Source organism: Catharus ustulatus, chromosome 28 (genome assembly GCF_009819885.2).
Source record: "Catharus ustulatus isolate bCatUst1 chromosome 28, bCatUst1.pri.v2, whole genome shotgun sequence".
Taxonomy (NCBI): Eukaryota; Metazoa; Chordata; class Aves; order Passeriformes; family Turdidae; genus Catharus; species Catharus ustulatus.
The window spans coordinates 578483-648995 of record NC_046248.1 but is presented as its reverse complement, the minus strand read 5'-3'; the positions used below and the strand labels follow the sequence as shown (position 1 = coordinate 648995).

Sequence of the window (70513 nt, the reverse complement as noted above, 5' to 3'; positions counted from 1 at the left end):
TGTCAGCGATCCAGAGATTAAATTCATCCTTTGCTCTTGTCACTGTAAATCCTTTCCCAGGCTCCAGGCCAAGGCAGCTGCTGCTGAGGGGCTGATGGATGCTCAGGGAGTTCATTCCTGCTGCCCTCACCCCAGCCAGCCCAGACCTGTGGGGAAAACCCCCAAATGTCTTAAAATCCCATGGGATTGCCCCATTTGCAACTCCTAGAAACAAGATTTCTCCTTGTGCAGAAAAACAAGGTGGTCATGGATTATTTGAGATGTGTTGGTGACCTTGCCATGCTCCAGCAAGATCTGATCAGGTTTGTTGGATATCCTCTCTACCCAGACAGATGGATCCTTTCATCCCATTTCTCTCAGAAGCCTTGGATGGACACTAAATTATTTGAGACTCATTGGTGGGAATGCCCTGCACCAGAAAACTTGTCAGGATGGCTGGGTCACCTCTCTCTACCCAGGGAGATCCATCCATCCATCCATCCATCCATCCATCCATCCATCCATCCATCCATCCATCATGCATCCATCATCCATCCATCCATCCATCCATCCATCCATCCATCCATCATCCATCCATTATCCATCCATCATCCATCCATCCATCCATCCATCCATCCATCCATCCATCATCCATCCATCCATCCATCCATCCATCATCCATCCATCATCCATCCATCCATCCATCATCCATCCATCATCCATCTATCCATCATGCATCCATCCATCCATCCATCCATCATCCATCCATCATCCATCCATCCATCCATCATCCATCTATCCATCATCCATCATGCATCCATCCATCCATCCATCCATCCATCTATCCATCCATCCATCCATCCATCCATCCATCATCAATCCATCCATCCATCATCCATCCATCATCCATCCATCCATCATCCATCCATCCATCATCCATCCATTATCCATCCATCATCCATCCATCCATCCATCCATCATCCATCCATCCATCCATCATCCATCCATCCATCATCCATCCATCCATCATCCATCCATCATCCATCCATCCATCATCCATCCATCCATCCATCTATCCATCATCCATCATGCATCCATCCATCCATCCATCCATCATCCATCCATCCATCCATCCATCCATCCATCCATCATCAATCCATCCATCCATCATCCATCCATCATCCATCCATCCATCCATCCATCCATCCATCCATCATCCATCCATCATCCATCCCTCATCCATCATCCATCCATCCAACCATCATCCATCCATCATCCATCCATCCATCATCCATCCATCATCCATCCCTCATCCATCATCCATCCATCCAACCATCATCCATCCATCCATCCAACCATCATCCATCATCCATCCATCATCTATCATCCATCCATCATCCATCCATCCAACCATCATCCATCTGTCCATCATCCATCATCCATCCATCCATCCATCCATCCATCATCCATCTATCCATCATCCATCATGCATCCATCCATCCATCCATCCATCCATCATCCATCCATCATCCATCCATCCATCCATCCATCCATCTATCCATCATCCATCCATCATCCATCCGTCCATCCATCCATCCATCCATCATCAATCCATCCATCCATCATCCATCCATCATCCATCCATCCATCCATCCATCCATCCATCCAACCATCATCCATCATCCATCCATCATCCATCCATCCATCATCCATCCATCATCCATCCATCCATCATCCATCCATCATCCATCTATCCATCATCCATCCATCCATCCATCCATCCATCCATCCATCCATCCATCCATCCATCATCCATCCATCATCCATCCCTCATCTATCATCCATCCATCCAACCATCATCCATCATCCATCCATCATCTATCATCCATCCATCATCCATCCATCCAACCATCATCCATCATCCATCCATCATCCATCCATCCATCCATCCTTCCATCCATCATCCATCCATCATCCATCCATCATCCATCATCCATCATCCATCCATCCAACCATCATCCATCATCCATCCATCATCCATCCATCCATCCATCATCCATCCATCATCCATCCGTCTATCATCCATCCATCATCCATCCAATTTTTATTTCTGTGCTCATTTCTTCCTCTCTTTTGTAATGCCAGTCCCAGAATTTCTATGGAAGGCAGACATCTTTTACAAACAGCTTATCAGGAATCCCATTCTTCACCTGGAAAATTGTCTTGAGGGATTATTGCCTTTTCCAGGAAGAATTTTTTCAGGCTTTCTTTTTGTGTGACAGCTCCAAGTGTCCAAGGAGCTGCCAGAGCCATGGCACTCCGGGGCACACATTCACAGCTCCCAGTATCCGGCTGGGAAGAGGAGAACGAGCTGGGGCTGCCTTGGCCTGTTCAGCCCTGCTGGAGGTCATGGTTCCTCATGTTCATCCTCATTCCTGGAAAGCACATGGATATTGTCCTCCCCATGCTGGCTCCCAAGCCAGGCTTTGCCTTCCCAGCCCAGCCCACACTTCTGTGTGTGGAGCCTGAGCAACCAACAGGATCCCAGCTTTGTCCCTCTGGTGATGGGGACAAAAAGCCGGCATTCCCTCCTCGGCACCACATTCCTGAAAAACCCCACACCCCCCGTGTGCTTCCCGCTGGCTCTGGCGAGACCTCTTGTCTGCTTCCTCCGTGTCCTTCCCGGGGACAGGGAAAGTGCTGGGAAAGTTCTTTCCCAGGGCACCCAGCTGGCTGCGGCCTCAGCCTTGGAACAATGCTTGGAAGGGAGGATGGGGAAAAAATAGCCAGGGATGACGGTGTATGGGCTCATGCAAGCAGCAGCAGTGCATAGTTTGTGGTGGAAGTGTCCTGGAGTTGTTTCCTACAGAAATCTGGATTGGGTTAGGCAGCCCTGCTCTCAGGCTGGGATTTTCCCAGCTCAGTGTGCTGGACTCCCATTCATTGGTCACCAGCTTTCCTACTCCAGGCTGTCCTTTTCCCAGGGAGATCTCTTGGTCTCCTCCCTGGCTGTTTTTCCAAGGGATGTTCCCCAAAAGGCATCTGCTGGAGCCTGAGATTCCACTCCCAGGAAGACACCATGGGACCCCTCATCTGGAGTCCCCAAGATCCATCCCATGCCAGTGCTGGGGTTTCAGGATTGAGTCGGAGACCAGTAAGGGGTTTTGGTGGCTGCACATGGGGGAGATGGAGCTCCTGGACAGGTTTTATCCAGCATGAATGAGCATGACAAGGAAAGCAAACAGGAACTGAGTTGTCTCCAACGATTCCTGGTGTTTTGTGAAGAAAACACTGAAGACAAAACCTAGCTCATATTGGTCAGCACTTCTGATCTCTCTCAGGATGTGACTTATCCTGGCTTGGTGCTTTTAGAACAAATCCACCTTTGAGGAAAAAAAAATCATCCACAAGGAAAGCACATGGAACACCAGAATTCCTTCCCATTACACCTTCACGTTTCCAAGCCCCCTCCCCTTCTCCACAGCTCCATCAGCCCCTGCTCCTGACATCAGGCTGGGAATTTTGGGACCCCACTGGCTGGCTGTACTCAGCCCTGCTTTTCCCAGGACACACCACCACTGCTCTCCCAAAGCCAACCCTTCCAGAGCATCTGGAAGCTGAGTGCACAGAAGTTGGTCAGGGAAAACCACATGGCATTTTTATCCCCCAGCAGAACCTCCTGTGTTTAGTTCTGGAGTCACAGCAACCCCAAATGCGGAGCACTAGGGCTGAGAAGGAATGTCTGAGAAAATTGTCAGCAGAGCTGGGAAGTTGAGTGGATGCTCTCCGGAGGGAGGGATGTGCTCTCAGAGGGAGGGATGTGCTCTCCAGAAGGAGGGATGTGCTCTCAGAAGGAGGGATGTGCTCTCTGGAGAGAGATGTGCTCTCAGAAGGAGGGATGTGCTCTCTGGAAGGAGGGATGTGCTCTCAGAAGGAGGGATGTGCTCTCCAGAAGGAGGGATGTGCTCTCAGAGGGAGGGATGTGCTCTCAGAAGGAGGAATGTGCTCTCAGAAGGAGGGATGTGCTCTCCAGACGGAGGGATTTACTCTCCAGAAGGAGGGATGTGCTCTCTGGAGAGAGATGTGCTCTCAGAGGGAGGGATGTGCTCTCCAGAAGGAGGGATATGCTCTCAGAAGGAGGGATGTGCTCTCTGGAAGGAGGAAGGGATGTGGAACTCCTGACACACAGCTCTGGAGGACAATCACCTTCTCTGTACAACCTCATTTTGGTCATGAACAAGGCAAGATTCAGGGTAAAATCCTTCAAATTCTTCTTGTACCCATATCCCTGAGCTAATCCAGCCCTTATCTCCAGGGGATCGTCTCTATCTCCACACAGAGGGGGGATGCCCCGCAGATCTGCCATCCATGCAAACCCTGGGCGAGTACAATCCAGCTCCCAAGTGATTCTTCTCAGCTTTTATTGTGTGGTTAAACAAGTTTGAATCACAACCCAAATTGCTTATTAAAGCAATTTCACCAAAATGTGCCACTTCTGGGAGCAGCCTGTGCTCCAGTTTCCCCCTCTCCCACAATCCCAAACCTCACAGAGGGAGAATCCAACACTGCAGCTGCTGAGATTTCTAAATCCACACAGCAGACCTGGATTTGTTCTGTTTCTGTTTATCATTTCCATAAGCCATCCCAGCAGGAATTGCACATTCCTCATTGTTAATTTTATCAGAGAAGGATTGCACAGATCCCTGGGCTGATACCAGGAATGCTCCTATGGAAAGAGCATTGTGTTTTCCTGCCAGTGCAGTGCGTAAACAGAGCGGCTCTTCCTGAGAGGAACTGTAAACGGATTTTTGTTGAGTTGTTGGGTTTGTTTGGAGTTTTTCCCTCCTTGCTGGTGGCTGAGCAAGCAGCTGGCACAGCCCTGCCGCCGATGATTCACCGTGAGCAGGCAGAGGCGGATCCGGCCCTTCCTGGCCTGTCTGGTTGTGACGCGAATTTCGGGTTCAGCCTGGGAGGTTTTGGGGATGGGCACCAGCTTTGGGTTGGGTTGGTGCAGCACGAGGAGGTTGGGAAGGGGAAGATGCAAAATCCCATTTTTCTGCTGTTACAGCGTGGTAATCCTGGGCTTAGGGAGGGATCATGGAATCAGAATGGTTTGGGTTGGAAGGGACCTTAAAGCTCAGCTCACTCCAGTAGGGCACATTCCACTCTCTCAGGCTGCTCCAAGCCCTGTTCAGCCTGGTCTTGGGCACTTCCAGGGATCCAGGGACAGCCACAGCTGCTCTGGGCACCCTGTGCCAGGGCCTGCCCACTCTCCCAGGGAACAATTCCTTCCCAATATCCCATCCATCCCTGCCCTCTGGCAGTGGGAGCCATTCCCTTTGTCCTGTCCCTCCATCCCTTGTCCCCAGTCGCTCTCCAGCTCTCCTTTATGCTCTGGCAGGGGCTCTGAGCTCTCCCTGGAGCCTTCTCCTCTCCAGGTGAGCACCCCCAGCTCTCCCAGCCTGGCTCCAGAGCAGAGTCCTCTACCCCTGGAGCATCTCTGTGCCCTGCCCAGGACTGGCTCCAGCAGCTCCACTTCTGATGCTGGATTTCTGAGCTGGACACAGCACTCAGGATGGATTTGCCATTGGCACTGAGGTACCTTTCCAGCTCAAAATAAGGTTCAGTTGCAGAAACTCTCCCAAAACTTGTGTGAAAATCCTAGGTTTGTTGTCAGCACCTCACCCCTGGCATCCAGAGTGGCTCCCTGCAAGGAGCTGCTGTGTCCTGCTGCAAGGAATGATTTCTTTGAGCAACAGAACATATTTGGGGGGTGAGGAGCAAAAACGAGCCCCAGGTTCCATATAAGCCACAGCATTCCTGAGCTTAACCAACTTCACCAATTAACACCTTCCTCACTACCACTCCCTATTTGTTCACTGGTCAGTTTTTGCCTCCCAACTCTTCATGGCCAAATTTCCCTTCTCTGTGGAGTTGGAGAAATCCCTTCCAACACACAAGGAGAGCAATGGAGCTCCCAGAGCCTCATTCCAATAATTTTCCTCACTCTCTCCTGAACTGCTGCCAATTTTGCAGCTCCTCCACTCGGGCTGTAAATATTGATGCTGTTGGAGCCCAAAAGTTGTCACAGCTCCAGGATGCTCCTGCTACTCCTGGTTCATATTCCCTGCTTTTTCACCCCTAAATCAGACTTACTATCCCTATCTTACTGAGGAGATAAGGATACATGGACATTAAACCCCTGGAAGTGCCCAAGACCAGGTTGGAGGGGGTTGGAGCAGCCTGGGATAGTGGAAGGTGTCCATGCCCATGGCAGGGGGTGGAATGGGATGAGCTTTATGGTCCCTTGCTACCCAAACTCTCAAGGATTCCATGACAGATCTTCTCAAAACCTGGCAAATCCCAGGGCAGCACCAAACAGAACCTCACACATCCCATCCTACCCTGGGTGCTGGGGGTCCCAGGGGGCCTCAGGAAGCTGCAGGCATCCCACAGAAACCACATCAGACCGGACACTGTGGGATCCAAACCCTTTGGCACATCCCTGACCAAAGTTTGGCACGGCCTTTAAAGAGGTCAGCAGTGACAGAGATTTCCAAATCCAGCTGGGAAGGGTTTGGATTCACACTGAAGTGCATAAATCCATTGCTTCACACCAGCAAAGGGGTTTTCCCCTGCCTCACCCAAGGATGGTGACAAAATCACTCCATTTGATCCCTTTTCCTGTGTTGATCCCACCCAGCCAGAAGTTCCTTGGATCCTCAAATCCTCCTGCAGCTCCTTGAGTGCCACTCACTCATTTTTATTCATTTATTTGGCATTTCATTCCCCTTTCTCCTCTTTCCCTCGCTGGCAGGAAGCCCCTGCCTTCTATTTTTATCATCAGGAATTGGCTCTGCCATGAAAGTGGGACCTCACAGGAGCAACCCCAGGATTCCAAAAAGGGGAGAAGGAAAAATAAACATCAATCTTATCCTATGCCAGCAGCTGAGCTGGAGCTGGATTTCATGGAGGAGGGAAAAGTCAAACCAGGGCTGTGCCAGCTTCGTGCTGAGAGTGAGATTTCCCCCACTTGCTATTTTTTGGGGGGATTTTGTGATGAAAACCCAGCATGGTGATGCAGATCCTGGTGATTTATGGGGAGTTCTCCTCCAGTGAGGATTTTCAGCTTGGCCAGACTGGGTGGTGCTGAGAAGGAGGGTGTGGGAAGAGGAGCTGGCAGGGAATTGGGAACAGATGCTGCAAAACACCTTCAGTCCAGGCCCAGAAGGGTCACCTTGTCCCAGGGTTTGGGGCACAGCATGAGGACAGGTGCCTCCACATGCATTCACTGTCCCCAAGGTGCAGCCACTGTCACCAACCCCATTTCCAATGTCCCTGAGCCCTGACCCCAAAAGGGCAGGACAAACCCAGCTGGATGAGGCTCTCAGAGCTTTTGCACATCATTAAGGTCCAAAATGGCCCAGGTGAGCCTTTAATCCTCTGTGTTGATGCTCCCCATGTTCCCAGGAAAGCATTTGGGATGTGTTTGGAAGCAAATGCCCTGAGCTGTTTGGGCAGGGTTCCCACAGGGTCTTGATCCCCACAGGAATGGGCCCAGCACCCAGGTTTTGGGAGTGGTGTCACCAGGGAAACCCCAAATAACATCCCCCAGTGTCCCCCATCCCACTTTCCTGGGAAATATCTGGGATGGAAATGGGGAAAGGTGGCAGCAATGTGGGAATGGTTTATTCTGCTATGCAGGGCTGATCCTGGCTGAAGATTCAGGGGATTGGAAAAATGAAACAATTGCAGTGGTAGTGGGGCTGGAAGGAGCAGCCATCCCATCCCATCCCATCCCATCCCATCCCATCCCATCCCATCCCATCCCATCCCATCCCATCCCAGCCCCAAACAGGAGCCCCAATGTTTGTGTGTTTAAGGCAGGGATCTGGGATTGCACTTGGGGAAACTGAGGCAAAGATGGTGAAAGAAGCCAAACTCCCCAAGAGCTCCCCAAGTCACAGATCCCAAACCTCCACTGTGGGATCCCTGCCAGCCCCTCCTGCCCTTCACATGGGAAGTAAAGCCTTTTCCTGCTGCCAGATCCCCCTGCTTGGCTTTCTGGGCTCGTTCAGTGAAGGATTCTCCCCCTGGAGCAGAGCCCCCAGCACAGGGACAATGCCAGCACCAACTGGGAATTCTGCAGGAGCAACTGGGACAGGGAAGGGAAGAAACATAAAAACGCCAAAGGAAAAACCTCAATGTGGGGAGCTGTAGATTTATTTTTTCTTGGAGAAGATGATTCCCTGCTCCAAAAGAAACCCTTCTCAGGCAGGGCTGGAGCTCAGCAGACTTTGCTCTCCCCTCCAGCCTTCCCAGCCTGCTCCTGGCTCCCTCCAAAGCCTGGCTTTGGGCTGGGAGCCGCGGGCTCGCCGGAGGTCTGTGCTGGGCACGTTGGTGGTCTGCCCTGAGCCAAGGCCTTGCGTGGCTCTGGCTTCACCTCGTGCTTTCCAGCTGGGAAATGTCATTAATGGGAACTGAAAACCCACGGCACCGTTCCTGCCATGCCTTTTCCACTGAGCTGGAGCGGGGGGATGTGGGATGGAGGATGAGCCTGGGAGGAGAGTTTGGGATGGCAGGAGGGGTGGAGGAGAAGGGAATGTGGGAAGGCAATTAAGGAATTAAGGAGGAGACAGAGGCTCTCCTGGGTCTATGAAAGGCTAGCCAAGATCAGGGAATGGGAAATTAGGAAATTTACCCCATGGAAAGACAGCCTTGTCTTAAGGAAAAGATAAGCTCAGCTCAGACCAGGCTGGGAGTGTTCTTGTCCCAAAATGATGCTGAAGGCAAGAGGGGGATGCAGCATCTGGGGAACATCCCCACCTCAGGGATACAGAATTTTGGGCAGCATCCTCACACAGGGATGCAGCATCTCAGGAAGAAACCCTAGCCCAGGGATGAAGATTTTGGGGAGGATCCTTCTTCAATGGCTGCAGAATTTTAGGGAGTACCCCTACCCCAGCAATGAAGAATTTTGGGGAGTATCCCCACCCAGGAATGCATCAACTATGGGAGCATCCTGCCACCAGGGATGAAGACTTTGGGGGATGCAGAATTTTAGGAAGCATCCTTCTTTGATGGATGAGGAATTCTGGGGAAGATCCCTGTGCCAGGGATTCTTGGGGAGCATCCTCTTGCCAGGGATGCTGCACTTTGGGCACCACCCTTACTGCAGGGATGCAACATCTCAGGATGCACCCCTGCCCAGGGATGCAGAATTTTGGGGAGCATCCCAGGGAACCATCCTCCTGCCAGGGATGTCACACTCTGGGGAGCATTCCTGCCCAGGAATGCAAAATTTTGGGAGCATCCCAAAGATTCTTGGGAACCATCCTCCTGTCAGGGATGCCACAGTTTGGGGAGCATCCCTGCCCAAGGATGCAGAATTTTGGGGAGCATCCCTGCCCAGGAGTGCAGAATTTTGGGGAGCATCTCAAAGACTCTTGGGAACCATCCTTTTGCCAGGAATGCCACACTTTGGGGAGCACCCCTACCCAGGGATGCAGAATTTTGGGGCTCCCCACGAGTCCCTCAGCCCCCTGCACAGGCGGTTTGGCCCCGTGTCCCGACAATCCCGAATTCCTGCCCTCCGGAGCAGCCTGGCACAAAGGCTCATTGTGGGAGCGCCTTTCAAGCTTGGCCAGGGAGCGGCCGCGCTCCCGGCAGCGGGGAAAGGCCGCTGCGAGAGACGGAAAGTTGCTGTTGGACGAGGTTCAGAGGCCGGGGCTCGGCAGGAGGGAGCCGGGGGAGGAAAGCAAACAGCGGAAAGTGCTGACTCCGAAAGGCAACCCCGGCATCCCACGGCAGCACCAGCCCGGGAGGGGCAGTGGGCACCAAGAGGGTCCCCGTGGCTGCGAGCAGCCCTAAATCCCACTTGGTGTAACGTGCTTGCTGTGCCCGCAAAAATGTTAAAATCTAAATCAGAAACCTCCCTGAATTCTTCAGAGAGAGATCAAGTACGAGAATTGAATTAAAACCTTTAAATGAATTAAAACCTTTAAATGAATTAAAACTTTTAAATGAATTAAAGTATATTAAGGCACTCATACATCAAATAAAAGTGTGAGTTTAAATTTTAGATAAGTAAGTAAAAAAATAAGTTTAAATGGGTAGGAATATATTTTAAGTGCCTTAAAAAGTAAAAGTCTTAAATATTAATATGGAAAGCAAGTCTTAAAAAATATATTCTAGTGAGAGCTAAAAACCATAGTCCTAGATACCAATATAAAAAACAAGTCTGCATAAAAGCTCCAAAAACATAATTTTAAACAAAATAGAAATACAGTAAAAATATTGCTTACATTTTTCAGATAGAACAAGATAAGCCATATGTGTAAATTATACATAAACATTTGTACTAAAAAGCTAGAATTCTAATAAGTTAAGAAGAAATGCTTCAAATTCATATTTCCAGCTTATAAAGTAACTTGTGTACAAGAGTCTATGCATTGGGAAGAGATTCTTTCTCTTTCTTCTCTCCCCTCACCACCATCATCATCGCCCAGAAGAAGACAGGAGCTGCAGCTACAACTTCAGCCCTCCCAGGGCCTTGCACCAGGAGCTGCTTCTACTTCTAATTAGGACTTTACTTCTATTTCAAACTCTACACCAAAAACTTAGCATGGACTTCAACACTTAAGACTCTTTGCCTTTCAAGACTAATGCACCTTTACAATAAACAACTTTATAAGAACCAATAACTGCTCAACTCTTTAAAAAAAAACGAGCAACCCCCCAAGGAACCATCAGTGGGAAGTGTGGAAGGGTGTGCACATCCCACATGGAATCACAGAATGGCTTTGGCTTGGGTGGGATCTTCAAGATCATCCAGAAAACATCACCCAGGAAGGAACCAAGCTCATCCCCTGCTGCTCAGCACCACATCCTTCTCCTTCCACCTCTCCCTCTGCATCCCTCTACTGCCCCCCCTTAGAATCCTCCTTCTCCTTCACCACCTCCTTCACCTCCCTGGGATCTCAGAGAGAGCCTTTTCCTCACTTCAGCCTTCAGTAATTCCTGTTCCCTCAAACAGCAGTTTCAATGTCTCATTTCAAGACACCAACCTCAAAATGTGTCTTTTCCTCGCTGGACTCTACCTGGAACAGCAGCTCAGGGGGTTTCCAGCTGGTTTTGAGCACAGAAATCCCCTCCAGGACCCGCTGCCTCCTGCTCTGCTGTGCTGCTGGATCTGTGCACCCCGGATAATCACAGGCTGCAGTCTGGGAGAGCCCTTCTGCCCGCTCTGGCTCTGTTCAATCCCACACCTGAGCAGCCACACAGCTGCACCCGGGGCTGACACACCGGGAAAATCCAGCTCCAGGTGCCATTCCACACACAGGAAGGGTTTTCTTGCTGGGGAGAGCATCACTCCCAGCAAACCCCTTCCTCTCAGCCTAATTCTATCACAAAGCTCATTTATTCCATGATTTGACAAAACGGTTGGAGCAGCCTGAATTCCAACCTGAATAATTCTATTCTATGATTCCAAATTCTCACGGTTTTTTATTAACAGTTTGGTTGCAGGATGCTGCAAAGGAAATGTATTTTGGGGGCTGTGATGTTTTTTCCCATGAGAAAAGCTCCCCAAACTCCACTTCCCCATCCCAAATCTCACTGCAGCCGGTGGTGGCATGGAGACCCTCGGGACAAGGAGGTGTGGGGACAGAGCAGGGGCATCAAGGGGGGCACATGTGCTCCGTGTCGTGTGCCCCCCTCTCCCCCGTGCTTCCTCTGGGGGAGCAGGGTGATTAATGGGGTTAATAATTAACCCGGGGCCCTTAGTGGGCGTCACTTCCCGGGGGCTGCCCGGGCTCCTGGGTGTTTTTAGTGGCTGCAATCCCTGGGGAATGCGATTCGGGGACCTGCGGGGTTCTGCAAGGAGTGAAAATCCCCCAGAGCGGGGAATTTTGGGGTTCGGCTGCTCCCCACAGCCAGAGCCTCCGCAGCGGCTGCGCTTGGAAGCGGCGCTGGGAAAGGAGCGGAAAGGAGCAGAAAGGAGCCGAAAGGAGCCGCTGGATGTTTATTTTCCCGGGACAGCCGAGCACGAGTCCCGGCGGCTCCCGCTGCGATGAAAAAGCCGCTCCAGGATCAAGGGAAGGGCGAGCCCCGCTCCGCTCGGAGCTCCGCGGCTCCCGGGAAGGATGGAGCGGGCTGAGCGCTGTCCCTGCGCTGTCCCCTCCCGGTTCAGGGGTCTCCTGAGCCTCGACAATGCAGCGATGAGCCGGGACCACGAGGATTCTCCACCCTCATCCTTCAGCACCCCGGGATGCTGTTCCCGCATGGCCACAAGTTGTTATAAATGGAGATAATTCATTATCCTGGATCCGCCCGTTGCGTCCCCCGTGACTTGTCCACTCTTCCTGGTGTCCAGCAAACCCGAGCGTCACATTCCTGAGCGATGGGTCTGATCCCATTGTTTCGTGCTGACTCAGCCAGACCAGCGTCACGGGTGTCCCTTGGGAACTTCCCATCACGCAGATCCTTGTGGATCCGCATCAGCTCCTGGTCCATGAACGTCTCCTTGGTGCTGGATTCATTAATCACCACTTCCTCCAATCGAGCCCCACGCAATGTGGGCACAGCACGGTTTTCCTCCTGGCTTGATCAGGACAAGGAAACACCAGAGCCAGCACAAAATTCCATGGAAAAAACATCTCAACTCCTATGCAGGCTTGGGAGTTGGAATTGTTGTGAGTGCTTGCAACCAGGATATTCCGTAATGGATTCAAACATGGTTTTCTCCAGGATCTGAAGCAAAACAATGAAGGATTTGGAGAGTGCCAAGGTGGATTTCTCCTCCCCATGGGCACAGCCCGAGGTCTCCAGGAGGAAATGGAATTCCCTGCACATTTTCCCACAGGTAGCATGGGATCGTGAGAGGTGGCCACACCCATTCCCTGAGATCCTGCTGAGGAAAATGCCATTCTCAAAGTTCATTTGGGCTGGTGAGCCACACATATCCCATGCTCCCAGTGAGGACTTGGGATGAAAGAGGGTTTGGAAAGTCTGGAATGTGGAACCAAAGTGAGAGGGAGCTCAGGGAGCATCACCTCACCATGAGCATCACCCACCATGAGCATCACCCACTGTGAGCATCACCCCAGTGTGAGCATCACCCAGTGTGAGCATCACCCACTGTGAGCATCACCCCAGTGTGAGCATCACCCACTGTGAGCATCACCCAGTGTGAGCATCACCCACTGTGAGCATCACCTCAGTGTGAGCATCACCCACCATGAACATCACCCACTGTGAGCATCACCCAGTGTGAGCATCACCCCAACATGAGCATTACCCACCATGAGCATCACCCCAGTGTGAGCATCACCCACTGTGAGCATCACCCACTGTGAGCATCACCCCAGTGTGAGCATCACCCCAGTGTGAGCATCACCCACCGTGAACATCACCCACTGTGAGCATCACCCACCATAAGCATCAGTCACTGTGAGCATCACCCCAGTGTGAGCATCACCCACTGTGAGCATCACCCACTGTGAACATCACCTCACCATCAGCCAAGCCCTTCTTTTCCCATCAAACCCCAATTTCAATAATGGGGAAAATAGAGATATTGCTGGGATTTCTATGGGTTTGCATTGTTTTCCCACTTTCTGTCCCAAACCCAAAGAGGAAAGGCAAGGAATAATCACACAGACACCAAGGCTTAGGAATTATTATTCTTTTAATTTCACATGGTTTAAAATACGATATGAAATAAGGCTACAGTATATAAAAAACTCTCCAGCAAAATGATGTGCCAGCATCAGCAATTAAAACAAAACCAATCCCCTCCTTGTCTAGGAATTCAGTGGAGGAGGGATTTTTTTTTTTGAATCCTTTAAAAAAACCAAACGGAACCAGACACAACACACGGACACACACACACATCGCTACATCTCTAAGCTACCTCAGCTCAGTTTTTTTTAAAAAAAGCACCTGCTTTTTCCTTGTTGTTTTTTTTTTTATTTTTTTAAATCTCACTTTTAAACTTTTTTTTCCCACTTTTAAAAAATATAAATTATATGAAAATACACGTTGGAAAATAGTCAAACAGCACAATATAACAATCTCTTTTTTTTTTTTACTTCTTCTAAGTTTGTCAGCTTAAAAAAAAATGTGTAAAACCAAAATAAAACAAAAAAAGACTTCCTTTTTTTTGTTAGTTTTTTTTTTGTTTGTTTTTTTTTTTTTTTACTGAGGCAGTTAATTCCTGGAGATATTCCATAATAACATATATGTATACATAGATTTATCCTTTATTTAAACCTCTTTGGAATGTAGACAACAGCTCCTGGGTGTTACATAGACCCTACCAGGGAGCAGAGCAGACCAAGGCATCCCAGTTTTCCAATATTCACAAGGAACCAACAATTGAATCCTAAAACCTCGGAGAAAACCCCTCCAAAAAAGCAGAACTCAGAAGGTGGAGATGTTTTCTGCAGAATCTGGATTTACTGGGACCATTTTTTGGAGTAGGTGTTGGTTTGGGAAGACAGAAGAAACTGAAATTTTGCATTATTCTTTTTTTTTCTTTTTTTTCCCCTGTGTTTTCTGGATGAGGATGGTGGGAGGGTGGGAATAACATGGATCTCCACTTGGACACACCCCCATGTCCAAGGATTATGGTGATCCCACACATGGAGATGGAGAGCAGGAAAGTGCTTATGGTTTTTGTCATTATTGGTGTGGATTTAATCATTAGTGGGGTGGGGTTTTTATCATTATTGGGTTTTTTCCCTTTATTTCTGAGTTCCCAAATATCAACTGTCAAGGCCCCCAAAGCTGTTTGCAAGCAGGGCTCAGGCTCAGCCAGAGAGGCCAAGGGCACACCAAACCACATGGAAACAGCAGAAAATGAGCAGGACACAGATAATATCCCAAAAACTCCCCCAAAGCACCTGAGACATTCCAAACCAAGACAAAAGGACCCCATTCCCAACAGGATCTGCGAGGGAAAATTCACTCCTGTGTGGAGGGAGCAGCACAGGAGGGAGTCCCAGCCCTGGCAGATCTCATCATCCCTCTCAAATCCATCCTTCTGGGCCAGCAGGTGGGAATTAAATTTTTGTGGACTTGAAGGAGCTCAGAGGGTTTGGGTTGAGCTCATCTGGCTCAGCACAGCCCTCACCAAAGGCCAGCAATGAAAAGCAGAGGGAAAAAGGAACCAAAGAAAAGAAACAAAGAGAAATCTGCACATTTCCAGTGTATAAACAGCACCCACCTCTGGGATGGCCCCTAGAATGGGAATAAAAGCAAAGGAAAATAGGAAATGATGGAGCTGATGTGTCTGGGACTGTTCACAGGCTGGGGGTTGGGAGAAGGGATGGAGAAACTCCAGCCAGAGGCTTCTTCCAAAAATCCAGAGCTGCTTCCCATGGTTCACCCTTCCTAACCTTTAACAATCTCCCCAAAGTCACTGGGAACTCACAGGCTGGGCTGGGAAACCTGGGATCAGCACAGTGGATGGGAGATTTAGCCTGGCAGGGAGGTGGAGATGCAGCCAAACCTGCAGTTCCTCCTACTGTAGGGAAATTTCATCCCAGCCTTTTTCTTTTTCAGCTGAAGCATCTGAGCAATGCAGGGGGGGTGTCCTGGGACACTGCCCTTTGCCAGGAGTGTCCTGGAGTCCCTTGCTAAGGGTGGGAGGGGGGATTTAAAGGGCCCACGATGGGCAAGCACAGGGCACTTTGCAGCAACCCTGAACACCCAAAAAACTCCTCTGACTGCTGGGAATCCAACCCTTCCTTGGGATGCTCTTTAGCAGCTCCTCCCTGTGCACTCTGTGCCCTCACACCCCTCCTGGCTCCCTGTGCAGCTGCCCAGCCTTGGCTCAGGCTGGGTCTGTCCCAGAGCCTCACATGTGGGGTCTCATCCATGGTATCCCAATCTTCCTTTCCTCCCTCCAGCTTGGCCAGGCTTCCTCCATCCTCCTCCTCCCTGCCTGCCCAAGGAGATGAGCCCAAGTTCCACTTCTCAGTGGGCAGTGTCCCTTTCCTCCTTTGGGGTTCTCTTCACCTTCCTTCCATGCCCTGCTCCCTCCTTTCCATCCATCCCACCCTTTCCTTCGGACAACCCGCAGCACCTGAGTGTAACAACCTCCTTTCCTGACTCCCTCTGCTTCCACCCCCTGGCAGGAGCTCCCACTTCCCCTCCAACACCCCCTTTTATAAGGACACAGCAATTCTGGGGATGACTTCCCCTAAAATGACCAGTTTTAGGATACAGAGGTGCTGGGTCCCCCCAGCTCCAGAGGGAAAGGAGAGCCCAGCACCTCAGGGCATCACCTTGGGACTGGGCTCCCCTCCAGCTCTGCCCCTGTGAGGGGGTTGTGCCTGAATATTCTGGCTGTTTGACACAGATTCCTGTCCTGCCCACTGGGATCCATTGGGATCAGGCAGGAATCACTCTGCAGCACCTCTGGAAAGGCTCTGACCCCCCAGACTCCCAGAGCTGTCCCACAGTGCCTCTGGAATGAACTCTGTGCCCCAAAGACACACACAGACAAAGCACACACAGAATTTTGGTAAAGTACAAAATGCTGCCTTTAAATGCAAACCCCCAGGGGGTGAAAGATTCCCTTTCAGGAGGGATCTGGCTTTGGGATTGTATGGGGATCTGGGAACAGCCTCTGACCCTGCAGCTCCCACCAGCACACCCAGGGCGGTGGGACCCTGTCTCAGCCTGTCCAGAGCACCCCAGGCAGCAGCAGGAGTGACCCCTCCAGAGAAAACCAGCTGCAGGAAGGGTCTGGAGGCCAGAGGGAGCGGCTCCTCCAGGACTGAGCCCACAGCCAGCCCTGGTGACAGCGCAGTGCCACTCACACCCTGACAGGATGGCTGGGAGCAGCAGCCCAAGAGCCACAACAAGCCCTTCTGCAGGGACAATTTCCGTTCTGCTGTGCCCACACATGGCCATAAAGACAGAGCTGCTTGAAACAGGAAGGAAAAAACATTTCCCTTTGGGTTTTGAACTTTTTCCTGATTTTTCCCCTCAATTAACTTGCATATTTTCCATTTACCACGTTGAAAACAAGGGAATTCCTCTTCTTTCCCCCCTCCCAAAATAAAATTTTCTGTAAGCACCAAAGTGTTCCTTGAGCAAAAGAAGTGATTTGGAAAATGCAAAAATACATTTTCCATGGAAATTTTGAGAGGATTTGTGCAGCTAGACATAAAAAAAAGCAGGGATTTCAATCAGCATTATCAGCACAGCATGTGGAGCTGGAAACACCCAGCCAGCATCAACAGGAGCCACTTTGGGGTTCATTTTCCTTCCCAACTCAGTCCCAGCATTCCAATTCTCCAGTGGGGTCTACATAAACTAATTCCTCTTTTTCTCTTTTTCCTTCCTGGGATAAAAGTCTCTGCTGGCAGAACAGAAACAAACACACAACAATATTGCAATACTGAGACCATCTTAGAGCTTAAGACTATTTAGAAAAAAGAAATTAAAAAAAAAAATAAAGACAAATACTGGCACAAAATTTAATAAAATAAAACTTTAAAAAAAAAATAAAAAAAGTCTTGATCCCTCCTAGGAAAAATTCTATCTCTTGTAAAAAAGAAGACAATGGACAGAAAGGTGATGAAATAAGAACAACAGTTCTTGATATTTTCCTATATTGCCCCTCCCCAAAGCAAGAATATTCACTCATTTTGGTTTTCCAAAAGAAGAAAGTTTAAATTCCTCAAATCCTCTGGAATATTGGCATTCCTGACCTGTCAGTTTGTGTGTGAGCAACCAAAGGGATCCATTCCATCACATTGTTTTTCTAAACAGCCAAGCGTGGGGAGGGGGTTGTTGGTTTTTTAAAGTGAGCTACATTTTTCTGCCTTTCTTAAAAATCAGAATTTTCCCCCAGAAAAGCCTGTCTTGGAGCTTTCAGGAAATCAACAAAAAGCCCATCCTTCCCGAAAGTTTTCCTCTTCCTCCCCCCTCTCCCCCGACATCCTCAAAGCCTTGAGTGGCCCTCGGAAAAAACAAAACAAAAAATTAAAAAAAAAAAACCGAGCAGAAGAACAGCGAAAATCGATAAAAAAAGGAACCACCAAACAAGTCCATGGCGAGGACAGCGGCGTCCCCGTGTCCCTGTCACTCGTCGGCGTCGGGTTTGACGTCGAGCATGGCGTGCAGCTCCTCGGGGGTGTAGCCCAGCAGGCTCTGCAGGTCGCACACGAAGCGGTACACGTAGCGCTTCCCGGCCGTCTTGTGGATGATGTTCTTGTCGTAGTAATAGCGCAGCCCGCGGCTCAGCTTCTCGTAGTTCATCTTGGGCTTGTTTTTCCTCTTGCCCCATCGCCGGGCCACCTGCAGGGAGCGGGGACAGGGAGGGAAAGTCAGCTTGGCTCAGCTGGGACATCCATGGGGATGAGGATTTTCCTCGTTGTTAAGAATTGATGCTTCTTGTGCAAAGGCAGAACGTGGCAGAGCGTTCCATGAGGATTTATCTGGATAATTTCGTGTGCTACCTCAGATATATTTTCATACCCCAAGATTCCTCCTCCACCTTCTGCCAGTTCTAAACCAGATGACACCAACATGCAATGGCCCAGGGCCAGTCACTTTTGCACTCTGGCAGGCTCCAGCCACTCATGGAGTTATTGAGGTTGAAAAACCCCTCTGAGATCATGGAGTCCAACCATCCCCCTGCACTGATCCATGTCCCCAAGTGCCACATCCACACAGCTTTTAAATCCCTCCAGAGCGGGGACTCCGTGGGCAGCTGTGCCAGGGCTGGACAGCCCTTTCCATGCAGAAATGTTCCCTAATATCCAACCTGAACCTCCTCTAGTGCAACTTGAGGCCACTTGCTCTTGTTCTGTCACTGGTCCTTGGCAGAAGAGACAGGGAAGGGACAAAGATCCCATCTGTTCCCCAAACCAGGGCACAGATGCCCCTCACATGTACCCAGCCTATCTGAAGAGCTTTACCACTGCTCCTCTCCCTAAGGTGTTCCAGCTACTTCCCACCAACTTTGGGCACAAACCCCATATGGTGACTGCATCCCAGCTTTCAACAAACTTTCAGTAGGACTGATGCCTTGGCTCCCCACAACATATCCAAGACCAGAAAAAAGTGGCTGCCCAAAGGGAGGAGGAGAGGTTTATCCACACCAATATTTCTGAGGAATTTGTGTTGTGCACTTCATTCCAGGGGACTTTACCTCGTCTGGGTCTGAAAGTTTGAATTCCCAGCCATCGCCCGTCCAGCTGATGAAGGATTGACAGGACTTGTCAGTGAGCAGTTCCAGCAGGAATTGCCACAGTTGGATGGGTCCACTGCCTAGGAAGACAAAGGAAACACAGGATATTAATGCCAGGAGAAGCACAGTTCATTCTATCACAGAGTGGGGAAATTTCCCATGCAAAAGGTGCTCACTGAATAAAATAAAGACTTCTGTCAAAAAGAGCCACCAGCAGCCACAGGGCAGGAGCTGAGCTGGGAGATAAACCCTACAGGTAACAGAGCTTCCTATTTGCAGGAAGAGCTGAATATTCATGTCCTGGAATGCTTCATGTGGAGTTACATAAATAGGATTACTTTTCTGGCACACAAACAGGAGGAGTCACTGCCTTGGCACCGGAGCAGCACCGATCCCTCCGTGCCAAAGAGCCGCCGGCCACGGCTGAACTGCGGCAGACTCCGCTTCCCGACCTTGACTCTTTGCTCCGTGCTGCTGATCGAGATAAGGGGGACCCAAGTACGAGAATTCCTTGGCCTCTCTCCAGGGCATGTTGCTGCAGGAATGGGCTCTGCCGGCTCGTGGGGAGGGCGGGGGCATTCAGAGCTCCCAGCCCAGGATCTCCTCACACCACCGTGGCACAGCCTCAGTAAATCCATAAGGAACCTCCGGTGGCTGCTGCTCCCCTGACCCAGCTGGGGTGGTGTGGAGCATCCCACACCATGGGCATTCCACCTCTCCTTCCACACCTGGTCTCCATCGCCCCTCCCACTGCTCACTTTGGCCATTACCAGTTTGTCCCAGTGCACCCACTGGAGTTTGGCTGGAGTCATGAAGTTTTGAAATATTTCTCTCTTCCTTGGGCTTGTGTCCCAATCCAAGGTAGAGGAGAAGCCCTGGAGCTAAAATCTCTTTGATGAGCAACTTCCGAATATTGCACTTAGCTGTGGGCAAGGTGTTTTGGGAGAGACCCTGCCATGGTTTAAACCCAGCTTGAAATAGATCACCAATAATAACAATAATTGTAATGAGACAGCCAGAGGAAAGAGGAAATGATTTATCCCACAGGGAATTGCACAGGCTGGATTAGCTGGGGTAATCCCAGTGCTGACAGCACTGAGCAAAGCTTCAAGAATGGAAAAAATGAGTTATGGGCTCAGAAAAAAGGATGGAGCCCAGCCTGTTTCCAGGAATGACAATGGATGCTGTCCGAGCTGCGGCTGTGGGATAATCCATGGAGGGAAGGGAGAGCTGCTCCCCTTCTCCACAAAGCTTTAAATTACTCAAAAGCTGCTGGGGAGGAGGAAATGAGAGAGCTGGCTCCAGGAATCACCATGTCCCATCCAGCCCTTCCCAAACTGTTTCCCTCCTGTTATCCCTGTGGAAGCGCTCCAGGGTTTGTCGGCGCCGGGCCTGGGGGTTATCACCGCCACAGGCAGGGCAAGGCAGGGAGCTCTGGGCTCATTCTGCTGCAGATGGGAAAGGACTCGGCAGGGAAAGGCTCCAGCCCGTCGCTCCTCTGCAGCTTGCCAAGATGTTGACTGCACAACATCTCTCTCCAGTAGGGATGGAGCTGGGTTATCCATGCCAAACTGAGGGAGGAAATTCAGATGACGCCTTTGCCTCTTGTTGAAAAGGAAGAGCGAAAAGCCTGGCCTGAAGTGCCACCACATCTCCAGGCTCTGGCCTATTTATAGCAGTGAGCTCTAAATGCAGATAAAACACTGGGAAAAGGTTGAATAGCTGCCTGAGGTCTTCCACAGGTGAATTCCCAAGGGGATGGGCTCTCTTGGCCCATCTGACCTTACACTAACTCCCCCCTCACAGCCAGGGAGCATCCAACACCCAAACCAAGTTAACAGACAAACAGCCCAAGGAGTCCAAGGCCAGGTCCATCCCCTCCCATTGATTTCTCTCCTGCCCAACTGACGGATAAGGATTTTTAGTTTATTCCTTCCCCAAAATGAGGGATGGAAATTCATCACCTGGGTGCTGGGTTCTTGAGTGATGAACCCTCAAAACACCCCTGGGCCAGGAAGAGGTGTTGGGAAACCCAGGAATTCTTGTCCTCTCTCCAGCAAGCAAGGTAGGGCTCCTTCCAGTGCCCCCAGTGCTGCTCTGCTGGGTATTTTGGGATTTCCAAGGAACTGGTGTCATCCTTGGAACAGGGATTCCCAAGGTCTATTCCAAACTGCCTGCAGGACACACGTAAAACCCCAAATTCCTCTCCCTGGACAGGCAACTATGTGAGGAATGTGTTTATGCAGGGCTCCAGGCATGTCCCAGCTCCTGCAAACTCCCCCTCCCTGCCCGAGGGGGAGGCAGCCGAGCCTGGCAGATGTGGCACTGCTCTGAGATGGCAGCGAGGTGGCAGGAGCCAAACCCCAGCACATGCCCAGGCCTGTGTCCCAAATCAGCACTGGCAGGGAGGAGAACAGAGCAGGGAGCAGTGCTGGAGGTCAGGGCATCATCTGCTGCAGCTGTAATTAGTGCTGGAAGGGGGATCTTCACAAATGAGCCACTCTGCAGCCAGCAAAGAGCAGGGAATATCTTCCCACATGGGATTTAAAGGTGGTTCATGCATCAGTGCCACTCCCCTCAATGTCACAGGGTGAGCAGGAAGCTCCCAGGCTTGTCCCTGCACCCCAAACCTCCTCATCCACAGGAGCTGGGAGCAGTGCCCATTTTCCATCCCTTCTGCTCCAACCCTTCCCCTCATCCCAGCCCATGGAAATCCCCACCAGGATGCCAGGCTGGGATCACTGCACGGTTCAAGCACACACAGCCAGGCTGTCCCAATGCCAGCAGTGCATCCCACACGGGATCTGCTGCCTTGGTTATCCAAAACAACCACCTGTTCCCACAGCCTGGGTTGGGATGCAGCTCTAAGTGTGAGGTAGAGGGGCACAAGGCAGCTTTTATGACACTGCTCCCTCCACACACATCCAGGGGCTTCCCAGAGCAGACCCAGCCCTGGCTGGGGAACTGGGGGCAGCTCCACAAAAGACAAGGGGAGAACTCAGAGGGGTGGGGGTGTCCTCCCACCCTGCCACGACCTCCTGCACCCACGGGGCTGCTAAAAATAGCACCCACAATAGGGGCCCTGTCTGGCCTTGGTGGCACTGAACAGGGTCCTTCAGCAGGGACTGTCACTCCACAGGAATGCTGCGGCGTCAGGGGGAAAATATTCCTCTTGAGTCGGAACTGTGGGAACTGGGAACTGCTGCCTGAGTAGGGCTTCCTCAGCACCAAGCCCTCATGGTGTCCCCAGAGCGAAGGATTTGGTGCCACCTTCCTTGGTCAGCACAGGTCCCTCACCTCCTTCCCAGCCCCTGGGACACCAAACCCTGCTGGATGGGGCTGTGGTGACAGTGGCACTGCTCGGGGAGGGCACAACCCCAGCCCTGTCATCTCTCTCGGGATGGTTTTACACACCCACCCCTCCCAACGGCCTCTGTTTTGTTTCCCTTGGTTCAAACAAGACAAGAAGACAAAAAAGCCTCACCTACCAACCCCCCAGTGGGGCACCTTTGCCTGGCACTCTGCGGTTTGTGGTTCCAACCCCACAAAACAATCGGCCCTGGCAACGTCTCCAAAACAGCCCCTGCCTCACTCACCGACCCTGCCCACCCCATTCGATGGCACCAGGGTCCCCAAATCCCCCAGAGGGTTGGGAGTGCTGGTCCCCATCACTCCCTTGTCAGACCAGCTCCCACAGCTCCTCCCCAGCCCAGGCTGGTGCAGGCATCAGACACTGCACAGTGCTGGAGCTTGGATGGAGGCAGCTCCAAAGGCCAGGTGTGAAAAAGCAGGAAAGGAGCCAGGAATCCCTTCCTTAGGGAACAGCATGGCCATGATTACAGAGGAGAGCAGCCAGGGGCCACTCCAGGCCAGAGCTGCTCCTGTGCTGCAGCTCCTCTGCTCTCAGGAAGGGGGTGTTGGCAGGACTGAGAGAATCAGTCTCAGAATCTCAAGAGTGGGAAGAGACCCACACAGATCAGTGCATGGGACAGCCCCAAGAATCCCACCCTGGGCCTCAGCTCAGGGGCTGACTGCAGAGGCACCTGGCAAAGCTCCAGGGGTTTTGTGAGCTCCACATCCCCCCAAAGGTGGTCCTGCAGGCCACGAGCTGCTGAGCAACAGCAGCTGGGTGTGTGAACAGACACTGGCAGAGCTGCTGCCCGCCCATCACCTGGCCCGGCTGGAGGAGCCCTGGGGAGAGCTGAGCCCTGCCACGGTTGGGCAGTGGTGCATGGGGCTGGTTTGCTCTCGTTAGCACGTCTGGCAGGTGGGGCAGGAGCCACTGAACCAGTGCCAGCCCCACCCTGGGGAGACCAGCAGGGCACTGAGCCCTTTGGGCCCTGCCTGAGGCACCAGTGGGCAGGAGCTGCTGGGGTCACCCGGAGGAGCAGGATCATAACAGCATCCCTGCATCCCAGCAAACAGCATCCCTGCATCCCAGCAGGGCCAGAGGAGCTGCTGTGCTGCTGTGCACAGGAAGGGGGTGCCTGCAGTCCCAAAGTGCCGTGCCCTGGCTGCAGATGCCCACACAGACTCTGCTCCAGCAGCACAGGGAGGATGCTGGGGAAGGCAAGGACCCCAGAACGCTGGAGTGCAGCAGGGAACGGGACAGAAGGCAGCTGCTGGCAGATTTTTGGGTGCTGATGACCACAGCATGGGGGGATCTCGCCTGTGGAGGCTTCAGAGCAACAGCACAGCACCAGGGGGAGGGGCAGCAGCACCTGAGCTGTCCCGAAAGAGACCCACTTTCCTTGGCACCGCCTTGACTTTCTTGCAAAACAGCAGCTGTGCTTTCACTGCTGGGTCACAGATAACATCGCTCAGAGGCTGGGGCGGCTCCAGGCTGTGCAGCACAGCCAGCTGACACACTGCACAGGGGCTGAGAGGCACATCTGGGCCCCATGGCACAGCCCTGGGGGTGCTGATAGCGAGGGGCACAGCGAGGCCTGGCCTGGGCAGGTCCAGCTCGGTGGAGAGAGCGCTGCGGGTGGGATAACATCTGTGGAGGAGGCTGCTCCTGCACTGCCTCTCGAATTCCTAATGCCCAGCAGGATAACAGAGGGACACTCAGGTCATGGGTGGCATCAGTTGGAAGGGACATTAAATCTTTCAGTGCTGGGACTGGCTTTGAAGGGTTCAGCAGCACCCAAACAACCCCAGCCTTGCATCAGTGGGATCAGGGCTTGCTGTGCACTCACCTCACCTCTGCCATCCCTCTCCCCTCCCCTCCCCTCTGGAACACGAGGGGATGGCCCTGCTGTGAGCTCAGTGATGTGGAGCAGCAGCTCTGGGCCATGGCAGCACTGACACTGTGCATGGAAAGCCCCGGGGTGTCAGTCCTGCCCGCCACAGAGCAAACAAACCCCAGAACCTGGCTGCCAAACCACACTGCTGCTCAAGGGAACCCAAAACCAGCTCAGTGCTGAACAGCCACGGCAAGCCAACAAGGTCTGAGCCTCCTGTGCACAGGCTGCACACTCCAGCACAGGCACATCCAGCTGAGTTTATCCACATGGTGCCACGGCTCCTGCAGGATGCTGCTGGCCATGGGAACCATCAGGAACTGCAGGATCCAGCTACAGCCCCAGGGGATGTGAAGGCAGAGCTGAGCTCAAACATTGGAGGGATTTCTGCCCACTCACACCAAACACGGCTCTGCTGCTGAACCAGGGAGCTTAGACTGAGCTCAGCTGGGCCAGTGTGAGGTTTAGCAGTGAACACACATCCTGAGCCACCCGTTGCTTGGATTTCATGGCTTGGTGTGGAATCTCAGAATCAGAGAATCTCCTCAGCTGGAGATCCACCAGGATCGTCCAGTCCCGCTCCTGTCCCTGCACAGACACCCCCAAATCCCACCCTGAGCATCCCTGGAGCGCTGTCCAAACTCTCCTGGAGCTCTGGCAGCCTCGGGGCTGTGCCCATTCCCTGGGGAGCCTGGGCAGTGCCCAGCACCCTCTGGGGGATGACCCTTTTCCTGATCTCCAACTTAAACCTCTCCTGACACAGCTCCAGCTGTTCCCTCAGGTCAAATTCAAGCTGGCCAAACTTTGAGTGAGCTCCAGGGGTCCTGGGCTGGCCCTCTCTGCAGCAATGGAAACAGAAGTTCACCAACTCCCGAGCAATTACATTCCTCCTTCAAAAAAAAGATAAGAAAATTGCATCAACCTCTCTGTGAGCAGCCATGGCAACTTGTTAAAATAGGTCAAGATGTGGGGGCAGATAAGGCAGCTCTGAAAGGCCGCTCAGAGCTGGGTGAAGAACACATCAAACGCAAACGGAGCTTCCGCCAAAATGCACCTTCTCACCCCAAAACGCGCCTCTGGGGCAGATACCATCAGAGATGTGCTGGGGCCACCTCCCTGGCACCACAGAAACAGGGCCTGCTAACAGAACCTGAACAAGGCTGTCAGGTCCTTAAAGTCAGCACAGAAAGCTCTGGGGATGAGGGATGTGATGTCTCTCTTCACCCTGCCAGGTCCAGCACGGCCAGCACAGGAGGGTGGGATGCACAGGTGGGTGCATCCTCAAGTTGGTAATTGAACCCCAAGTTCTTGTTGTTTTGGGCTTCTGGGCTGGCAGAGCCCTGCTCTGCTCCTTGGGAGGCTCCACCTCCTCAGCAGAGCCACAGGCAGAGCCCAGACTCGGAGTTCTCTGCTCTGGCTGCCAGACAGCACTTCCTCCTCTGTGTAAAGTAAGAGTAAAGAAAGCAAAGCACAAAAAGTCTTGAGCTCTTCCTGAGTCCCCACTCCGAGTTCACCTGGCCCAGGCCAGACCTCCAGCACTTCTCAGTGGGGTTTTTTAAACTGACACAAACTCAGAGAGTGGAGAGTGCTCAGTCCTCCTGCAGTTTCAAACCCAACACGTTCTACTCACTCTGCCCAGGACCTGCTCTCACAGTGACCCAGCTCTGGCTCCCATTGCTTGGAAGACCCAATGCTGAAGGTCTGGGGCCTGTCAAATGGCTCACAGGACATCTCTGGAGTCACTGCCTGCCAGGATCACCTGTCCAGGGACATTTCCCAATGGCAAAAGCTGGCTCTGGTGGCTTGAGCACTGAATAATGCTCAGCATCCTATGGAACAGGCAAACAGAGCTCCAGCTCGAGCATTTCCCAGTGATTCCACATTTTCCTCTCCACATTTAAAGCTTCTGAAGTGAAGCAATGAAAAAATAAATAAAAAGTCAGGCACTGCCACTTATTGATCCCACCAAAGCGCCTGGGCCAAGGGATTCTCTTCCCAGCTCCAAGACGGGCTGGAAATGAGGCGAGGGAAAATGTTACACAGAGCAAAGCAATTGGAATTGTGCTCTGGCATTGCACGAACCCAAGTCTCCCCTTCCCGAAGGCACGGCTCCAAGGACAGCCTTTGGGGTGCTAATATTCCTTGGAAAAACAGGAATATTAAATATAAAAACCGGGCCCAGCCGCTGACTTCAGCTCCTCGCCTCTCTCTGGGGGTGGTTCTGCACTCTTTTCCATGAGCTACAGCAAACGTGGTGGGAAATATCCAGCCTGGAAAAGAATGCTCCTGATTTTGCCAGCACCTCGGTGCCTCAGTTTCCCCAGCTGCTCAAATAAAGGCTCCTGCACACCCAAAGCACTTCCAGGTGCTGCAGTGAAAGGCATTGTCAGGAGAAAATAGGAACAAAAATAGGAATAAAAAGAGCAACTTGTGCTCAGTGGTCTCTTTTCTCAGGAACATCGATTTCCATGGCACAGCAGAGAATGAGCCCCGAGTCACAGTCTCTCCTCTCCCTCCCCAGCACATCCCCAAGCCCCAGTCCATTCAGGAACACAGAGCACACTCATATTTTGTATGGACTTGGTAGAGTCTCATTCAGCAGGCAGGGCTGAGCTCTCTTTCTAACTAAAGCTGTAGCAACAAGCCACTTCCTTTTTTACACTCCTAAAATTATCTCCCCACCTTTCCTCCCTGCTGCACCTCTCCCCACCCTCACAAGGGCTCGGTGTCAGCCCCGAGATGAGCCGTGCGTGGGAGGACGCCCAGGGACAGCCGCACCTCAGGATCTGCTCTGAAGTTGGTGATGATCTTTATCGGCACAAACTCTTTCCACCAGCTGCTCCCAGCTGGGGCAGGACAGATCTGAATGTGCAGAGCCAGGGGAGCTGGCAGGAGGCTGCCCCAGAGTTTTCCTCAGAGCACAGGGAAAAGCCATGGCACAGAAGGGTTGGAAAGGATTAGCTCAGCTTTAGCTGGAAGTCCCATCCCACCAAGTTTCTCTCCTTGGAGATGCCAGATTGCTGAAGGGCTGTCATCAAGAGCCAGAGTTTCCGTGGCCTATCACCTTCTCATCTCTCCCAGCATAGGGAATGGAAAATGTTTGGGATGGCTCTGGCAGCGCTCCATCCCTGCCTCACACCAAGGTGTGCATCACAGTGGGGCTCCCTCTGTGCCAGAGGGGAGAGGATCCATCCCCACCACACACAGCAGTGCTGGAGATGAGGCTGCCCCTGCCCCAGGGGGAAACCACAGCCAAGAGGCCACCAGTCAGCAGCACAGGGGGCTGGGGGCTCTGCAGCCCTGGAACCAAACCAGACCCAGCTCCTGCCATAGCCAGCCAGGGGCTAATGGATAGCAAGGCACTGAGTGCCCTGTGCCCAGCCAGCTGCCACATCCCCCATGAGGTGTGCCAGGTGTGGGATAGCCACACTCAAAGGCCACTCCAAAACCCTCCCTCACACCCCTGCACCAGCCACACCCAGCTGGGGCAGCCCAGAGGCTCTGCCCCGGGGTTGGGGAGGTGCTGCCCGAGGTGCTGGGGGCACAGAGGGGTTCCCCAGGATCGTGCCCTACCTGTGTAACCAGCCAGGGCAGCAGCAGGAATGACAGGCTTGTCCTTGTTCATGTCGGCCCGGTCCCTCACATAGTCCTTGAAGGTGCCCTTGGGCTTGTGGCTGGGCAGGGTGGCAGGGTAGTCCTCAGAGTCGAAGCTGTCGTAGGAGGGGACACGCTGCAGGCTCTGGAAGGAGGACTGGCTGCTCCAGGACTGCGTCAGGCGGTCACAGCTGTCGTAGCTCTCTATGCTCTCGAAGGAGTCCTGGCCTCCCAGCTTACCTGGGGGAGGCACAGCAGGTGAGAGGGGCCTGGCCAGCTCAGGGTGTTTCACCTGCCAGCTCAGGGTGTTTCACCTGGCCAGCACAGGGTGTTACACCTGGCCAGCACAGGGTGCTTTACCTGGCCAGCTCAGGGTGTTTCACCTGGCCAGCTCAGGGTGTTTCACCTGCCAGCTCAGGGTGTTTCACCTGGCCAGCTCAGGGTGTTTCACCTGCCAGCTCAGGGTGTTACACCTGGCCAGCACAGGGTGTTACACCTGGCCAGCTCAGGGTGTTACACCTGCCAGCTCAGGGTGATTTACCTGGCCAGCTCAGGGTGTTTCACCTGGCCAGCACAGGGTGTTACACCTGGCCAGCTCAGGGTGTTACACCTGGCCAGCTCAGGGTGTTTCACCTGGCCAGCTCAGGGTGTTTCACCTGTTCACTGTGCATGCACAGGCATCTGATACTGTTCCTTTACATCCCAGCTCCAAAGTAAGCACAGCCCAGATCTCCAATCCTTTTACCTTTGCCATTCACAGTAGGGCTGAGCCCTGGAAAACTTGAGGCAGAAGAACAAGGCAGAGAGAAAAATAGAGGGGAAAGGCCCAAATCTGGTCTCTCTACCCAAGACTGGTACCTGGGGCTGACTGGAAATGCTCCCTCATTTCCAAAAGGAATGTCAGAGACATAAGTCACTTTAGATACCCCATGCTGAGCACAGGAGCCCAAACATGGGCATGCCAGGACTCTTTCTTCAGAGGATGGTGAGGCCCTGGGAGTGTCCAAGGGCAGGTTGGAAGGGCCTTGGAGCAACCTGGGACAGTGGGAGGTGTCCCTGCTCATGGCAGGGGATGGAACCAACTTTAAGGTCCCTCCCAAGTCAAACCTTGCTATGATCTTTGATTTCTGTGATTTTCTTGCTGCTGAAGGATATTGGAAGTCCCCAATAAATCCCCCATTACATCTACCAGCCCTATTCAAACCCTGCTCAGGCACACCCAGCTCCTTCAATTTTGATGTTTCTTCCCAAACTACACAGCAGCCTTTTGCTGCCATCTGTTCCAGCCAGCCCCAAGTCCCTAACCAGCAGCAGGTTTGCTGGAGGAGCAGAGCCAATGGCTGAGAGCTCCAACAGCTTTTTCCAGCTCGGGGAAGGTGAGCACAGCTGGTTTGTGTCAAAGTCACTCTCTGGAGTATTTTTAGTTGAAGCCAGAACACGAGAGGCCAGATCCTCAGCAGTGCTGATTTACACCCCCCAGAGCCAGCCCATGCAGCCTCTGTACTGAAACAGAGCTAAAAAAGGACCCGAGGAACAAACTGAAATTGCTGCCTCTGATCTCCCTGCTCTGCCGATTGCTCAACATCTTTCCTGACAAGCTACGAGCGTAACAGGATCATTCAAGTTCACTAATTTCCCAAACCCAGCTAAAAACAGCTGCTGGGATTGTGCAAGAGCTCCTGGAGAAATTTCCATTGGCAGAGCTACCCACAGCCTGGGCCCAGAGAGCAAATCCCAGGGGATGGGAACATGGAAGGGTGCTGGCACACGCCCCCAAATATTTGTTGTGTTGTAGTTTGAAAAGCACTTGCTGTGAAAAGACTCAACTACTGCAAGCCCTGCCCTGATTGCTGGTCTGGAATCGTTGGGAGCTGGGATCCATTGGCTTCATTCTGCTGGGACAGCCCTGTTTCAAACTCTTTTCTATTTTCTTTTAGTTTTTTGAGGATTTCACAGTCCAATCCTTCCCTGAATCCTGCTAAAGGGAGCACAACGCTGCTCTATGTGTGTACATTAATTGGCATAACCAATTCCCTGAGCAGCTTTGCAGCACATGCTCATTTAGAAAAGGAATTAAAATCTGACAGAGATGTGATTTGTGTCAATCCATTGAAAATTCACCTAAATTCCACCTAGCTGGAACAATCACGCCCTGCTCTTACTCAGGAGAAGCTTAAATGAGTTTGGCAGCTCCACTTCTCAACCAGCTGCCCTCACTGACAGGGCAGAGAGAAACAACTCCCCTGGGACCCCAAAATTTCCTGCTAAAGGCCCCACAGAAGGTGACTGGCTGGAAGCCTTCACCCTGAGGTGATGCTGAAGGGCTTGACTTTGTGTCAGACTAACCTTGTAAGACAGTGCAAGGTAAAGAGGGACATAAATATAAATTAACTGGGCTCTGCTTTATATTAAGGCTTCCCCCTGCCCCTGGGAGGATTTGTGTCCCCCAGAGGCCCTTCCATGGCTGAACTGCAGCCCTGGTGTGAGCACAGCCTCTTGCAGTGTTCAAGTCTTTGCTAACAGCAGCACCCAGGGCTCTCTCTTCCCTCCCCTGAAAGCATTTTTAGGTTTGCCACTGAGAACAGGCTTGAGGTACAGTTGCAAAAGCCTTCCTGAGCCATTGCACTGTGAGAATGATGAAATCACCTATCTTAAAGAAAAGGCCAAGAAAAGGGAAAGGCACTGCTGAAATCAGGCAGATAAACAACCCCAAAAAGAGAAGTTTACCCAAAATTAAAACCCTGTTGCCCTTCTGGCTCATCTCTCTCAGAAGGAGAGGCAATAACACAAATAACAATTTCCCTATAATTAGCTCTCTCAGCTTGGGAAAAGAGTGAGAAAGTTCAAATTAGCTGCACGTGCAGTGCAGCCCTGGAAAGCAGCTCTGGCTTGCCTGGAAGGCAGCTCATCCTCAGCTCTCTGCATAAATGAGTTTAACACACAAACATCAAACCTGGCTCACAGCAACACGTCACTGTAATGAATTCTGGCCCAGAGACCCCTGGATTCCATTCAGGCAGGTCAATCTTTTCCCTGTTCCTCAGGTTCCCTACCTGGAATCCAGAGATAATGATCCCACTTGTGAGGGACTTTGAGCTCTGTGAATTAAACCTGTTGCTTTGAACAGACACAGAGCCACATGGCCAGCCTGGCACCACTGATGTGATCACAAAGCAGTCAGACACGTGGGCCCCACGTGTTGCCAATCTCATAACATTAATTGGGAAGGTATTTGGGCTCAGATCCTCCAGAGTGTTCAGGGGTTTAAATCCCACCTCAAACAGGAATCATGTACCTATAACTCTCTGGAGATGAGTATTTGGGGGTGTGGGGGGTCCTTAGCTCTGCTGCTGCCTCAGCCCCTGACATAACAAAGCTCAGGAATTGGCTACAGCAGAATATTTCAAACAAGCAGCCATCAAATCTCTGGACATAATGGATAAAGACTTTGGATCCCAGAGTGCAAAACTCTTCAGAGCCTTGAACAGCAATTCCTGATGAAAACTTGTGAAGAATTTGTGAGGCTTCACCAAGGCACCTGAAAAATGGGATTTCTACAAGCACCCAGCAGTTTGTTCTCCCTGACAACATGAAAGCTCAGTTCAATTTCACTCAGGTTTCACATGAAAGCACAGCATCAGAAACCTGTTTCTGCAGGTGAGGTTCAAATAGGCAGCAGAGGAGAAGAAATAAAGACCTGCCTCGAGTTTTCCCTGGAGAGAAGGGCAGGGAGGGCTCAAAGCCACCAGGGACTCCAACAGGTGTTGGGAGAGGGCTGTGTTAGCACTTGTCCGAGGTTACAATGTGAAGATGTGCCCAAAAGTGTGTATTCTATCACCCTCTGTTAAAAACCAGGGGGGGCAGGAATTCTTATCTCTGTGGGAGACATCTTCTGCTAATGGGCCATGTGTTAACACCAGGTGGGGCAGTGTTCTTTATCTTTTCCATAACCCATCCTCCCTCCAGGAGATATCTCCCGTTAATGGGCCACTGAGTCCCACTGCGTGACTGATAAAATTCCATCATCCCATTGGGAGATGCTCCTGCCAGGGGGAGGAGCCAAACATTTCCTACCTAGATAAAAACTGGGATTTAGAACACCAAAGCTGCCTTTTTCCACTGGTTTCCAGAGGACAAGAGTTACTAGACCTTTCTACAGGATCACTACTTCAACAAGAGCACTGCATCTGGACTGCTACCACCACCATCAGGTTATATTCTGATTCTGTCAGTGGTTTTTCTTTTGTTGTGCTGCATGAATTTTTTTTTTCTTATTAAATTGTATTTCTGACTTGGAGTCTCTTACTGGTTTTGCTTTCAAACCAGTGCAGCACTGCACAACTCCCTGGTGGCCTCAGCATCCCCAGAGTCACTCCTGTGAGAGGGAAGGTGAGAACAGCAGGAATCCAAGCCAGGCCCAGGTTTAAGCCCAGCTTTACCTCGGCTGGCACGGCCCATGCACATGTTGTCCGGCGTCACCACCTCCTGCTTGATGGAGAAGTAGTCAGTCTGCAGCGAGTCCTGCGGCGGCTCCCGCAGCAGCACCGAGGGATAATCGCTCTCGTACTTGAGGGACAGCAGCTCCTCCGAGCTGATGGGGTGCAGGGTCTGGTAGGACTCGGTGATGAAGCTGGGCTCGGAGAACTCGGAGGGGGGCACGCACTGCGCGTGCTCGATGCCGTAACCTGGGGGCACAACATGAGTTAAACCCCGCCCAAAACCTGCCCCAAGGAACCAGAGCATCCCCCAGCCCCACCCTTAGGCATTGCTTTGGGTAAGGGGTTCAAAAGCTACAGAGGTGGGTCTAAAAAATGCAGCAATTTAGCAAAATAAGACATCCCCCAATCATCCTCAATGTTCTCCCAAGGGAGCTGCCAGAGGGGAAAAAGCTGGAAAATCCTGGGGAGCAGAGTCTCAGCAAAGGAGCAACAGGGCAAAAATGCTTCGTTGCTGAGTCCTTTCCACAGCCACCTCTCCCCAGTGCCAGAGCCTGGAATCCAAATCCACAGAACCATGGAATCCCAGAGGGTTTTGGATTGGAAGGGAACTTAAAGCTCATCCAATCCCACCCCTGCCATGGCAGGGACACCTTCCACTATCCCAGGTTGCTTCAAGCCCTGTCCAACCTGGTCTGCGACAATTCCAGGGATGGAGAGTCCACAGCCTCTCTGGGCACCCTGTGCAGGGCCTCCCCACCCTCACAGAGAATGATTTATCCCTCACACTTCATCTAAATCTCTCCTCTTCAGATCACTTAGGCTTTTTGCTGATTCATGAAATATCTCCCAGATTTCCAAGGCCCTTAAAGAAAATCTCCAAAGCAATGGCAATGGGAAGTGCAGGAGTGCAGGGGGAGACTCATCCCTTTCCTTGCTATACTCCTCCCTGGCCATACAGAATTAAGCCTTCTCCCTCCCATTCCCTCCCTTTTTTAACAGTTTTTTCCACAATTCCCAATACTCAGGTGTGCTGAGGCTGCTTTCAAAGCCTGCTGAGCTACAGCTTCACACAAACAATGCTTGAAAAAATCAGATCTTGGCACACAAGGCAGCCACCAAAAAGTACAGAGGGCTTACAAATCAACCCTAAACCCTTGAAAAAACAACATCAGCCTTTGCATGGTGCAGTGCTGTTGGGGTGTGGGAAAGTCTCTGCTCAAAGGTGCTTTCAGGCATGATAATTGTGGTAATTGACACTGCTAATTGAGACTTACTAATGAAGTAGTCTGAGGTGTAGCGGGACTCGGGGTATGTGGTGTTCACTCCATTTGCTGGGTATGGTTTCACCTCTTCTGCAAAGAGCAAAGGAAGGAAATGTCACCAGTCTGAAAGCACACCGAGCTGTGCAAGACTTGCTGTGACATAATGGAGAGCCCTGAACTTCCCAAAATCTCCTCTCTGGGTTAAACCCGGGCGTTCTGAGCAGCAGAAATGAATTCAGAGCTGAAATCCCACAGAAACCGGGGTCAAGTGGGGTCCTTGGAGAATTCCTGCCATAGGTATGGCTGAATTAAACAAAACCAACCCAACCCAAACAGCAGCAGCTTTCTCAGTTGGAGCTTGAGGCTCTGAACTCCCAGCTGCATCATTTCCTTGCTTGCCTCAGGCTTTGTCACCTCTCATTCTCCTAGGGCTTGCTGAGCACACTTCCATGTGTGAGCTCCTGGAATAACTCTCCACACAAGGACAGTTGTTTTCCTGGAAAAGCCCTATTTTTAGAGCAGCAGTAGGTGTGTACAGGGAGCGGGTAACCCATCCCAAACCTGTCTCCTCTAACCCCAAATCCGGGTGAATTCCCAGCCTGTGCAGCACCTGAAGTGGGCAGAACGTTCCATGCTCAAAACTGCTCTGTCTCTTGTCCCTGAGCCCACTCCTGACACAGACTCCTCCATGTATATACGGTCAAAATGCCAAATTTCACCTCCCCATAGGCATAACTATGGGGAGGAGTGTGGAGCACATCAAAGCACAGATTCCCTGCTTCCCGTGACTTTTTCCAAGCACTTTGCTCCTCATGGGCTGTGCTGAATTTGCTTTCCCAAGTAAAAACCACCCTGCCCCTACCCTCAGCAGTTTTTCCATGAACACCTGGCTTATTCCAGCGTGGCATTCTGGGCAGGGATATTGGGATGGGAGATTTTCTTTCCTTTAACCACAGCAGTGCCCCTGGACAGCTCTGGGCTGGGTTTGTTCCTGCTGAGGCCCTGGAGAAGCTGAGCACAGATAGTGCACGTTCGCCTGCAGGAGCCTAAATTTGGCCTCTCCCCTGGGGACTGCAGGCTGGAAAATAATCCCCAACAAAAGGAGGGGTTGTGCAAACACAGAGGACTAATGAGAAATGCTCTGTTCCTCTCTCCACAGTGTCTGCCAAGGGGCAGGGGGTGACCACAGAGCAGAGGAGAACCTTTGGCAGTGCTCAGAGTCAAGTGCAGGGCACTGCTGACTGCTGGTAACTGAGGAGGTTATTTTAGGAAGAATTATGGAAAAATAAGCCTGAAAATACCCAAATCCATGCAGGGAAAAGGTGCCCATAAGCTGTTTTTAAACCCTGAGCAGGCTGTGGTAGGTGAGTCACGCAGTCTTCACAGGGGACAGTGTCAGCTCAGGGGACAGCAGGGTCACAGCCTGGCCCAGCACGACCCCGGCCAGAGCACAGGTAAAGCCAGGCACTTCAGGGTTAAGAACCACTCCCAGCACCAACACCCCAGTGATGATGGTGGGGGAGATGGAGAAACAAGCTGAGCCTGGAGACACCAGGATCTCTTCCCACATCACATCCAGGTGCAGAGGGAGACCCCCAGCTCCTGCTGTGAGGGCAGAGACGTGTCAGGGACAGCTCTGTTCTGTACAGCTCTGTACAACAGCAGCACAGCCCAGCTCTGGTCAGGGCTGCAGATGAGCCCCAGGACTTACAGGGAACATAAACTTCCTGGCTGGTTATTTCTTGGAAGCTCTTTGTTACTCTCCAAATGCCTCACTGGAAATGTGTTCAGAGCCCACCAGAGGAGCAAGGACCCTGCCTGTGCAAGAGTGACAAAGTCACCAGTGAAACCAAACAGAGAATGGAGATTTTTTGGCTCCCAGGGCAACACCAACAGAGTGAAGACACAGAAATTCAGCTTTATTCATTTTCAGCCTTTCAGAAGAAGAGTTGCAGCAGGCACAAAGATTTTCAGCTTCTTTGAAAAACTCCTCCCTGTCCCAGGCCTTTGTACCATCAATACTGCAGTGTCTGAATGTGTCACTGCTGTCTGAAATTATGATTCCTGCTCTGCCATAAATTTACAGCATCAATTCCATGTCCATGTGTGGAGAATCTGCAGGAAGGAGGTGCAAACCCAGCCCTGGTGCCTCAGGCAGTACCTGCAGCACATCCCACTCTCTCCAGTGGGCACAGCCCAAAAAGCACAGAATTACAGAGTCCTAGGATGGGTTGGGTTGGAAAAGATCTTGAGGACCACCTATTCCCAACCATGGGCAGGGACAGCAAGGAAGAAGGGCTGTGAGAAGGTTCAAGCAATGGCTCATTGCAAGGAGAAATTGGGCTGACCACAAGGTTTGGCTTTGTTTGGTTAAACTGCTCGGTGTTGATCCAAGCAATCCTTGAAAAATATGCAAAACAAAAAGGACAGACCAGATTTAGAGCCCAAGAGCAGGAAAACAGCCTGGCCTGCCCAGAGCCTGGGAAGGGCCATGTTTACCTACTGCAAACCACAGGTAGCAGTAAAATTAGTAATGGACAATTAACATCCATTTGTCAATGGTTTCCTGGAAGGAATAACTGGGCTCCCCCTCCCCTTCCTGCCACCAGGGTCAGTAGGACAGCACAGGGGACATTCCAGGAAAGCAAATAGCTCTGCAGAGAAAGCAGCTGGAAAAAGAGTCCAGGTGTGCTGCAGCTCCTGCTTGTGGCTCAGGTAGAGGCTCTCAGCTCCTCATCTGCTTCTCAGAAACCATCCCAATGTTCCTGGGCATCCAGACACAGAAAATCAACTCCCTGAATCAAAGTGTGCATCCCCAGTCACTGAAAATTAATGCCCTTGGATGCTGTCAGGCAGGGAATGGCACAGATGGCTTCTCCTCCCAGAAATGCTGGTTTTGGAGACATGAAACACCCTTTTTTTGGGCATGGAACAAAGCAAAGCAGCTTCCAATCACTACTGGGAAATTCGGGTAGGATTTTGGCTGTGTTCCTGTACCCAGTTCCAGTGGAGGAAATAGTAAAATTCACAACAGGAGCTGAATAGGCTGAAGAAAAATGCTTTGGAAAATCCCACCATGGATTCCAGGCAGGCAGGGTGTCCCTGCCCACTGGGGATCCCTGCCAAGCAGCTGGCACGAACACTCTGCCTCTGAGGCACTGCCAGGATTTGCCTGCCTGTTGCTGTTGGGATGCCCATTTGGAATCCTGCTGAGAAGCTGGGTTTTGGAAGATGTTTTTCCTGGGATTAAAGCTCAAGGTGAACACTTCCTGCTCGATGGAAAGCCCCAAAACCAGGCTGGCTGTGAATTGTTCACCCAGGAGACTCCAGGACTCACCTTTCTGCAGGATCTCCAGATGTTCCCAAAGGATATCTCCCACAAAGTCAGGTGCCAGCTCCAGGAAGCACTCCTTGCCCAGGGCACAGAGGGCAGCTCCATTCATGCAGAACTTCTGGAAATCCACTTCCTTCAGGCTGAACTCGTTCACTGCCCACATCACCCAGTCCCGCACGTGCGTCTCCGTCCACTGCTGGGGGTCTGCAGGGGGACCAGCAGTGAGCACCCACAGGCAGTTTTCCCAGGAAAAAGCACACAGAGCATGCTCCAGCTGCCCTGCACTAGCACAGCCTCATCCCTGGAGATCAAGCTGGCATCAGGGTGTGAAGAACACCATGCCCAGTCTGGGTCAGCCTTAATGTGGGCATATTTCATCCAAGGATTTGGATCTGTTTGGGATTTCTAAAAATCTTTCACTTCTCTGACCCCCTTCTCCCACCCACTTCTCCAATTTTCTTGGTTTCTCCTCTGGTAAAGGGTCCCTGCTGCTTCTCTGCTTAGTGGAGATGACTTATCCACGTTTTTCCAGCTGAAGCATCCAAGAAGCTTCAGGTGGTATTCAAAAGGCAACACCACCTGAGCAGAGCCAACAGGGGAGAATTCTGGGCAGCCTGGAAGGACACAACCCCTGTGGGTACTGTGGTTGTTCTTGGGAAGCCATGTCTTACCTTTGGGAATTCCCAGCCGCTGCTGCTCCTTAGCAAAGCCGCTGAACGTGGCTTTCAGTGCCTGAGACATCATTTCTTTGCTGCTGGGCGTTAATAAAGGCACATCTGCACATTCCATGTCTGCAAGAAGCATGGAGAAACATGGCCATGAGGACACAGCACTGGGAAGGATGTCAGGGAATGCTAGCCAGGTGCACATAGTGTCCCTACACTTCTGGAATGTGCAACTGGATGATGATATCACGGCCTTTCCAGACATCAGCCTGCTGGGCTTCAGCATTCCAGGTGTGTCTGGAGCCTGGGAAATGGCTCAGCAGCTCCAGGCACTGAGGAAGGCACAATCCCACACCAGGTGAGCAAGAAAGAGCGAGAAAAGCATCCCTGAATTACCACTCTGTCATCCCAGCTCCAAAGAAAAGCAAGGAGAAAATTAAAGAATCCTAGAAAATTCTTCATCTTAGGAAATTCTTCCCTGTGGGGGTGATGAGGCCCTGGCACAGGTTGCCCAGAGAATCTGTGGCTGCCCCTCCCCTGGAATGGTCCAAAGCCAGGTTGGAACAACCTGGGGTAGTGGAAGGTGCCTCTGCCCAAGGCAGGACGAGCTTTAAGGTCCCTTCCATCCCAAACCAATCCATGGTTCTATGACTCCATGAAAAAGCGAGCTGCCAGCAGGCTGAGACAGGATGGAGAAGCAGCAGAATCCCCACTTGAGGGGGGAAGGGAAACAAAGAGCTGGAAAATCCCACATTAGCCCAGAGTTACGTCATGCACATCCACAGCACGGAGCCACGGGTGAGTCATGGACAACGCCAGCCATCCCATGGGACAGCAGGGCCAAGCCAAGAGCCAGGCCTGGAGAAAACCCTGACAAGCACCAAACCTCTGCCTTGCCTTTTTTTAATCCTCATTTCTAATTTATTTGGAAGGAGGAGGATCTTTGTAACCAAAGAGTCTCACAAATAAAAGCCACCACGTGAGGCGAAATATCTGAATAGAGGTTTTTCTTTTTCCTGAAAAACATCTTTGATGGGGAAGGAAAGTCTTGAACAGCCACCACCCCAAAAACTGCACTTGGTCAGCAGAGATGGAAATCTTCCACCTAAGGCTGGTTTAGCTCTGTAGCCTAGTGGAAATTTTCCATGAAAACTCAGTGGAAAAATGACACCATGGGCAAAGTCTTTGGTGTTCTCATGAATATCTGGACGCAGACATTGAGAATCAAAGAATTCTGTGTCTTGTGGAAACTTAGCCACCGCGGTTTTCCATCACTCCAAGTTCATTTAGCTCCTGATTTCAAAAACCTTTACACCTGCAAAATGCTGCTGAGGGCTTGTTCCAGGCAGTGTGGTGTATTCCTGATAAAGCACAGAGTCAGGGGTGGAAGCAGCACTGCAGCCACTGGGAACAGCCAGCCCAGCTGCTTCCCAGTCTGGAATTCCTGATCCACTCAACTCCTCCCCAGGCATCATTTAAAGGCCAAACAACCCAACACTGGGTTTTTTCCCAAGTGGGAATCTGGGGGTTGGGGCAATACAATTCTAGGGCAGTGGTGGAGCCACCACCTCTGGACATGTTTAAAAAACGTGTGGATGTGGCTCTTGGGGACATGGGGTGGTGCTGGCCTGGCAGTGCTGGGGAATGGTTGGACCCCATGATCTTTCCCAACCTAACCAGTGCTGTGATTCCATAGAAAAACCTCCACATGCAGCTCTGCAGCACAGAGTGAGGGTGACAATGCTGCAAAGCATCCCCAAATCATCCTCTGGGTGCTGCCAATGCAGCTCCACTGCCAAGCCAAGCAGAGCAACTTCTATGTCCCCACTTCTGCCCCTTCCACTTCTCACCCCAATTCAAAAATTCCACCTTCCCTTTGCACGTCCTCCAGCCAAGTCCCCAAGGCTCTCAAGGAATGATTTGCAGACTCTTGGCTCAGGTAGGAAAAGCGGAATTCCCAACACGGAGTCCCTCAGGACACAGCTGCTGCCCTCAGCCCACCACACAAATCCAGGATTGCCTCCACAGTGGCAGGCTCAGGACCTTCGAAAGCAAATCCCACATCCAAAGGCTGTTTGGCAAATGACACTTCATTATTTACTGGATTTGGCTGGAGAGGGCACAGAAAATGAGCAGCCAGCATCGCTATCTCTTCCCCATCTGCTGCTTGAGATAACACTGGGAGAAAGTGGCTCAGTGCCCCTTTCCCTTCATCCTCAAGTTACATTGAATGCTCTGCTCTCCCTGCTCTGTGGTCACAGGGACCACCCAGGAATCTGCTCCCTCCCCTGCCTCAGCAGCAGCTCCTGCCTTCGCTGGGGAGATGAGTCAGAGCAAGACTGAGAAAACGGCTCTAGCCCCAATTTTAACACTGAATCACCCATGAAAACCTGTGTGGAGGTGAGCTCCTCAGGCCAGACACCAAGAGCAGGGTGGAAAATGGTATTTTTATCTCTGCAAGGGCCCATCCCTGATCCTGCTGTTTGGTCATGCAGGATCCATGGGGTTGGCTTTGCACAAACCCAGCGAATCAATTTTTCAGTAGCGGGAGGATAAGATTTCGGTTTAGGAAGGTGAATGCTGAGCTCTGCACAAACAACCTGTCAAAACAGGAGAGACTTAAAAGTGATTCCCAGGGAGAGGTCACAGGGAAGCAAACAGTCTGTTCCCAAATTAAAAAAAAAATAACCATGCCAGAGGATAGTTTCTATTTAAACACCCAAATCAACCCGACTGTGCATTTCAAGGCTTCTGCAAAATGTGTTGTGCTCGGCAGATTTAGGACTGAAACATCACCTGTTTTTTTCCTGTGAGGTCGCAGCCACTTGTTCAAATTTCTGCTGAGGACAAAGCAGCCCCAATGCCCTGAGCCTGCAGAAGCCTTGGTTGGGTCAGAAGTGTCCCAGGGAAAACAAACGTGTGTGTGCAGCTCTGCAGACACATTTGGGGACAAGGCTTGGCTGGGTGGCTTGAGAAAGATGGGGTGGATGGACAGGTTTTACTCTAAATTCTGCCTCTGCTGATTTGGAGGCACTGAATTTATTTAAGTAATTTAGTATTTATTTAAAAACTGGTGGTTTATGTGCAGGGAGCATGGTGGGCTTCACCTAGCTCTGTGCAGGGCCAGGAGTTGGATCCCTTCCAACTTGGAATATCCTATGGCTCTATGAACTTTGCTGGGTGCAGGGAAATTCCTTCCCGTGGAGGCAAACCCAGCCCTGGCAATGTCCTCCAGCCTGGGATGCCTAAAGGTCAGAGTTGAGCAGAATTTCAGGAACAAAAGCAACAAGCCCGGCTTAGCTGCCCCTGGTATCAGCTTTCAGTGCCATCTGAAACCTGTTTGCAAGATTTTAATCAACCCTTGCACCAATAAAACCTCTCCTTTAGTGCTGCCCACAGAGCACAGCGCTGCGTGCAGGGGCCGGGGCAGGAGCCAACACCAGGCCCAGCTGTTGCACCTAAACCCAGCTTAGGAATGCCGAGGCTTTAATCCCAAAAGCAAGCTCAGCAGCAGGGGCCAGGCTGGGATTTCTGGCTGGTTTTTACGAGCCCATCAAAGCCCCCGACACGGCTGCCACGTGCACTGGGCTGCATGGATGCCATGTCCTTGTCCTGTGCCGACAGAGCTGCCTTTGATTTCCCTCCTGGGAGAGCAGCAAGGCAGTTATGGCTTGATTTTTAAACAGTGCCAGGAGTTGCAGTCACCCTGGAGAATTGTGTCAGCAGCATCTGCAGCATCTGCAGAGCAGAGATGCAGAATTTGCCTTGCATGGGGACAGCTTTTATCTGGCTGCAGCTTTCCTAGGCAAACAGGGATCTGGGGGCTCCATGGCTTCTCCAAACCTCCCTCCAGCTGCCTGGCATCCCTGGGGGTGGGACTTCAGAGAGACCAGGGGATAAAACACACTGACATTGCCCTGGATGGGTTCTGTTCTCCACAGCCAGGGGCACGTGGAGCCTGAGAGAAAACCAGGAGCAAAGAGGACAAGATCACCAAGTTCATCTCCCAGCCGAATTCCCACTCTGCTCCCACCAGGCCCTGCATGTATAAACTATTTCCACACATCTGATCTTTTTAAAGGACTCAGATTTACAAACTTTAGGGATTTTGACCTTCAAATGCACAGAACGCCTCTGCACGCCAAAGCCATTTGCAGCTGATTGCAGAAGGAAAATAAATGGCAAACAGGGAAAAAAAATGCTCTGAGTAGAAGGATGGGAGCAAAGTCATTTTTCAGACAAGTTTCCACTCTGGGTCAGTGACTCCTCCAAGCTCCCCTCGGCCACTCACTTTTTTTCCATCAGAGCCCCAGTGTGTCCCTGTGTGGGGTTTCACCCAGTAGCTGCTGGAAATGGATGTGGGGAGGGTCAGAGGGAGCCACCTGACCCCACAGCACCTCCTGTCCTGCCCTGATGGATGGATGGATGGACACCAAGGGCAGGAACCCCAGGTCCCCTCAGCCTCCTCTTCCCAGGCCTGGAGCACACAATGTCCTGGAGATTCCAGACCTTTGTGTGGCTTGGCAGAGGCACGGGGACAAGAGGGAAAGGCTTTAAAATGAAACAGAGAAGATTTAGATTTAGATTCAGATTTAGATTTAGATTTAGATTTAGATTTAGATTTAGATTTAGATTTAGATTTAGATTTAGATTTAGATTTAGATTCAGATTTAGATTTAGATTTTAGGAGGAAATTCTTCCCTGTGAGGATGCTGAGGCCCTGGCACAGGGTGCCCAGAGCAGCTGTGGCTGTCCCTGGATCCCTGGCAGTGCCCAAGGTCAGGCTGGACAGGGCTTGGAGCAGCCTGGGATAGGGGAAGGGGTCCCTACCCATGGCAGGGGTGGGTATGGATGGGCTTTAAGGTCTCTTCCCACCCAAACTAATCCAGGATTCTATTATTAAATTGGAGGGGAAGATGCACATTGGTTTCAAACAAGATCATTTGCAGGGACTGTGCATCCAAGGGCTCCATGAATCTGTGCCTGTGTCCCTCAGAAACCTCAATCCTTGAGCCCTGAGGCACTGAGATCCCACCAGAGCCCCCATCCCATCCTCCCAGAGCTACCCACGCTCCAGGATGTCCCTGCACTGCTGGATGGTGATGGAGATGGAGCAGGAGTTTCCAGGGGCTCTGCAGGGGTGGCAGGGGTTCAGTCTCCCACCCTCTCCCCCATGGTTCCCCCCCAGCCCATCTCCCTGACCCCTCTGTCCCAGCCTTCCCCAGGACCCAAAGCAGGGCAGAGCTGGAGCTGGGGGAAGCTGCAGCACACATTTCCCAACGTCCCCCAGCTGGGAGGGTTCAGAACCTTTCTCAGGATCAGAGGAGGCTGAGGGGAGGGGGGCTGGGAGCTGAGCCCCTTCCCACGCTCCCCAGGCAGCCCAAGCCCCCAGGTCCCCGTGTCCCCAGCTCGGGTTTCCAGCACCCCCAGGCACCCCCAGCCCCTCTCCTTTCCCTGGTGCCCCCCGCCCTGGAGCTGGGACACCCAGGCAAACAACCCTGGCTGAGCCCCCTGTTATTTAGGCAGGATTAGGCAAAAATTTGTGTGCACTTTTGAACTGTTTTCACAAGCGTTGCCTCTCACTCCCACGCAGGAAGCAGGAGAGGAGCCGGCCTGTTCCAATTAGGGCTCCTCGGACCCAAAGGGCAGCGAGATTCCAGGGGGGGAAAGGGAAAGTGGGACAGAAAGCTGCAAACGAGGCACCAGAAGGAAATCTGGATGGGGAGCAGGGATAAGCACAGCAAGAGGTGTTTGGGGATGAGATGGGAGCAGATAGGGGGAGATTTGGGTCCCCTTCCTGCAGCAACTTGCCAGAGACCGGCCCTGCTTCCCTCTGCAAGGATGGCACAAAAGGTGCAAACATTTGCTATTTTAATTTAAAATAAATATATTTCTTTAAAAAGAAAGAAAAAAAGAGAAGAAAAATAAGTCTTTTTTTCCTCCTTCAAGCAGTGAAAAATAAATACTCTGAGATGAAAGCTGGGCTTCAAGAGAAAAACAAGAGAGGAAACCGAAAGCCCACAGTGCTTAGCGCTGCAGAAAGCCCAACAAAGCCGGCTTTTTTCCGGCCCTCAGCAGTTTTCTTAGGGAGATGTGGTGTGCCATGGGGGCCAGCTCTTCCCCCACAAAACTGGCCTGAACACTGTCCTCCCTAAAGGCAGATAAAAGCATTTTGTCCCTGTTTGGGCCCTCAGCACTTGGAGTTCCAGAGGGGAAGGTTCAGCTGCGGGTGAGGTGTTGGGATGCTTTGCTCAGCCTCAGGTTTTGGGGTTCCCTGTGTCCCATGGACACCCTGGCTTGGCCTGGGAGAGATGTGTCCATGGGGAAAACTGGGCACAGAGCAGCCCCCAGGTGAGGAGGGCTGGGTCTGGCTCAGGGAATCTGGCAGCCCAGGGAAAGGATTCTGCAGCCACCATCAGTCACAGCCCCTGCTCAGGCTCCAGCTCCTTCTCCTCCCTCCCTCTCCCTGCTCTGTAATGTGGGTGTTGGATGGCAGTCCTGGGAAAGCAGCATCCTTGAGAGTCCCAGGAGCTTGCAGGGGAGCAGCCTGGTGGGCAGCTCCATCTTTGGCTTTTGTGGGAGAGAAGAGGGAATGAAGTGCTAGAGAAAGGCCAGGGCTGGAGCTGAGCTAAACCACAGCCCTGAGTCAATGCTCGCTGTGATTATGGGAAAGCTCCCCCAGCTCAGCAGAGCCAGGCCCACAGCTCCTATTCCTTCAGCAGCTCAGGGGCTTCCCTCAGCTGGGGACTCACCCCATCCTCTTCATTTCAGCTGCTGGAAGGAGTATAGATGGACAAAGCAAACCCTGGGGAGATTCAGCCACCTCTGAGGTTGGGGAATGTGGCATGGCTTAACAGCACTCATTGGAACGACCAAAGAAGTCACAAATAAGATCAGTCATCAATACAATTCCTTCATTGCTGCCCAGAGCAGCTGTGGCTGCCCCAGCCCTGGAAGTGTCCAAGGCCAGGATGGACAGGGCTTGGAGCAGCATGGGATAGGGAAGGTGCCTGTGGAATGAGATGAGCTTTAAGGTCTCTCCCAGTCCAACCCATCACAGGGTTCTAGGAGGAGATGCTACAGGGCTGGAGTGGTCCAGCTCCAGCAGCTCCAGCAGCACCAGCAGCTCAGCACGAGACCCTCCCACTCCTGAATCAGCTCCAAATGCCCTCTGCAGTCCCTTTAAATTTAACGGCATCACAACCTGAAACTTCCACCAGCCTTTTCCAATGGCCTGAGGGCAGGGTCCAGGTTAATTAAACCCTGGAGACAGCGAGGAGCAGCCTCCCCCTGCCCAAAAGCCTCTTCTCGCAGGGCCCTTAGAGCCCTTCCCTCCTCTGTCCCAGTGGAACACCCCAGGAGCGGTGTCCCCTCCGCAGGCAGGATTAGCACCTTACTTCCAGGCTGGGCTGTTCCTCAGCAGGGCTGGCAGGACCCTCCCAGGCTGGCCCAGCCCTGCGAGCCGCGCTTGTCCCGGGATAATCGCCCTAATCCCCGCTAACCGCGCCGCTAAAGAGCGCTAATCCCGGGCACGGGCACAGCCTGCGGCTCTCCCCGAGCCTGAACAGCCTCCCATGGACACCCAGCCCGGCTGGAATCAGCTCAGGTGTCACCAGCCAGCCCAGGTCATGCCCGTGCCCTGCCCCACCTCGGGAGATGCTCCTTCCAAGCAAGCCCTGCACAGCTCGGATTGCTTAATAGCACTGGGGGAAAAGGTAAAAACCCCTGCCCAGCCCCGGCACCGAGCAAACACGCACAGATATCCCCGAGCTGCTGGCACACAGCCCGGGCGCTCACGGGGCTCACCCTGCCACCAGGAGCCGCCTGGAATTCCTCACTCTCTCCGGCAGCCCCAGCCCCAGCCCTGCTCCCCGAGGCTCCCAGGGCTGCGGGAGCCCGGCCTGAGCACGTCCAGAGCAATCCCACTGCTCCAGCACTCAGGGAGAGCACGGTGCTCCGGGTCATCCACACCTGAGAGTGCACATTCCCTTCCAGCCAGGTTAAACACAGGAATTCTGCTCTTCTCTCCAGGTCCCCGGCTGATGTTGCCATTTCTGGCATCTTTGATGAAGAAGGGATGGGACTGGATGATTTGTCCCGTCCCAGAACCCTGACATGAATTTTTCCTGGATTGCAGAAGCACCCGTGGGATGCTCCCAAGGTACTCCCCAGGCAGTTCAGTTCGGAACATTTCTCCATCCACCCAAAAAAACCCTCAGACTCTTCTGCAGATATTCATCTCCCTCTCCTTCATCATCATCCGGGAATAGGGAGAGACACAAAGGGGATTCAGCTCCAACACCTCCAGCTGCTGCTGCAGGCTGGGGCTGCCAAGCCACGCACCAGAGTCTCCCAGCAAGGGAGAGCAGGGATGTAGCAAGGCCAGGTTGAGGATAATTGGCAGAACATCGTGCGGGGAAGATGCTGTCAGGATGGGAAGTGTGAAAAGGGAAGGCTGAGATCTCTTGGCAGGGCTGTCCTCTCGCAGCAGGAGAAGGGCCAAGGAAGCTTCACTCAAGCTGAGCTCTTTCATCACTCACAAAGGATCCCAACCCTCCCAGGCGGCTCAAGCACACCTGAAGAACAAACTGTGCCAGCACACTTTGTGAGCAACCACACATGACCTCACAGCTTGGGATGTTTTCATGCCACAGTCCCGATGATCCATGTGCAATGACTCCATGCATTGGATAAAAGCCCATCATTTGTGCTGCCCCATCAGCAGGACACGAGCCATTTCTGGGGCAGATGGACTTCAGAGCTGTCCCTGCTGCTGGGTCCTGACAGGCGCCTCAATTATCCTTGCCTTGGGAAGGGATTAGACACGGAGGAGCTCAGCCAAACACCTCCAATCTGGCTGTCCCGAGGAATTCCCCAGCCTTCCCTCGCTTTCCCTGCACAGACTGATCCCTCTGTGTGCTGGCCCCAGCCCCTGCCCCCAGGCCGAGCCAGGGCCGAGTCACGCCAGACACGAGGGCAGCACATGGCAGGACAGTGGCCGTGCTCAGGGCTGGGATGATGCTCAACCCCCCCAGACACGTCCGGCCACATCAAAGGCTCGCTCGGCTCAGCGCCTCCCGTTCATCCTGCAGGAGCGTTTGTCAGAGCCGGACCTGCAGAGCGTGTGTCCCTGCACTCACGAGTGGAACGTCCCCTGGGATGTCCCTGCGGCTTCCTGAAGCCCAGAACACCCCCGTGGGATGCTGCCAGCACGAAAGCGGCGATGCGGAAGGATCAGAGGATGACGAGGGAGGGAGGCTCGGCAGCTCCGGGTCACCTCCGCTCGCTGCCCCGGGCGACGGGCGCTGGGCGAGCCCTGCACCGCTCGGCAGCTGCAGATTCCTGCCTGTCCCACCCCCTCCTCCGCAGCCTTCCCGGCCACCCCTTCCCCGCAGGGCAATGCCAGCCAGACGGCGGAGATTGCTCAATGGCAGCTGCAAGTCGCGGCGCATCCATCGCGTCCCCGCGGCTGGCACAGGGAGGGATGGATGGATGGATGGATGGATGGATGGATGGATGGATGGATGGATGGATGGATGGATGGATGGATGGATGGATGGATGGATGGATGGATGATGGATGATGGATGGATGGATGATGGATGATGGATGGATGGATGGATGGATGGATGGATGGATGGATGGATGGATGGAGGCTGCCGTGCCCACAGCCAGGCTCTGACAGCTTCCCTTCCTTCCACACATCTGGAGTGCTTCGGGAGCGCGGGCAGAGCAGAGGAGGAGGAGCCCAAGAGCTTCTCCTGTCCTCACCTGTGAGCAGTCCCCAGGAAGGTGTCACTGCACACGAGGGCTCCAGGGCTGCCCTCCCCTACCAGCCCGGTGCCAGCTGCACTTTCCGAAGGCGGAGAGGGAAGATTAGGATATTTAGCTTTGAAATCAAACAAATAATTGCACAGGCTTTCTGCAAACAGATCAGGGTTGGGAGGTCAGAGAGCAGCTGGTAAATCTCAGCACTGTTTGCTCTGCCTAAATAATATTAGACTGAGGATAATCAATCATTTTAATCAACAAAATTATTTATAACTCTTTAGAGCAAACAGTCAACTCTGCTGGCAGCTGCCAAGAGACGGCAGGTAACGATCCACATGCCTCCAATTTTCCTGTGTGGTTATGGATTGACTCCTTTGCATCCCTGGATTTACTGCCCTAAAGATTTGTCCTTGCAAGTGCCTTGACCCTCTCTGAGCATGTCCCTGGCAGGGCTCACCAGCACACACTCAAACACACCCAGCAAACACAGATACACCCAGCAGCCCCTCACAGCTGAAACTCACCCCAGGGCAGCTCACAGCACCTTCCCAAGCTGCATCTCCCAGCACAGCAGCATCTCCCTGGGAGGGAGGGGAGGGAGAACCAGTTGGACAGCAGAGGGAAGAAGTGCTGCTTCTGCTCTGCCACCTGAGCCAGCCCCACCTCCCCAGTTCTCCTCGGGGCTGTGGCTCTGCTGGTGCCACCACCTGACACATCCACGGGCACCACTCGTGTCCCACACACTGCACATCCCCCCAGCCCAGGACAGGTTCTGCACTGCAGCAGATGATCCCAGCAGCCACAACAGGACAGGAGCCTTTTCCTGGCTGGGCTGGAAGCTGTGAAAGCCAAGGCATTGCTGAGAGGAGAATGAGGGTCGGCTTCCCATCTGGGATCAGCAGGGAATTAGGGACAAGGCCATCCCTGGATGCTTCTGCCAGCCCTGCACCATTTCACCTCCCTGCCCCCTGTGCAAGCTCAGCTCCCCCAGTGATGGAGGCCAGAAGGGGCCTGGGAAAAACCTGGAAACCAAAGCTCTGCAGCCCACGCCAGCCTCAGAAACAGCAGTGCCAAAGTAATTTCATTTCACAACTTCTCAGGAACAATTCTCCTGGTTTTATTCATTTTTAAGAAAGCAAGAAAACCAACAAAGGGGATTTTCCAGGAGAGCCCCAAGATTAATCCTCTCCATCCCTGAGCACAGGGCTCCTGGGCTTTGCCCAAATGTGTTACACCATGCAACATCCAGGCTTCCAGTATCCTCAGGCACAGGAATGAGGGTTTTCCCAATCTACCCTAGCAAGTTCTTCTTTTCCAGCTCCTACTTCTAGGAAACTTCCCACCAGGGAAGGGACCAGTGCAGAGATTGGGCCAGACCAAGCCCTGGGAAGATGAAGGTGGGAGTGAGCTGGGGAAGGCGGCCAAAGACAAGCTGGGCTGCCCCATCAGCCTCAGTCATCCCCATCCCAGAGCCAAGCACTGTCCAGGATGGGATTATGTCACCTCCTGGCCTCAGCTGGGAAGAGCGAAGGGCAGGCAGGGATAAATCTGAGTGGCTGGAGGTGCTGGGGTCTGCCCAGAGAAAGCCTGAGCTTGGAAAACTCAGTGAGGGCTGGGGGAGAGAGGCTGAGACACTCCCAGGCCTCGCATCCACCCCGCGAAGCATCCGGAAGCTATTAAGGAATTACAGCCTCCCTGGCCCCGAGCCCTCCCCAGCAGAAGTGCCTGGGAGCAGATGGTGAAAGGGCTGATTGAATTCGGCTGCTCGAGCCAAGAGGCTCTTTAGGAGAGACTCAATGGAGGAGGGGGTGGAGGGACAGCATTTGGGACTCGGGAGCTGGGAGCCCTTGCCAGGAACTCCAGGAATCCTCCATCAACCCTAACGAGGCTGGAGGAGTTTTGGCAGTGACTTGGATGTGTGGTTTGAGGGGTGTGAGATTCCCTTGGGAGCTTGGCCCCGAGCTCCTGGTGATCCAGGAGTGATTCCTCAGTGATCCAAGGCTGGTTCCTCTCCCTTCATCTCCAAGGGCACCGTGCATTGGACCAGCTCCCTTCCAGGGAGGTGGGATAGTCCCAGGAGCTGTGTGATCCCAAACCTTGGTCCCAGCTGAGGAGAAGGGACAGGAGCTGTCAGCCCAACAGCCCTGCCCACCCCCGTGGCTTTCCTCCCAGCAAAATGCAGGTTTGGAAAGATCCTTAATTGCCAGCTTGGTGTAATCCCACCCCTTTCCAGCACCCGTGGGAAGGCACTGGGTATGGGACCAGACCTCCCAAGAGCCCTCAGAGAGGGAAGGAACTCTGGATGGGAAGGAGGTGAGGAAAAAAGACCAGGATGAGAGAAATGTAGGATGAAAAAGAGCCAACACGAGGGGGAGAAAAAAAGGATAAATGTGCTTCGAAAGTCATCCTTGGTGCCAGCCCTCCCAGAGCTGATGCCAGTGCCTGGGCAAAAACACAGATGGAGGAACCAAAATTGCCTGGGGATGAAGGAAGGGCTTAAACCCTCCCTGGCAAGTGGAGGGGAAGAAAAGGAGGAATGCCCAAAAACCAACATAGCCCCAAGCTCTGGGTTCCCTGCCCTGGACAGCCAGCTCCAGCTCCCTGTCCCTGTGTCCCATGGGAACAGGCATCGGCTCCGAGGCCCCCGTGCCGTCCCCATCTCCGAATCCATCCCTGTTTTTCCAAGGGAGAAAGCTCCAGTGAGTCCCCCCGGGATCCTTGGCCGGCTGCCCGAGGTTGGGAAATCGGGAGCCTGGTCAGGCTCTGCCAGAGGGGTCGGCACGGAGCGCTCCGTGACCGTCAGGGGATCTTTGCGGAGCAATCTTTTCCGAGACAAGTCATGAGATTATTTCTTGCCTGGAATTTGCTCCCGCAGCTCCCATCGGCCCCGGACTGCTGAGTCAAGAGACCGCCGGGGCTGTGCCCTCCAGATGAGTAAATAAATTGCCATGGGGAGCGCGGGGGGCCGGGGGGGCTGGCGCCCGCCGGGGCGCGGGATGGGGCAGGGAGGGGACCCGATGACTCCTGAGCCTTGGGCTGGGGATGGATCCCAGCTTGGCAGCCGCGAACGGACTTAGTCACCAGATTAGCGAGCAGCTAGTTACACACGCGGCTAAAAGGCACATCATCCTCCCTGCCCTTCCCTCTCCTCCTTCTCCTCAGAGCTTTTATGCCCCTTCTTCTTTCATTTTTTAAATTTCTTTCAGCCTAACTTCGCCTCTCAGCGAGTGCCTGGGACGGGGCAGCCAGAAGCCCTTGAATATGCCAAAACGGAGGAAAGGATCTAGCCCGAGGGTGCAACAGCTCGGGACAGCCCCTGCTGATCCCTCCCTGTACCCATCGCTCAGATCGCTCCCGTCCCATCGCTCCGATCGCTCCCTCCGATCTCTGCCATCCCCATCGCTCCGATCGCTCCCATCCCATCCCTCCGATCGTTCCTATCCTCATCCCTCCGATCTCTCCCATCCCCATCCCCCCGATCTCTCCGGTCCCATCCCGCCGTGCCGCTCCCCCGGGCACTCGGGTCACTCCATGGGATCCGTCTGGCCCCGGCTGCTCCGGGCTCGGCTGCTCGGAAGCAGGGATGGTGCGAGTCATCCCGCTCGAAGGCAAACAGCCTTTCATGTTCCGGCCTTTGGAGCCAAATTCAAATCTGGAGCCGCTTAAAGGGATGGAAAGAGCCGCAGAGAGGAGCGGCCCCGCCGGGCCGCGGCTACCGGGACAGCTCCGAATCCCAAACCCCGCTGCTGCCGCTGGAAAGGGAAACTTTCCCAGCCTTCCCAGCCTTCCCAGAGCCCAAACTCGCTGGCAGCCCTTCACAAGGACGGGCTTGGGAAATGCCACGGGCTGAGGGCACCGCGCTGCAGCTCCCAACCTGCTGGGCTCCTGGGGCTGGTGCCAGGGATTGAGCAAAGGAGTTTTTCCTCATTTCCAGCTGCACACCAGCAGGAATTGCGTTTGCTGACCTCATGGAGCAGTCTGAGGGATGGAGCAGTTGGGTAACGTGCCTCGAGCACTTGAAAAGAGAAAGCTCTTGGCATTGCATTTTCAAACCGCTTCTAACAATAATGGGTAAAAAAAGAAGGGAAAAAAAAAAGACCCTAATTTCACGTGTCCCACTCCATCTTTCTTTAATTTTCCAGTGGAAAAAGCCAGGACTACTCAGCTTTTGCAAGTTGTTTCTTCAGAGGGTTCAGGTTTCGATAAACAATTGCTCAAAACTAAAAGGTAAGAAAACAAAAATCCCCTTTTCTGCTTCCAGAGCAATGACCAAAATTCAGTGGCTTTGCACAAACACACGCAGGCACCTCTGCAAAAAACTTTCATGTGGGTCAAAAAGCCACAGTTTGATTATTGTGATAAAAAATGCTGACAACGGGGGGAAAACAACAGCAAACAACCCCCAAAGCATTGCCCAGTGTCCAGCTGCAGCTTTTGGGGTCTGCTGGTGGCAGTGGCAGCGTCCCTGAGTCAGCAGTGTTATCCTGCAGGGCCATTCCCACTGGCAATCCCAGCAAGCCCCATCCTGCTGTGGTTCCCAGGGGATGCTGAGCCTGCCCCAGTCACTCACCCAGCACCCCAAAATTGGGAATTCTGGGGGGTGGGTTGCTCCAGACCTGTCTCCTGCCGTGAGGAGCCAGGGAGGAGCCGAGCAGTGGAGCACAGACCATGGAGAATGGGAATCCTGCGAGCAGAGGGAGATCTGGAGCACTCAGCTAAGGATGCTCCCACCTCCCTGACCCTGCGGAATGGGAGCACTGTGCCTCAGTTTCCCTAAAAACAAGGTCTCATTAAGCCCATTCACAACATCTTTTGCAGTCAAAGACCCCCAAAGCTTTAGAAAAAAGCTTTTTAAGAAAAGCTCAGTGCCTGGGCTGGCTTCTCCTGCGCTCCCCACCAGCCATGTGAAGAATGCCTTGGAATCACGTCAAGTATTTGAGATGGGATGGGGGGAGAGGGGGCACGGCGAGGGGAGAGGGGGAGCTTTGACTCAGTGTCTGGCTTCTTTCATCAATCCCACATTCCTGCTCATGCCATCACCCTCCGGGAAAGTGCGACAACCTACACAATCCATGTGGAGCCAATTTAGAATCCCTTCCATGGAAGAAAATGCATTTTGTTCATTAACAAGCTCTGGATGCTCAGCTGGGGTGAGGAGGCAGCCTGCAGCCCCACAGCCATCCCAGAAACATGGGATTCAGGGGGAAGAGCTCCTACACACAGCTACAGCCCAGAGGAGAGCAGTGCTCCCTGCACACCCTCCCAGGACATTTGTTCCAGCCCAAATAACCTCGGGGTTCCTGCACCAGCCACCTGAGCTGGAGGTTTCTGCCTCTTTTGGCTTTACAGGAAAAGTTTAAACGTGAGGAAAAAAGCTGGTAAGCAGGGAATTGCTGGAGTAGGTGTTGTTGTGCCCAGCAGCAAATGGGAGAGGAATGAATGGAAATTGCAGCCCCAGAGCCCAGTTCAGACCCAGACAGAGCCCTGGGACTTTGCCCATCCCAATCCACATCACAATGACTCCAATCCTCATTCCCAAAGCAGAGGGGATTTTCCTCTCTGGGAAAGCAAGCTGCTGTTTCTCGGTGTGTTTGTGATATTTTTCTGGCAGGTTATATTTATCCACAGGCTCCAGGAACCAGATGTGGGACTGAGGGACTGTGCTGCACCAGCTTCCTGCTTTCCTGCAGACTCCAGGTCCACCTGCCCTGCACGGAGCTGGACACAGCCTGGAGAGCCAGGAAACTGTGCAAGGTCAGCACAGCCAGGGGAGGGAACAAACAGGGAAAAACCTCCCTGGTCCTGCACAGGGAGCATTGCTCCCAGGAGTTGTGCTGTTCATGGGACAGAGCAGCAAATCAGGTCTTGGATTTTTGGCAGTTGAGTGAAAAAAAAACCCCAAAACCTCAACATACAAATGAGAGTTTCAGTTCAGAAAGAGACAGTAGTGGGAGAGCAGGGTTTGACCCATCCAGGGCTACTCTGAGCAAGCCACCCCTCTGGAGAAGGATGGAGCACCCTGGAGCAGCTGTGAGAACAGCCCTGAGGGCTCTGCAAGGCAGCACTGGCAACCTGTGAAGGGCTCCAGAGCCGGGGTGGCTGCACTGACACACCATGGCTGAGCCTTTGCACCAAATTACAAACTGGAACCACCCTGGCAGTGCCCAAGGCCAGCCTGGATGGGGCCCTGAGCCACCTGGTCCAGTGGGAGTTGCCCCTGGTGCAGGAACTGGATGAGCTTTAAGGACCCTTCCAACCCAAACCACTCTGGGATTCAAGGATTTATTTCTTTTTCTGCCATCTCTGTTCACTTGGCCTCCAACCCTGTGTCCATCCCTCCCCCGTTCCAGGAGATTTTCAGGCACATCAAGCGATTGCAGATTTCCACATTTTCCCATCATTGCCACAGAAACGTGCAGGCACAAATGTCCAAAGCTGGGGAAGCTGGGCTGGAGGGATGAGAGCAGCTCTGCAGGGCTGTGCAGGAGCCATCCCAGCTTTCCAAGGGTCACCTTTGCAGGAGAGATCCTGCACTCCGGGCCCATTATCTCCACAGCCATCTCCTAGCTCTGCCACAGGCAGCACTCAAGTGCTTCCCCCCTCAAATTCCACTGCACCTGGGAAAAATGTAGGAGCTCGTAGGAGAATCAATAAATATTTATTGTTTAACCAGCAGTATTTTGACTGGAGATGTAAGCATGGCCCTGTGCCAGGGAAACAAGAGCCTTCTTGGCCAGCACTGCAAACAAATTTTTGTCTGTATCTTGTTGGAAGATTATAAACTACACAATGAAAGGAAAAAAAAGAAACACAGGCAGCGAGCAGCTTAGTCACGGAAGAGGAACAAAAGAGCTGAGATGGATAACTGTGGCATGGGGTTACAGAAAAGGGCTGCAGGCCTGACTTTTGGCTGTGAGACAGCTGTGCTGCTCAGATCAGCTGCAGATTGTGCCACTGGCTCCTGCTGGGATGGGGCTGGGAGCTGCACCAGGAGGCACTGGAGAGACACTGGAATTCAACAGGAATTCCCAGGCAAAAAGCAAACTGTGCCTACAGAGGCACAACCTTGCACCTATGGAATATCCCAATTCCCACAGTGGGATGAACAGTCAGGCCCTGGCTCCAGGGAATTTTAGTGCCCAAATGAAGCAGATCATCCCCTCCTCGTGCACCTCCTCAGTGTCCTGGCACACTCCTACCCAGCTGTGCCTACCTACCAAGCAAGATTTGCCAGCCTGGAGGGTGCCAGAGCTCCATCCTTTGGGTCAGACACAGCAGTGACACTTGCTGTCCTAAATCATGAGATTTACTCACTTTGTGCCATGCAAGGACCAGCTGACAAAAGGAAAAGACTCTCCTGCCTTATCTGGGACAGATTTACTTGGATTTGTTCCCTTCTTCCCCAGAATCCCAGCAGATTTTGCCACAAGTGACAAGAGCCATTAGGGTGACAGTTCTGCCAGTTCACATCCCTGACACAGATCCAGACAGTCTGGTCTCACCCACACCCACCTGAGGGTTCAACCTATGGGACAACCTGTGCACCCTAAGCCTGACCCACTGCCCCCAGCTCCTCACACAGCAGGGTCCATCCCAGGCTGCAGCCACTGCACTTCCCCAGCAGCAAATCCAGAGCTGGCTCCCAGAGCAGCAGAGGCTGCCCCATCCCTGGACGTGTCCAAGGCCAGGCTGGACGGGGCTTGGAGCACCCTGGGCTAGTGGGAGGTGTCCTAGTGGAATGATGAGATCTTCAAACCATTCTGGGATTCTGTGATAATCCCGTGGCAAAACTCAGCATGCCACAGTCCTGCTGGAGTCCCAGCCACTCGCTGCGTGCCTGCCAGCAATCTGCTCTGGATTTGGGAGTGCAGGAAGTCTTAGGATGTCTCAGCAGCTCGCTTTGGAGAGCTGGAGCACAGCATTCCAGCGTGAGCCTGTGTTATCCCTGCATTCTGCAAGGCCCATCAAAGCATGGCACGCTGTAATTACATGGCAAATTAGGGGCCACTTCATGTAACGACACTGTAATTACACACTTGGTGCGTGCTTTGGGGAGCTCGGGATGGAAACGTGAAAGGAACGGGGTTTTGTTCCTGTTCTCTGGAAATCTGCCTCCCTTAGGCAGGTTAAACCCAGGGATGCGCTGTGGTGGATGTGTCCCTGAAGGACAGCTCTGCCCTCTTTCCACCCCTTCCAGAGCTTTGGTGTGAAGCTGATACTAAAAAAGCTGAAGCCGGTGGCAGCCAAGTGCAGGCAGTCCCCCCTCCTGGGAACCTCTCATTCCCGCATCCCGGCTGGATACCACAGTAATGGGCATTTTGTCAGCGCATACACAGGTAATTGCTCTTCTTCAGCTGAGTTCTCACCTCCTCCGCAGGCAATCAGCACCAAAAATGCGAGAGCAGCCCCAAGCCCTCCATTTCTGAGCCTCGGCCTCGCTGCTGATCATTCCAGCCCACACAGAGCATCCCCAGCTCTCACCTTGGCTGCACTTCAGAGCAAAGCATTCCAAAAGACCCGGGTGCAATTCCCTGCATCCCTGGAAACACCAATCAGTGCTTTCCCTTCTCCAGGCTCAGGCATCCCGAGTGTCCCGGCAGGACAGGTGAGCGCTCTCCCAGCGCCGCCGAGGCCGAGGGAGGGACAGAGAACGTTCCAGAGCAGGGAGGGGAATGCTGGAGTTCTCTGCTGGGTTTTATCCCGCATGGAAAGAAAACGTGCCAGTAGCAGGGAAACTGAGTCACACGGCAGCTGGCACAGCTGGAGGGCTCAGCCCTGCAAGGATAACGCAGATCAAACCTTTCTTTTGGGATGACAGTAATGTCCCAAGTCCCTGAACACTTTTACCCCGACCAGCTCAGCAAACTGACCCCGCTGGCCAGGCTGGTCCCGCTGTGACCCCGTTCCATGCACAGGGAGCCAGGGATGGCTGCAAACTTGTCCTCGATCCCCTCCTAAAACCTAAAGAAGAGGGATTTTCTCTGCCACTTGCCCGAGGCAAGGTTCGCTGGAGGAGCTCTGCGTTTGCCAGGCTCGCTTTGAATGCGCACTCCCGTATTTGTCTGTGCTGAAAGTGAAAGCAAAGCCTGACCTGGCTGTGGGAAGGGGGAGAAACACGATTCAGGCAGGTCCTACATCCAAAAGCAGCTGGAAGCTGTGGAGGAGCTTCCCCCCACAGCAGGAGAACCAGAATCTTACACAGGTTTGGGTTGGAAGGGAAAATCGTGCTTCAGCCCTTACTGATGTTGTCCCGAATCCTAAACAGAGGGAAAGGCTCTTGCCAGATAAAAACACACCCCTGGGATGCCACCCACGCACAGGCCAATGGAAACAACGTGTCCATGTCCCAGCTGCCCTCAGGGTAGGCATGGGAAGAGCCGAAAAGCCGAAACTCTGGATTTCTGGGCTGCGTGTGCACGGAGCAAATCCTTTTTCCATGAACAAATCCAGCCCTGCTCCCGTAACACACCTCCAGGGAAAGGAGGCAAATGAGGGCTGGATGCAGGATGGGGAGCTTGGCATCCCTGCTCCACCTGGAACCACATCTGGGAGCACAGCCCTGCTCTGGTACCTCGGGGGTGGCAAATCCGCAGCTTCCTTAGCAAGAAATGAGTGCTTGGGAGCCGCAGTTACATCCCAGTGAGGACTGGGGAGCTGCTTCTCACTCCCAGCAAGGACTGGGGAGCTGCTTCTCACTCTACCCACAGCCAGCAAACGCAGTTTGGCAGAGCTGCAGGAAACCAAGTGATTTGTGGAGGGCAGCGTTCACCAGACCCCAGGTGAAGTTCCCTTTGGGGTTGAATTTTGCATGGTTTGGGGTTTTACTGTCTCAGAAAACAGCCCACCAAGCCATTGGTGGATCAGCCATGTATGTACAACCACAAGTGGTCTTACCACCCTCTCCATCACATCCTCATAAAAATATCCAGGCACACAGAATTGTATCTTGCAGGAGAACCCAACCCTGCAGGGTTCTGGTTCTGACCTGCTCATCTCACACATTCCTGATGGTAATAATGGGGGTGGAGGGGGGTTTGGTTTTGGAAGCTTCCTACAACTCCACATCGCTTCCAGGTTATTTTTAAACCCTTGGGACACCCCACAAATCTCCCTGGACTTTTGCAGGCAGAGGTGTGGAGTGGAACAGGGTTTGGTTTGTGGGGTGAGAGGGGACAGAGGTGCAGTTCCATGGGGCACATCAAACATCCTGCACAACTGAAATCCTCTGGCTGCAGGGACCCTCTCTGCCCAAGGTTAACCCATGGATCACATCGGGCACAGCTGCTTTATAAAGGGACAAGGGGCTGGAGCCCTTTTTGGAATTAAGGACGATGGGAATATTTGGTGGCAGATTCAGGGCTGAAAGAGCCATCAGGGAGCAGACAGAAGTGATGTTCCCTCCCAGGAACACAACCCAGCAGCATCCACACTCCTTCCCTCACCATCAATCCCACCAAACCAGAGAGCTGCAGCGTTCTCTCCGAGCTGGAGGGGAAATGAGGTTAAGCCAGCTAATTGACAGCACTGACCTTTGTGGCTCCCAGCGAGCGCAGCCACCAGCACAGGAGCGGCTGCAGCTGAGGCCGAGGGGGGGGCAGCTCTTCTCTACCTCTTGGGTTTGTGTTTCTCAGCCTCCTTCCTGCCCAAGTTTAAACTTTGGGTCAGCTCTAAGAACTGTTTGCTGACATCAGCTGCAGAAGAGCTTTCAGGGACAGAAGAAAATGAACTTAAGGCAGGGTGAAACTCTGAGCCCTCCCTTCAGGCACCAGGGAATTTCACTGCTCCAGGGCTCAGACACCCAGGGCACAGAGAGTCTCTGTGAGAGCTCTCACCCACACCAGGAGAGTGCAAATTCAAACAGATACTTTACTCTGGAGTGAAAAGCAGACCCCATCCCAGCCTGATGGTCCGGGTGTTTATTCCTGTCCCGTTTTCCTCCCCTCTATGCAAACAGGCTGCCCTCAGGGGCTGAAGGGCAGGAATGAGTCTTTACCAAAGCTTTAGGAAAGAGGCACAAACTCAGCTCCACTGCAGCCCCTCATTTCAGCTGTGTAGGAGCACCCTCAGCATCCCTCGAGCATTTGGAAGCCTGGAGCCCCCCAGGCCACACCTGGGAGTAGGAGGGATCCCAAGGGGGACACTCGGCACTGGACACTCCCTAGCCCATGGACGGCTGATGCCCAGGCGGGTGCTGCCTTTGGAGCTCTCTGCAGCCCAGCTGATGCTGCACCTATTGAAGTCTAAACACCGACCCCTGCACAGGCTCCAGCACTCAGCTGTCATTTTATTTCCACATGCAGCCCAAAATCCCAATGCCTGCAGGAGCTGTGCCTCCCTTCTGGCTTGCCTAGAAACTCCCTAACCGGCAGAGAAACGTACAACTCAATCTTTAACTTGATTTTCTGCACCGCACTGGTGCTGCACAAAATCCAGCAAAGTTCCAGTTTGGCGCAGTGGGAATTGCAGCAGAGAGAGATGAAGCAACAGGACTCGTTTTATAAAGAGAAAGGGTTGGTTTTGTTTTGTTTTGTTTTTTTCCTGCGGGTCCTCCAAGCTCCATCCTCCACCTCGCCTGGGCAGGGCAGAGAGGAGTTGAGCGCCCGGGTCAGCGAGCAGCCAGACGCCACCAGTGTGTGAAGAGCAGCCCTTATTCTGGTCAGGGCTCGGCTCGGAGCAGTACCCACAGCCAGCAGCAGCTGAACTCGCCGCTACAACACAAAAAAAACCCTTCTCGCCTCTCTTCAGTACCGTGCTGCTCTCTGCACCCTCCCTCCACTCATATCTCCAGCTCCAGAAGGGCGGAAAAAAAAACCAAAGCGGCGGGTTTTCCTGGATTAAACGTGCTAAATCCAGAGCAGTTACTGCTGGAGTTGTGTTTCCCAACTACCACGAGCGCCTGGACCACACAAGACATTGGGATGGGGAGAACGCACATCCCAGCTAACGATGGGAACAGGCGGGGAGTCCCGGGGAGCGCATCTCTCCTGCCTCCCCGCCGGACGGACTTCCCTACATCCCGGCAAGAATGCCAGAAGCATGAGGGAAGGAGGCTGGAAGGGCGGCGGGATGGATTTTGAGAGAAGGAGGGGGATGGAAAGTCATAAAAGCGCTCGGAAAGTCAATTCGCCTTGGGCAGCGGGCAGAGCCCGGGCGGCGCCGCTGCGCTGCGACTTGGGGGTGCGCTCCGTGCTCCCTTGCACAAGACACCCCCAAAAAAACCCACACGGAGCTCTGTGACCCCCCCTCCGCCGCGGGCAAGCCTCTCCCCCCCGCCAAACCTCCGCAGGGAGAAGGGGACGGGGCTGCGCCGAGCGGGGCGCGGAGGGGACGCGGCGCTCACCGGGGGACGGGAAGAGCTCGATGTCCACCTTCTCCGTCTTGATGATGGTGAGATCCACCGCCGCCTTCATGGCTGGGGCAGCGCCGCGGGGGCGTCGCGCCGGGAGCGGGGGGCGGCGGCTGAGCCCCGCCGAGCGCGGAGCGGGGCGCCCGGGGCAGCGCGGCCGGCGCTGCTTCCTCCTGCCGCTGCTCTTCCTCCTCCTCCTGCTTCTCCTCCTCCTCCTCCTCCTCCTCCTTCCTTCCTTCCGCGCTTCCTCGCTCCGCTCCCGGCTGCGCTGCGCTCTCCGCTCCGCTCCGCTTCGCCCGTCCCCGCCGCCGCCGCCCCGGCCGGGCTGAGCCGAGGGGAGGGCGCTGGGCCGGCCCCGAGCGGTGACAGCGGCCGAGGGACCCGCCCCGCCCCGCCCCGGAGGCGGCCCCGGGCCCGGCGCTGCGGGGAGCGGAGCCGGCGCTGCCGGGGGAACGGGGGTCCGGGGATGGAGCGGGGGCAGCGCGTCCAGGGCGCCTCCGCCCCGACCGCTGCTCGCATCCCGGTCCCCAAACACGACGGGATAAGAGTTTGACACGCTGGTGCAGGCAGCCCTGGCTGGAGCCGCTGGTGAAACCGATGGTTCTCGAAACCAGGCCAGTTGTGTTCACCCTGCCTGTCTCGACATGAACTGCCGCCTTTCACACTCACCCCCTCAGCTCCCATCACCCCTTCATGCTCACATCGCCTTCTCACATTTCCATCACCCCTTCTCATCCCCATCGTCCTGCCTGGAGCAGCCCGATCTTCTCCCACCCGCAAGCACATCCAAACTCAGGGCACAGCCGGGGCAGAGCAGGGCACGTTGTGCTGTGGTGGGTGACAACCAGGGCTGGTTGTTCCCAGGCCTGCTTGGTGGAGGTGGGAGGCCAAAGAGAGTTGGGAACTGACTGGATACAAAGCATCTTGAAGATGCAAGATGAGTGTCATGCCAGCACGGCATGGAGTTAACAGAAGAATATCGGTTTTCACATGAAATCTGTTTGATTGTATTTAGGTAGAACAAACTGGAGACCACAAACGGCACAGCAGAAGGAGAGTATGACTCACAGATGTCAGCTTACCGGTACGGAGAAAAAAAGTCATTAGCAACCAGCTCTTGTGGTTCTGTCACTCCGAAAGTCTTTAACAGCTTCCGACTCCGGCACAGATCAGGCTGCTCTCATCAAAGATGGGCTCAAGTGAGCACAGGCCCGCAGGAGCAGCTGCCCGGGGTCACGGTCACTGCCCAGCCCTTGGGATGGACCAGGGTCCCGCTTGCAAACACCCCTGAAACCTCCCAAGGCCCCGAAAGATCAGCTGCAGATGCAAAGCTGCAGCTCAGATTATTTCGCTTCTGCAGCGGGGCCTTTCTCAGCCACCACGGGCGTATTTATAGCAGGAGAGTTTGTGCAACTGAAAGAAGCTGCGAGGTGCTGGGGCCAGACGAGGAGAGCCGGCTCTGGCTGCACACACAGCTTTGCCAAGGCAGGCAGGCAGAGCAGCAAGAGGGCTGAGAGCTGGCAAAGCCAGGCAGGGAGCTCCAGCCCAAAGATCATCTTCCTCACCCAGTGACAACCTCTCACATCCCCAATTTTACACGCAATCTTGTTTTCTATTTACTTGCAAGCTCAGTTCTCAGCAGTGGAGTGGTACCAGTGATTTGCTGTGATGGAAAACCTCCCTGCACTGATTCCTGAGGGCTTAGGAAAACCTGAGCCATGCTCAGGCAGAGCACAGGGTTGCAAACCTCGGCTGGTGGTTTGAAAGCTACCACAGGAATGAACCTGGAAATCCGAAGGTGGAAAGAGGATGGCTGCAAGGATAAGATGTGGTCCCTCCCCGGGACAGGATCATGTGCTTGCACCTGCCCTCGGTTTGGGTTTCTTTCTTCCCCGTACGTCAACGATTGAAGGAAGAAAGCACAGAGAGGAGATTTAGCAGAACATTTCCAGCTGAAAATCAAAAGGGGATTCAGGAGAAACAGCTGCCTTTCTGTCTGATCTCTGATCCCTCCAGAGCAGGCTTGGGAAGAGAAACCTGATGCAGTTATCAGAGCCCCCAGTTCCTCCCTTCCTGCAGCCCTGGGCTGGGGTCCCGGGGCAGGGAGGGGAGGGGGCTGGCTGGGGGGCTGGTTTGTGCAGCTGCCTGGTAGAGCCAGCAGAAAGCACCTGCAGTCCCAACCGTATGGAAATGACCCCCCCGCGTGGATCGCTCGCCCTGCAGCAAACCACAACCCAGAGAGAAACACAGCAGGCGGCCACGGGACTCGCCCAAACACAGACTGGGACAGGCACACAGCACAAGGCTCCCCTGGGCAGAGAGACCCTGGATGGAGCTGCCACAGACTGAGATGCAGCAGCACAGAGGCAGAGGGTGCCCTGAGGTGTCTCTGCTTTATCCTCACTCCCCTGGGCCGATGCTTTTGGCTCAGCTCTTCTGCAGAGGAACCATCTCGAGGGCTGGCTGAACTCCAGGGCACCTGTACTGAGATCCTTCTCTTCTGGACCAGGACAGAGGAGGCTCTAATAAAGAACTTTCTCACAGCTTATGGGGTTTTTATTAGGAGAGATCCACACGCTCCTGGCATCCCAGCTGAGCCCGGATCCCACAAAGCCCGGGACACTGAGCCCAGCTTGGTGCAGGGTGGCTGCAGAGGAGCTCTGAGCTCTGAGCTTTGCCTCACCACCTTGTGCCTCCCCAGACATGTGTTCCATTTTGGTGCAATGCATGGTAACCCCTAAATGCAGGGAAACTGGAAATGCTTCCAAAAGTAACGCCAGGGCAAAAATCCCCAAAGGGGAGGAAGAGAACAGAGTGGCTGCGGACAGAGGTTTCCTCCCAGGGCAGCTGAATCTCTCCTTCGAACTCCATCCCAGCAGCCGCCTTAATTTGTGTTCACTTCAGAGCTGCAACATGAAAGCCCTGGCTCTGAGCTCCAGCTGAGCTGCTCAATGGCTCAGTGTTCGCAGAAGGCATGGAAGGAATCCATTGATTAGTTTCTTCAGCTGGGATGTGACCATTCCGAGTCCAAGACCTGCCAAACATGACTTCGCCCCAGCAACTGGTTCCTATTTGCTGCTCACAGGCTTTAGGAAAATCTTTCCTCTTCCCCATCCAAGTCTCACCCTCGTTTTCCACTGTGTGGTTACCGAACGTGAATATCCATTCAGGCTCTGTCCGGGGAGGGAGGATGAGGGGCTGGAGAAGGGCCCTGCAGCCCGAAGACGGGCGATAACCATCTGCCCTCCCTCCGCAGTGCAGCCCCTCTGTTCACAACTGCTGGGAACAAAGAAAGGATGGGCAGTAATGCCCCATTGTTCCCGGGGCAGCTGACTAACCTTGGCTTAACAGAACAATAATTACTATTCATTTAGCACTGAGGAAAGGTGTTAGGAGAGAGGAGCCTTTGCTGTGATTTCCGAACGCAGGGATGGCTCTTCCATGACCTCGCTCCTGGCTGGGATGGCTCTTTCACTTCTCCACGGCCAAATTCACTCCTGTCCCAGCCCAGGGCAGCTGCTGGCTCTCCTTCAGATGTCGTGGAGCTGGGCCAGCTTCTCCTTTCCCTCGCATTTCCCCATTCTGATTCCAGCAGGAATTAGGTGTAACTTCTGGTCTGGAGAGGGAGCTTTTCCGAGCACTGCTGCTACCAAAACACGGGGTGAAATACGAGGGCCACGTAATAACGTGGAGCATCCACCCAGCTGTAATGGCCAGGAAATGAAGAACACCATATCCAATTAAAACTGCAGGGGAATATTTATGGCAGAACGTAATTAGCCAAATTGGAGCCTTCCCCAAAACTGCCATGGGATTTTTAATGACCGCGAGCGGTCAGGGATTGGGTTTGATGTTTTGTCAAGTAAACAATACCCAGAGGGCATGAGACAAAAATCAGGAGCAAAGGGGAAAGGAAAAAGAAAAAAAAAAACTGTCCTGCAATTGCAGGGAGAAACGGAGACATGAAAGGATTTATCGTAACGGGGACATTGTTGGAAGGAGCAGCAGCCACCACTCCAAGAAAGGAAAGAGCAGGGAGGTGGCCCTGGGTGTGGAGGTGGCCCTGTGCAATGAGAGGAAAGAGCAGGCAGCTGCCTCGGCCGCTCCCCTGGGAGATACCTTTCCTGGAATTTAAAACGATACGAGAAATTCTTTGGAGTATTTTGGTAAGAGGAGGCTGGGTTAGCCCTGCTGATTGCAGCCTCCGTGTTTGGCTCGGGCATGGAAGCAGTGCCCGTTCTGGCACAAGCTGCGTGTGCCCGGGCGGGCTGCGGGAGCCGGGGGTGATGGCCGTGCCCGGGGGTGATGTCCGTGCCGGGGGTGATGGCCGTGCCCGGGGGTGATGGCCGTGCCCGCAGCGGGGCTGCTCCGTGCCCCCCTGTGGCCCTGGGGTCCCCTCGCTGCGGGGCTGGAGGCACGGCGGGTCCGGAGCAGGAAAAGCAGGGCAGTGTTCCCGCTGGGATGTGCAGCCCTGGGCCGGCCCAGCCCCGAGCCATCGCTGCCACAATGCCCTGCTGTGAGTGCCTGTCCCCGGGCTCCGAGCCTCCGCGGCTCCTGCTCTCATTAACTCCCGGGGGGAGGGCTCACAAAAGCCGCTTTGTGGCCAGCGGGGGTCAGGGCTCGGCACGCAGGGCTCACAGCCCCGTCACACGCCGGGGGACCCCACGGGCTGCTCCAGCATCTCCAAGTACCTCCTGCTCGGCTCCCCAAGTGCTGATCCCGCACCTGAGGAGCTGCTCCGGGCTCCTCAGGTGAATTCCTCCTGACGGGAATTCCATCATTCACTCGTGTCCCTGCTGGAAGCAGGAAAATCCTCGGAAGCTGCTCTGCAGCACTGTTTGCTCTCCAGACATTCCCCCTCTCCCCTCAAGAGCACCGAGCTCTTGACAAACACGTCCTGAAGAGTTTTGCTGTTGAACTCCCGATATTCTCAATTTCACCAAGCACGGGCAGCCAATACACATCAAATCTCACCTGCAGGACACCTCTCTCAGATCTCCTGGCTCAGCTCTCTCTGCCCTCAGCTCTCTCTCCTTCAGAGCACAAACAAAGCAGCTCGCTCAGGTTTAACAGCACAGCTCTGCTTGTGGCTGCGCTCTTGGCATTCTCCACTCTCTCCGTACTGAACTGATCCCTGGTAGTCCCTGAAATTCCCTTCCCTGGGATGCACGGCGGCGTTATGAAGGTGAGGCAAAGGAATCATTGCTCATAAATGGTCTCCTGACAGCCAGACTATGATCACTCATGTTTATCTGCCCTTTCCATCTTTCAAAAACCCATCACACCAGAACACCACCCGCTGCTTCACCAAACACCGAGGGACAGGCACATTTCACTTTAGCAAGGTCCAAGAGACACAGAAGCACCTCCCAAGGGAGGTGAGTCCAGCCCCAAGTTCTGGTATAGAATCCACAGAAGTGACAGAATCCTGAGGAGTGGCAGCCACCAGGAAACCCCCATGCTCACAGCCACTTGGAAGTGATCAGCCCAGGAAAATAAATCACAGGACTGCAATGATCTCAGGTTCAGGCCAGGACCAGGACAGAGGCGTTCAAGTGATGGAAGTTTAATTCCTTGCCAATATTTCTACCTTTGTGTCTCCATGCTTTTTTTTTTTTTTTTTTTTTAATTACACTTTGTCCTGTCCCAAGGAGCTGGGAGTTCAGCAGTCCCAGGGGCTGGGGACTGTGATTGGGTCTCTCCAGAGAGAGATTGGAGGGAAGAGCTCACGAGACAGAACCAACCACGAGCCCACAGCCAAAATGCTTCCATCCCAAACCACTGCCCTGCCAAGGCCAGGAGGTGACAGGTGCACACAGCCAGTCTAGAGAGAGAATTCCGGGCTGGGCACGAGTATCCCGTGTACACTGTGCCCAGAGCACGGAACCTGCAGGATGAGCCCTGGAACTGCCCTCTCCAGAGAGGCTGTGCCAGCATCACCCCCAGCATCGCTGGGATCAGAGATCCGCCTGCAAATGCGTCTCAAAGAGGAAAAACCCTCGCCCGGCGCTGGAAACCTCCTCTCCCGTAATTGTCCGCGCTTGGCAACCTGGCCTGGCAGTGAATAAGCGCCAGGGAAATATTCCTCCCTACACGTGTTTGGGTTTTTCGGGGTGGTTTTCTTGGCCGCCGCTCCTGGCTCTGCAACAATGCCCGGCTTGTTCGGCCCCGCGCTGCAGGGCAGGCTTGAATGGATCTGTCTAAAATTATAAGCGGGCAGCCCCTGGGCTCTGCGAGATCACAGAGCCCACGCTGGGGCTGAACAAAGCCCTCGCTATTTCCCAACAATTAGCCCGGCTAAAAGGACATCTATCTCCTGCCATCAGAACCACCACGTGCCTCCCAGCCAGCCCATTGTGCAGCTAATTAAATAACACGCCTCTCTCCCCGGGAGCGACTCCTGATTAGCTCGCCGAGGTCCTAAATCCTGGCGGGTGTCAATGGGGACAGACAGCTGCTGGGCAGGGGACCTGGTCACCCGGGACAGCAACACCGCTGACCTCAGGGTTTAAGGGACCTTAAAACTCATCCAGTGCCACCCTGCCATGGGCAGGGACAGCTTCCACTGGCCCAGGGGGCTTCAAGCCTCATCCAGCCTGGCCTTGGACACTGCCAGGGATCACAGCTTGGGCAGGGAAGGGATTAACTCCTTCCCAATATCCCGTTAAACCCACCCTCTTCCAGTCTGAAGCCATTCCCTCATCCCATCTTCAGGAGCTGTTGGACACAGATCCCACAGGGTCAGCACACTCTGCCTATCCACCTCCCAACTGCCTGCAGCAAAAGCCGTGAAAACAGATGATTTATTTATTATTTTCCATGCTTTGCTGGTGGCTGAAGGAAAAAATCAGTTGCAAATATTTTTTCTAAATATGTTCCTGGCTGATACAGACCAGTTTGTTGTAGAGTTTTTTTTCCCTTTTCCCACACTTCTCATTGGGTTAAAGCAGTGGAAAGAAAATAAACAAGGAAAATGTTGTGTCATTCAGCCAGAGCTAAAACTTTCTATTTTTGCACTTTTAATATGGGAAGGAATTGCAAAATGGAAAAAATAAAAAAGGCCTATTAAAAGTAATCTGTTAACAAGCTCTTTTCACCCAGTTAGTTCACCTCTTCGAGGAGGATTCTGTGGGAGGGGAAGGTCTTGGATGAGGATGAGGCCAAAGGGAAGCTGAGAAACCGATTTATATTCTGTGAGATGAAACAAAATAACCCCTGGGGCTCGGAGTTTCCTTCCAATCTGAAAAAGAGCTCTGGCAAGTGAAGAAAATCCACTCAGATGATCATCAAACACCCCAGGGCCCCCTGACATGTCCTGGGCCACCACAACCATCCCTGGGGGAGGTGGCCACGGACCTTCTGAACATCCAACCTGCAGCAGCTCCAGCCAAAAGCCACGGGAGGATTTTCTCCCCATCGCAGCCCAGTTCCTCGGGCTGAGCTCCAGCACAACAGCCCAGAGCTCCTAAATCACTCCAGATGTTCAGCACCTTTCCTCACACGCTCCCAAGACCCGGAAGAAATTCAGTTTCCTTCTGTCAAGGCCCCAGTCAGCAATAGTTGCAAATATCCCTTTTACCCCCTTTAAATCATAATTTCCCACCCCTGGCTATTTCAATCATCATTTTCACACTGGGAGAGCCTCACTGGAGGACTGGGAAGGTGGGGCAGCAGATTAATGGCCTGATTTCCTGTGGACCTGCAGCTCCAGGCTGGAAGCAGCTGGACCTGCTGCTGCAGAGAGCTCCATCCATGCAAGGAAAACAGAAAATCCCCATTCCTCATCCCTAGTGGGGAGGACACAGAGGAGGAGGAGGCAGAGCTTGGTTTTGTTCTAGTGGGAACCAAAGCTGGCTCCTGTTTTCCAAACCCACCCTGGGGAGCAGCTGCTGGGAAGCTTTAGGAATGCATCAGGGAATTATTCATCAGTGTATGTGCACACCCACAAGGTTTCATTGGAAAAGCACAGGGATCAACTTGGTACATGCATTTGCTCTGCACTGAGGAAATGCAAAGGTTTTACACCAAATAACCAAATTTTCCAGGGATGCACCCACAGGGCCAGGAAAAGCAACATTAAACCAGAAGGGGCTCCACAAGAGCCCAGCCCCAAACACAGTTTAGCATAACCCAGCTCTCAGCAGCCTTCAAACCCCACAGCCAGCTCTGAGAGCTCCATTCATCCCAAACTCCCAAATAAAGGGCAGGAGCCAAGAAAAAGCTGCCTCCCCTCACCCAGCCAGTGCCCTCGATCCCAAAGCTCTGGGAATGGCTCCACAGCCACTTGATTAATAAGGGCCCAGGGGGGAAAAACCGTTTATATAACCTCGTCTTCTCTAAACTTCCTAAGTGCTTCAGAAAGTGGCTGCCCTGGAAACCCAAACTGGAAATGAAAAATATTATCCTGCCATTTATAAACATCCCTGGTGCTAATGAAGTGAGGAGCAGCAGCGACGGCCAGTGAGGGCAAGGTGCTCTTGGCAGGCGTGGGAGAGCCCCAGAAACCCTGACTTCAGGTGGTTGTGGAGGGGAAAGTCCTCCCACCACGATCCAGTGCCACTGGAGCTGTGAGGCCCTGGGGAAGGGATTTGGGAAGAGGGACATTGGAAGTGTGGCTGTGCTAAACACAGGGGCTGGGAGCAAGTGTGGAGGGAGAAGGGCAGAGTGATCACAGCCAGGCAGGAGCAGGTGGGACTTTAGAAAGCTTTAAAATCATTCCCTGAGCTCAGAGTGGGGCTGGGGTGCAGCAGCACGTCCTGCTCCTGGAAAGCAGGGAGGGAATTGGGTGCTTGCTGTGCTCCAGACTCTGTGGGATGAGCTGCCCAGGCTGGGCTGCTCGTGCAGGTCAGCAGAGCACGGCTGTTTACACCACAGTGCTCTGAATAAACACAGAGCAGCCCAAATTTAGCTCCTGGGTTCAACCACCCCATGCCTCACAGCCCCTCAGCCACACATCCCAAGCAGAGAGCCAGGACAGCAGAACACTGCAGCCCATGGCTCCATCTGTGTTCCCTGCTGGCATTTCCCACGGAGATTTGTTTTTGCATCAGCACCAGAAAACGCTGAGGTTTGGCTGGAAATATTTGGATTTGGTTTTGACAAAATATTGATGATTTCCGCCCAACAATCTGTCACTTTTGGCAGCAACAGGGAGAAAAGTGGAAAAAAAAAAAAAAGAGGTTTTTCCTCAAGATATGGGGACTGAGCTGACACCCAGCTACTGGGCTGCCTCATTATCCTGTCAGTCTGATTACTGCAGAGCAAGGAAAACTGCTCCTGCTTCCATGGAGTGGCTGTTTGCCTGGATGGAAACAGCCAGAGCTGTCAGACACAGGAGGCCTCTGCCCTCCTGGGGTCAGGCAGGGGCTGGATGCAAAGCAGAGGAAGAGCAGGTCTGGACACCTCTGGAGATGTCTCAGATACCCCAAGGCTGCTCATGGTGAGGAGCTGGTCCAGGGCAGGAGGGGATGCCAGCTTTATTTCCATCACTGCCTTCCACAATTAGTCCTGTCTCTGGAGTCTGGAAAACTGGGTTGAAATCTCCCAAGCACAGACTCTTCTGCAAGATGCCTGGAACTGACCAAATTAGAATTTTTCCATGAACAGGCTCCCTTGGGGCATCTCTTCCTTTTTTCCTTTTCTACCTCAATGCTGACATCAGTTTGACCAAGCAAGAGCCCCCTGGCCCCATTTGAACCTCAGATGTGGAGAGTGAATCACACAGACCTGGGAGAAAGGCATTCCTGACTCTTGAAAAGAACTGCTGCTGAGTTAAGGAGAACGAGTTTGGGCTGGATCTCCTTAGAAATAAAATCTCCTCTTTGGTGGAGCAGTTTATTGTCTCCATTTTTCCTAAATACCAAACCCAGGCACAACTTCAGGCTGTTTTCCTTGTCCAGTCCCTTGTTACCCCTGAGAAAAGACCAACCCCCAGTGGGCTCCACCCTCCTGAGGGAATTTGTGGAGATCCTGGCTTTGCATCCCAACCTGCTGCTGCAGCATCTCAAGGGAAGGAAAAACATCAGAAGAGAAGCCCTGTCTCCAAGAGGGGATCAGAGGTCTCCAAAGGCAGCTCCCAGAGCATGGAGAAGCTCCTTTCATGAGCCTCAGGCTAGAAATAAGCCCATGTGCAAAATCCAGCCTCCATCCCAAGCTGTTCCCACTCCTCACAAGCCATTTTGGAGATAGGCAAGCAAGTGTCCCATGAGTGTCCCCCAGAGGAACCAACATCCCAACACATGCAGGACCTCGTTATCCCTGCCTGCTTCCACAGAGCCCCATCCCTCCCCAGGACCAGCTGCACAGAAAAGAACCATGTTCCAGCTCTGGTCAAACAGCCAACAGCTGACCCAGTGCAGCTTTTCCAAAGCCTATTGATCCCAAAGCCCACGGGGCAAGGTCCATCCGGAGGGCTGGGAAACTCCAGCACGTGCTGGGGACACTGCAGGCAGCTCCAGGGCCAAGGATCACTTCAGACATCTCTTTTTGTGTGTAATCCGAAGCACTTGCACAGCCCCACTCTCCAGGGACCCCGAGCCACTCTCCTGACCTCACTGAATTAAGTATGGCAATAAAATGTGCACTGAATTAATCATCTGCATCTCCAACGTGAGAAAGTGCTGTGCTGGGGCTCACAGGAGCGGTGCAGGGATTTAGGGATCTCACTCCAAGGGA

General features: G+C 53.2%; 1 protein-coding gene across 3 annotated transcripts; it reads right to left on the bottom strand.

Moving 5' to 3' along the window:
• Positions 1-14527: 14527 nt before the first annotated feature.
• Positions 14528-59931, bottom strand: ETS1 (ETS proto-oncogene 1, transcription factor). Of its 3 annotated transcripts, none has more exons than XM_033081852.2 (8): positions 59834-59931; positions 37730-37849; positions 37062-37262; positions 33737-33814; positions 32463-32708; positions 28003-28263; positions 19148-19266; positions 14528-18291 (listed from the first exon to the last, which is right to left on the bottom strand). In XM_033081852.2, the coding sequence occupies exons 1-8, from the start codon at positions 59901-59903 to the stop codon at positions 18076-18078; spliced, it is 1311 nt and encodes a 436-aa protein (XP_032937743.1). In that variant the 5' UTR covers positions 59904-59931; the 3' UTR covers positions 14528-18075. The 3 variants fall into 3 exon arrangements, with proteins under 3 accessions (XP_032937743.1, XP_032937744.1, XP_032937745.1); XM_033081853.2 differs by having other exon boundaries at positions 33737-33811; XM_033081854.1 differs by lacking the exon at positions 33737-33814.
• Between the last annotated feature and the right edge of the window lie 10582 nt (positions 59932-70513).

Excerpts from the sequence above, each read along its gene's own strand:
- ETS1 (XM_033081852.2), bottom strand. The coding sequence starts at position 59,903 with ATGAAGGCGGCGGTGGATCTCACCATCATCAAGACGGAGAAGGTGGAC. Across the intron at positions 19,267-28,002 it reads TGCCCTGGCTGGTTACACAG|GCAGTGGACCCATCCAACTG; the intron begins GTAGGGCACGAT and ends TTGTCTTCCTAG. Across the intron at positions 18,292-19,147 it reads AACTTTCAGACCCAGACGAG|GTGGCCCGGCGATGGGGCAA; the intron begins GTAAAGTCCCCT and ends CGCTCCCTGCAG.